Source organism: Oncorhynchus mykiss, chromosome 4, assembly GCF_057628025.1.
Source record: "Oncorhynchus mykiss isolate SJ-2025 chromosome 4, ASM5762802v1, whole genome shotgun sequence".
Lineage (NCBI taxonomy): Eukaryota > Metazoa > Chordata > Actinopteri > Salmoniformes > Salmonidae > Oncorhynchus > Oncorhynchus mykiss.
In genome coordinates, this window is record NC_143025.1 from 47,472,524 (window position 1) to 47,533,471 (window position 60,948).

Here is a 60,948-nt window from a genome sequence, read left to right on the forward strand (position 1 = left end):
AAAGCTGCCGCAGTCATCCCCCTCTTCAAAGGGGGAGACAACCTGGACCCAAACTGTTACAGACCTATATCCATCCTGCCCTGCCTATCTAAGGTCTTCGAAAGCCAAGTCAACAAACAGGTCACTGACCATCTCGAATCCCACCGTACCTTCTCCGCTGTGCAATCTGGTTTCCGAGCCGGTCACGGGTGCACCTCAGCCACGCTCAAGGTACTAAACGATATCATAACCGCCATCGATAAAAGACAGTACTGTGCATCCGTCTTCATCAACCTGGCCAAGGCTTTCGACCCTGTCAATCACCATATTCTTATCGGCAGACTCAGTAGCCTCGGTTTTTCTAATGACTGCCTTGCCTGATTCACCAACTACTTTGCAGACAGAGTTCAGTGTGTCAAATCGGAGGGCATGTTGTCCGGTCCTCTGGCAGTCTCTATGGGGGTGCCACAAGGTTCAATTCTCGGGCCGACTCTTTTCTCTGTATATATCAATGATGTTGCTCTTGCTGCGGGCGATTCCCTGATCCACCTCTACGCAGACGACACCATTCTGTATACTTCTGTCCCTTCCTTGGACACTGTGCTATCTAACCTCCAAACAAGCTTCAATGCCATACAACACTCCTTCTGTGGCCTCCAACTGCTCTTAAACGCTAGTAAAACCAAATGCATGCTTTTCAACCGTTCGCTGCCTGCACCCGCACGCCCGACTAGCATCACCACCCTGGATGGTTCCGACCTAGAATATGTGGCCATCTATAAGTACCTAGGTGTCTGGCTAGACTGTAAACTCTCCTTCCAGACTCATATCAAACATCTCCAATCTAAAATCAAATCTAGAGTCTGCTTTCTATTCCGCAACAAAGCCTCCTTCACTCATGCCGCCAAACTTACCCTAGTAAAACTGACTATCCTACCGATCCTCGACTTTGGCGATGTCATCTAAAAATAGCTTCCAATACTCTACTCAGCAAACTGGATGCAGTTTATCACAGTGCCATCCGTTTTGTTACTAAAGCACCTTATACCACCCACCACTGCGACCTGTATGCTCTAGTCGGCTGGCCCTCACTACATATTCGTTGCCAGAACCATTGGCTCCAGGTCATCTACAAGTCCATGCTAGGTAAAGCTCCGCCTTATCTCAGTTCACTGGTCACGATGGCAACACCCACCCGTAGCACGCGCTCCAGCAGGTGTATCTCACTGATCATCCCTAAAGCCAACACCTCATTTGGCCGCCTTTCGTTCCAGTTCTCTGCTGCCTGTGACTGGAACGAATTGCAAAAATCGCTTAAATTGGAGACTTTTATCTCCCTCACCAACTTCAAACATCTGCTATCTGAGCAGCTAACCGATCGCTGCAGCTGTACATAGTCTATCGGTAAATAGCCCACCCAATTTTACCTACCTCATCCCCATACTGTTTTTATTTATTTACTTTTCTGCTCTTTTGCACACCAGTATCTCTACCTGCAAATGACCATCTGATCATTTATCACTCCAGTGTTAATCTGCAAAATTGTAACTATTCGCCTACCTCCTCCTGCCTTTTGCACACAATGTATATAGACTCTTTTTTTCTACTGTGTTATTGACTTGTTAATTGTTTACTCCATGTGTAACTCTGTGTTGTCTGTTCACACTGCTATGCTTTATCTTGGCCAGGTCGCAGTTGTAAATGAGAACTTGTTCTCAACTAGCCTACCTGGTTAAATAAAGGTGAAATAAAAAAAATAAAAAAATGTGTGACTACTCCACCAGTCCTGTTTATGACATAATTTACAAAAATTATACCTTTGTAAAAAAAATATTGAAAAATATGTTTTCTTAATCAATTAATATATTTGAGTTTAACCACAATATTTGTTGTATTATTTGTTCTGTCTTTTCAGGTCGATTAAACTGAAATTGCAACCAACTTTCTAAGGCTTGTTTAAAAAATAACGATATTTTGGAGATTTTAAAACAACCGAAAGTGAGCAGTTGTAATCTGAATAAAGGGAAAAAATGCCATTCTTGAACATGGGGTGAGACATTCCTACCAATTTACTAGTGAACCATTTCGGATTTAAGTATAACTTTTGTATGACTGGTGCCTTTAGTGAGAGGTCTAATGCTTTAATATTTAATCATTTCTGGCCTCCAAATTCATATTCGTTATATAAATAGGCCCTTTTCATTTTGTCTGGCTTACCATTCCAAATAAAATGTAATATTTTTTGTTCATATAATTTAAAAAGTAGGTCACTAGGTGTAGGCAAAACCATAAGCAAATAGGTAAACTGTGATATAACAAAAAAGTTAATCAGGGTAATTTTTCACAAATAGACAGGTATTTTCCTTTCCATGGTAGCAATATCTTATTTATTTTTGCTAACTTTCTATAAAAATTTACTGGAGTGAGATCATTTATTTATTTCGCAATTTGTATATATCGAGTATGTCCACATCCCCATCAGACCATTTTATTGGTAAACTACACGGTAATGTAAAAGTTTAATTTTTTTGTGATCCAATATTTATCGTAATTTCAAATCAAATTTTGTTTGTCACATACACATGGTTAGCAGATGTTAGTGCGAGTATAGCGAAATGCTTGTGCTTCTAGTTCCGACCATGCAGTAATATCTAACAAGTAATCTAACAATTTCACAACAACTACCTTATACACACAATTGCCAAGGAATGAATAAGAATATGTACATAAAAATATATGGATGAGCGATGGCCGAATGGCATAGGCAAGATGCAGTAGATGGTATAGAGTACAGTATATACATATGAGATTGTGGCGAAATCTGCACGGAGCCTTCACCGTGCACTGCCACTTTAAGAGCGCATGAGCAGTAAGGAAGGAGAAAATAAAGAGAGCTCATTCAGCTCTTTGGGGAGGGGCTCTTTGGTGGCGCGACAGTTTGATTGTATGTGCTGTGCTGCAGAAGTTTTGTTTGTTTTCAGCATGTGTAGTTTATAGAGTGTTTAACTCAATCATCGGTGTAATCGCTCTAGGTCGTGGTTGTTTTCGTTTGGGACCGCGCCCGTTATGGATCGCATGGATTAGTAGCAACATTGTTGCGAAGCTTTAACATACAAACCGTTCAGGCGTGTATTCTTTTTTCTCTCCACTGGCTATCTGGTAAACAGGCTACACTCTAGGCAGTCTCTTCTGCTGATGTGTGTGGGTCTGGTAGTGGCTCTCTCTATTCTACTCTTTTCCTTTCGGCATGGTTAATACCTGCCTGGCGCCCGAACAAAATCTTTCTTACCCCTCTCTAATAAATACCGCTACAAGATGAATATTGTAGTGTATGTAAACATTATATGAAGAGGCATCGTTTAAAGTGGCTAGTGATACATTTATTACATACAATTTTTTATTATTAAAGTGGCTATAGATGAGTCAGTATGTTGGCAGCAGCCACTCAATGTTAGTGATGGCTGTTTAACAGTCTGATGTCCTTGAGATAGAAGCTGTTTTTCAGTCTCTCGGTCCCCGCTTTGATGCACCAGTACTGACCTCGCCTTCTGGATGAAAGCAGGGTGAACAGGCAGTGGCTCGGGTGGTTGTTGTCCATGATGATATTTTTGGCCTTCCTGTGGCATCGGGTGGTGTAGGTGTCCTGGAGGGCAGGTAGATTGCCCCTGGTGATGCGTTGTGCAGACCTCACTACCCTCTGGAGAGCCTTACGGTTGTGGGCGGAGCAGTTGCTGTACCAGGCGGTGATACAGCCCGACAAGATGCTCTCGATTGTGCATCTGTGTGGGTGGACCATTTCAGTTTGTCCGTGATGTGTACGCCGAGGAACTTAACGTTCCACTTTCTCCGTTGATGTGGTGCTTCTCCCTCTGCCGTTTCCTGAAGTTCACGATCATCTCCTTTGTTTTGTTGACATTGAGTGTGAGGGCCCTCACCTCCTCCCTGTAGGCTGTCTCGTCGTTGTTGGTAATCAAGCCTACCACTGTTGTGTCATCTGCAAACTTGATGATTGAGTTGGAGGCGTGCATGGCCACGTAGTCATGGGTGAACAGGGAGTACAGGAGAGGGCTGAGAACACACCCTTGTGGGGCCCCAGTGTTGAGGATCAGTGGGGTGGAGATGTTGTTTCCTGCTCTCATCACCTGGGGGTGGCCCGTCAGGAAGTCCAGGACCCAGTTGCACAGGGCGGGGTCGAGACCCAGGGTCTCAAGCTTAATGACGAGTTTTAAGGGTACTATGGTGTTAAATGCTGAGCTGCAGTCGATGAACAGTATTCTTACATAGGTATTCCTCTTGTCCAGATGGGTTTTTGGGTAGTGTGCAGTGTGATTGCGATTTGCATCGTCTGTGGACCTATTAGGACGGAAAGCAATTTGGAGTGGGTCTAGGGTGTCAGGTAGGGTGGAAGTGATATGGTCCTTGATTAGTCTCTCAAAGCACTTTATGATGACGAAAGTGAGTGATACAGGGGAAGGTCTTAGTCAATTAGCTCAGTTACCTTAGCTTTCTTGGGAACAGGAACAATGGTGGCCCTCTTGAAGCACGTGGGAACAGCAGACTGGGATAAGGAATGATTGAATATGTCCGTAAACACACCAGCCAGCTGGTCTGCGCATGCTCTGAGGACGAGGCTAGGGAAGCCATCTGGGCCGGCAGCCTTGCGAGGGTTAACACGTTTAAATGTTTTACTCATGTTGGCTGCAGTGAAGGAGAGTCCGCAGGTTTTGGTAGCGGGCTGTGTCGGTGGCGCTGTATTGTCCTCAAAGCGAGCAAAGAAGTTATTTAGTTTGTCTGGGAGCAAGACATAGTGGTCCATGACGGGGCTGGTTTTCCTTTTGTAGTCCGTGATTGACCGTAGACCCTGCCACATACCTCTCGTGTCTGTTTTTTCATTTTCAGTTAGGCTGCTCAGTACAACAGTCAATACTGTTGAGTTGACTGGTTTCATTATTGCAATAATTAATCTATACGAAATAAAGATTATTGTTTGAAGAAATGACCAAGTCTCTCTGTACTGAAGTTCCACGACAGCGGCCACTTGAGTATCTGGTCAATATAATGCAGGACTGACAAACTCATTCCACGAAAGGCAGAGTGTTTGCATGTTTCTGTTTTTTCCTTTCAATTAAGACTTAAGAAAACCAGGTAAGGGGAGTTCCTTACTAATTAGTGACCTTAATTAGTCAATCAAGTACAAGGGTGGATTGAAAACCCGCAGACACTCATCCTTCCATGAGATGAGTTTGACACGTGACATAATGGATAATCTGTGGGGCTGCCCATTCCCTCAGACGCCATAATGGGACAGATACAATGATGCGATCTCTATGGGTTAGCCACACAGGTAGCAAGCTAGCTAACGTGGAATTTGACTGGGAAGGAGAAGATGGCTTCTAAGATCATCTCTCCCAGTGCACTGTCCTGTGTGCTGTGCCAAGGATCCTATCATACGGTCACAGTTTCTAAACATACTGTACTTGTCTTTGATACTGTGTGGTGGCCACAGCTTCTGTATCCTATACAGAAAAAAAATATTGGAATACAAATGTTAAAAATGGTTTTAATAATAACAGTGCATTCGGAAAGTATTCAGGCCCCTTGAAATTTTCTACATTGTTACATTCCAGCCTTATTCTAAAATTGTTTTTTTTTAAAAATCCCTCATCAATCTACACATTATACCCCATACTGACAAAGCCAAAACAGGGTTTTAGACATTTTTGCAAATTTATTACAAATAAAAACTGAAATTTACATGATTAAGTATTCAAACCCTTTACTCAGTACTTCGTTGAAGCACCTTTGCCAGCAATTCTAACCTAGAGTCTTCTTGGGTATGACGCTACAAGCTTGACTCAGCTGTATTTGGGGAGTTTCTCCCATTATTCTCTGCAGATCCTCGCAAGCTCTGTCAGGTTGGTTGGGGAGCGTTGCTGCACAGCTATTTTTAGGTCTCTCCAGAGATGTTCGATCGGTTTCAAGTCTGGGCTCTGGCTGGGCCACTCAAGGACATTTCGAGACTTGCCCCGAAGCCACTCCTGCATTGTCTTGGCAGTGTGTTTAGGGTCGTTATCCTGTTGGAAGGTGACCCGTCACCCCAGTCTGAGGTCTTGAGCACTCTGGAGCAGGTTTTCATTAAGGATCTCTCTGTATTTTGCTCCGTTCATCTTTCCCTCGATCCTGACAAGTCTCTCAATAACTACCTCTGAAAAGCATCCCCACAGCATGATGCTGCCACCACAGGGATGGTAACAGGTTTCTTCCAGCCGTGACACTTGGCATTCAGGCCAAAGAGTTCAATCTTGTTTTCAACAGACCAGAGAATATGGTTTATTATGGTCTGAATCCTTTAGGTGCCTTTTGGCAAACTCCAAGTCATGTGCCTTTTACTTAGTGGCTTCCATCTGGCCACTCTACCATAACAACTTGACTGGTGGAGTGCTGCTGAGATGGTTGTTCTTCTGGAAGGTTCTCCCACCTCCCTGACCAAGGCCCTTCTTCCCTGATTGCTCAGTTTGGCCAGCTCTATGAAGAGTCTTGGTGGTTACAAACTTCTTCCATTTAAATATGATGGAGGCCACTGTGTCCTTGGGGACCTTCAATGCTGCAGAAATGTTTTAGTACCCTTCCCAGAGCTGTGCCTCGACACAATCATGTCTCAGCACTCAACAAATTCCTTTGACCTCATGGCTTGGGTTTTGCTCTGACATGCACTGTCAACTGTGGGACCTTTTATAGACAGGTGTGTGCCTTTCCAAATCATGTCCAATTAATTGAATTTACCGGTGATCTCCAAGTTGTAGAAACATCTCAAGGATGATCAATGGAAACAGGAAGCACCTGAGCTTCATTTCGGGTCTCATAGTAAAGTCTATGAATACTTACATTCTGTTTTTAATTTTTAATAAATGTGCATACATTTCTAAGAACTTGTTTTCACTTTGTCATTATGGGGTATTGTGTGAAGATTGATGAAAACATTTTATTTAATACATTTTAGAATAAGGCTGTAATGTAACATTTGGAAAAGGTCAAGGGGTCTGAATACTTTCCAAATACATTGTATGTAAAAATAACAAATCAAATATTGAATATCTTATTGAGCAAGTTAATAATTATGCTGTGCATTATATATTAAACGACCAGGACACATATATATATATATATATATATATACACAGTTGTCCTTCTGAACTGAGCTGTAGGACAGGAATGAAACTGCACAGGGATGTTAACCTGAGGCCATTGGTGATTTTAAAACAGTTATTGAGTTCAATGTCTGTGATGGTAGAAAACTGAGGATGACTCGAGAACATAGTAGCGACACCACAATAATGACCTAAATGACAGGGTTAATAGAAAACACAGAAATATGCAGAATAAAAATATTCCGAAACATGCATCGTGTTTGCAACAAGGCACTTAAAGTAATACTGCAACATTTTTAAAAACACAGCATCGGAATACACTTTTTGGCCTAAATGCAAAGCCTTGTGTTTGGGACAAATCTCACACATCACTGAGTAACTGCCTCATTTTCAAGCGTGGTGGTGGCTGCATCATGGTATGGGTATGCTCTACATAGGCAAATAGTGGGGAGTTTTTTGGGATAAAAAAAAACGGGATGAGGCGAAGCACAGGCAAAATCCTAGAGGAAAACCTGCTTCAGTCTGCTTTACACCAGACTGGGAGAGGAATTCACCTTTCAGCAGGACAATGACCAACAACACAAGGCCAAATCTACACTGGAGTTGTTTACCAAGAAGAGAGTGAATGTTCCAGTTTTGACTTAAATCTCCTTGAAAATGTATGGCAAGACTTATTGCCATACAATATATGGAGAATATTGAAGAATATTGCCATCTTGCCATTCCCCCCAACATCTTAACAGAGCTTGAAGAACTTTGAAAATAATAAATGGGCGAATATTGCACAATCCAGGTGTGGAACGTGCTTCTAAGCTTACCCAAGAAGACTCAGAACTGTAATCGCTGCGAAATCCTATAGGTGCCTTCTACAAAGTACTGACTCAGGGGTGTGAATACTTGTGTAAATGAGATGTGTCTGATATTTTGGGGAGTTTGTATTTAGAGGTCACTTCTTCTAAACCTGAAAAGGGACAACTTCTAAATGTTACGCAGCGAAAACAGACAAATGTATAAAAATCAGACTTAAGTAACCATATTTTGAGCCTATTACAATACAGAAATCACAACGGATTTAAAGAATATTCACTTGCTGAATGTGTGCCAATCTGGGCAATGGAACGGTCTGCGTGGCCATCTCTGTTGTGATGTCACCTACTAGGTTGGGAAGTGACCTCTGCTCAGACTATGAAGGTGAATACCAGTAGAATGTTGTCATCAATATGATTTTCAGATCAAGAAAATGTTTTGTTTTTGCCAGAGCTGCCTCAGCTGATTCCACCGTCTGTCTGTACACTGAAAGTGGCATTTAGTTTGATTTGCAAAGGAAGGTTTTCATTTGTATTTTATTTGATGTTGATGCATTTTGTGCCATTGTAGGTTCTTTAGACCAACAGACATGCACTAACATTGCTTACTTAATCGTTATTTCCTGGAGGAACATTGGTGTGCAAACAAAGGTTACCATAACAATATAAATCTTAACAGAGAAGAGAATACTGAATGTAAAGGTTACAGATTATTAAAGATTGAACATTTGCTTGAACCAGGGGGGAAAAAAAGCAAAAAGCACCATGAGCCTCTTGACTATTTCTTAGAATAAGAAAAACATTTCTGTGCATATTTCACCTATTCATCTTAGTTTTCAGTTAAAGGCCATGCTTTAGATATAGATTATTGTAGAGAAAGAGAAGAATAAAGGCCTATACATACAATATGAACATTACATAGAAGATCCATTTATATATCCCGTTTATACAGTGAATTCAGAAAGTATTTAGACCCCTTCACTTTTTCCACCTTTTGCAACAATACCCCATAATGACAAAGCGAAAAAAAGTTTGACATTTTTGCAAATGTATTTAAAATAAAAAACAAATGCCTTATTTACATAAGTATTCAGACCCTTTGCTATGAGACTTAAAAATTGAGCTCAGGTGCATCCTGTTTCAATTGATCATCTTTGAGATGTTTCTACAACTTTGATTGGAGTCCACCTGTGGTAATTTTTTAATTTTATTTAACTAGGCAAGTCAGTTAAGAACAAATTCTTATTTACAATGACGGCCTACACCGGCCAAGACTCGTCCGGCCAACTCTAGGAAATAAAATGTGGGAAAAGTCAAGGGGTCTGAATACTTTGCGAATGCACTGTATATACATACACAAGTGCTTTGATGCATAAAATAAACAACATTGTACACTGAAATAATAAAACACACATTTTTATATATATAATATGTGGACACCCCTTTTCTACCCCCTTTGCCTTTATCCAGTACAATGTCTGCAACCCAACCATTGGACGCACAGGGGTTCCAACCAAATGCACGTGACAACAAAATCAAATAACTAACAGACAAAACGAGTCAACCATCAAGCGGAAGGAGAGCATAACAGGAAGGTCAGTATAAGAATGGTGCGTGACAACTCACAGTTCAACATAGACGGCGTGTGTATGTGTAACAGTCATCACTGCTCCAACCCATATTTAATACGACGGCAGTATTGAGTGAAAAATAAATCAGAACCCCCCCCTAAACATCTAGTTAAAAAATAAATATAAATATAAATAAATTAAAAACACATGTTGATGCCATGTCTGGTGTCGATATGACAAAAATAATTCAGGGGAATATATTGTCAAGCTGATCTAAACAAAATAATAAATAAAAAATCATTGTGTGGACGGGCCACAAGAACCTGGAATATCTTCCAAATGTGCTGATTAACAACAAAATAACAGATTACTTGATCTGTGTATTCTTGCAGAGCAAGAACAGACATTTTCCCATAGATTTTCCAAAACTTTGATTAAATTCCAGTGTTAATGCCAGCCTAATGAAGTTATGATTTCATTAGAGAACAGCTAATGACATACAAATGCAAGCTCTCGCCAAATTGCATCACTTTAACCATTGGTCAGACAGACTCCATCAACATTGATCTTCCAGATAGGATAGTTGTTGAAGGTCATGTTTTACATGTAATAAATCTGACCAGGACTACCTCCAAAGCAGTCCTTTTCTCCTATTTAGAAAATGTCAAATTGTGAGTGCGAGTCTTGTCTTATTTACACCTTGCATTAATAATGTAACATGGATTGTTTGGATTTTCGTGCCAGGACCAGACAAAGGCACAACAAAGAGGGAGGAAAAAGGTAACAAATAAATGCTGTCATGGAGATGTGAAAGCGCAACAAATTGTGACTACTCTCTGGACTCAACTTCGTTCTTCGGTCAGCTAAAACACAAACTTAAAATAGGGCCTTACTACGGGCCACTCTTATAGCAATCCAACCAGCATTTCATGTACAAGGAGAAAGCATGGTGACAATCCACATAATGCTGCACTTGGTCTCTTTTCATTGATTTCATGTCATCATTGTTGTTGCATATACTGTTAATGTACACTGAAGTTTGGCCATAGGTCTTAGTGTCACATTCGTTTGATCTTGATTAAATGTTCCCACAACACTGTCCCTAGGTCCTGGGATCACCATTAACGGTAACGTGTGTGTGTGTGTGTGTAAGGGGTTATAACATGAGTGTGTCTCAGGGAGGGGGCAGGGATCCAGTCCAGTTCATGGCTGCATCCAAATGGCACCCTATTGACCAGAGTTCTATGGGTCTTTGACCAGTGGTGCACTATTTATAGGGAATAGGGTGTAATTTAGGAAACACCCCATGTGTTTACATTGGGGGTCACACCGGATTCCCGTCACGTCCAACGACATCTCTTCCTCTGACATGCCTCAGGGTCCGAGGAACACCCCTCAGAGTCATCGCTTTCAGAGGACAAGGCCCCAGCCAAGGGGGGCGTAGGGGGCAAGTGAGACCCCAAGCCCCCCCTCCCTGCAGCCCCCAGGAGGCCGTTGTTGAGGCGGAGGACCCAGCCCAGCTTATTGTGCAGCAGGTGGCGCAGGCCAGGGGGCAGCGGCAGTACGCTCAGGGTGTCTGGGCACTCAGGGAGGAGCTTGCGGAGGCGAGCACAGCACAAGTACTGCAGGGAAGTGGGCGTGAAGCAGGAGCGGATCACCTTCATGCTGCTCTTGGCTGCTGTGGAACACGCCATGGGGTAGAAATGCTTGTTCTGTAGCTCCGTAGCCGCCACCCCTGCAGAATATAATATACATTTTATTGTCCAGTTTAGAATGGAAATGTATCCATTTGCTGTCACATTACCCAACGTCACACACAAGCAAAAGGCTAGGCGCAGCACAGGGGTAACTAGCTGGGTACATGCAGAGGGGGAATATGATAAATCCTAGGTAGGTTCCATGTTAATTAGGTCTTGAAGTGATTTATAGGGCCGGTTTTCCCATCCCAGATCAAGCCTAGTCCTGGACTAGAAATCACTGAATGGAGATTTGACATAAAGCATGCATTGTAGCCTAGGACTTAGCTTAATCAGTGTCTGAGAAACTGGCCCCTAATGCCCATCTAGTTACATACTGCCCAACCACCCATCTAACATGCAGTGTTGGGGAAGCTACCCTGAAAATATAGTTTACCAAGTTATCAATTACTTCACACTGGAGGAAGTTAAGCTACCCTTAAAGGAAAACACCCAAAAACGATCTTACCGGCAGTATTTCTGTAACTTGATTATTGCACACAAAACATTTCGGGACTGTATCAACAATGGACTAATCAAACAAATACCAAAATATATATTTTGCGGTGTAATTTTCTTTTAAGAAAAAATATTGTTTACTTAACTAAAGTTAATTTGAAAAAGTAGCTCAAACTACTTTGTGATATATTATTTCTAAATCTGAAATGTCAGACTACAAATTGTAAGAACAGTCAAATGTAAACAGAATGTGTAATTTAGCCTATTAATAACAACAACTGTTTCAAGTGAGAATTAGGCACGTTTGATGCAGTAAAATAAAGGAAATTCTTGCCCCCCTGACCCATATTTTCTTATCTTTTTGCCCCAAAAAGTAGTGTGTAGTTCCAGTAGTTAACTACGACGCTACATGGCAAAAAAGTAATTAACTTCTTGATGACGGGGCAGTATTTTCACGTCCGGATGAAATGCATGCCCAAATTCAACTGCCTGCTACTCAAGATATGCATATTATTGGTAGATTTGGATAGGAAACACTGAAGTTTCTAAAACTGTTTGAATCATGTCTGTGAGTATAACAGAACTTATTTAGCAGGTGAAACCTTAAGGACAAACCATTCAGATTCGTTTTTTTTTTGAGGGTACTCTCTTTTCAATGGGTTTTCATTGGGAATCCAGATTTCTAAAGGGAACTTCTTGCAGTTCCTATCGCTTCCACTGGATGTCAACAGTCTTTAGAAATTGGTTGAGGTTATTCCTTTGTGTAATGAATAAGTACGGCCACTTTGAACGAGGGTCACTTCAAGTGTACTGTTAGATAGAGGTGCGTGACCAGAAAGCTACAGTTTGTTTTCCTCCTGTATTGAACACAGATCATCCCGTCTTCAATTTTATCGATTATTTACGTTAAAAAATACCTAAGTTGTATTACATGTGAAATGTTTTGGCAAAGTTTACAGGTAACTTTTGAGATATTTTGTAGTCAAGTTGCCAGCAGGTTGTTTTTTCTGGATCAAACACGCCAAATAAATGGATATTTTGGATATATATCGATGGAATGAATCTAATAAAATGACCATTTGTGATGTTTATGGGACATATTGGAGTGCCAACAAAAGAATCTCGTCAAAGGTAAGGCATGAATTATATTTTTATTTCTGCGTTTTGTGTCGCGCCTGCAGGATTGAAATATGCTTTCTGTCTTTGCTTACGGAGGTGCTATCCTCAGATAATAGCATTGTTTGCTTTCGCCGAATAGCCTTTTTGAAATCTGACATGTTGGCTGGATTCACAACAAATGTAGCTTTAATTTGCTATCTTGCATGTGTGATTTAACGAAAGTTTGATTTTTATAGGAATTTATTTGAATTTGGCGCTCTGCATTTTCCCTGGCTTCTGGCCAGGTGGGACGCTAGTACACATATCCCAGAGAGGTTAACTACTGAAATTGTTACCAAGATTTGAATTTAGTTCAACTACCACCAAGCTAATGCAAAACGTAGTTAAATTACTATATGTAGATCACTACTCACCCCACCTGGTCCCCTTGACCTGTGACCCCTGTAATTACCTATGCACTTGCGGTTCTTAAAGAAGGTGAGTGTTCCATGCCATGTGTCCAGGTGCACTCCGATGATTGAGCCCTGGCCGAAACGTGAGGAGAAGTTCACCTTGTCTCCTTTATGATGTAACAGACCTAGAATATGACCATATTAGCATTATTATTATAGGGGGGGGGGGGGGGAACAGGCTCACACACACACAATTATTTCATGTTTTAAAACAATTTCTTTATCCAGATGAAGGGTACTGTTAAGGGATTCCCTATGGCTCCTAATTATGCTAATTTATATGTGGGTTACATAGAGAAACAGTCAATTCTCAACCACCTCAATCTATTCTTTTTGCCCAACATTATTTGGAAACGGTACATTGATATCTTTGCTCCATTTGGGAATTTTCCACTCCAGTTAGCTCATCATCAAATGCCAACTAGTGTTGGCACAATGACTTGTAGTCTATGGGAACTGCTGGTGTACCTGTAGACTTCCTGTCAGCATTGGCTAGCGAAACTACCTACCTTCATACTGCATGGTCATGGCTGAACAGCTTTTGTCAAATTGACATCAAGTTATTATTTTTCATTTTAGCTAACCCTAACCCTTTTCATAACCTTAACCCAATTCTCCTAAACTGCTACGAAAAGTCAAATCTGACAAAAGCTGTATTCTTTCTAGTCAAAACCATACTCGACGAGTTAATCGGACACTGGGCAAGTAGATAAAAGGTCTTCATTGACAAAATCCCGAATTATCCCTTCAAACTCTATGGGATTGGGACAGTTGTTTCGTAATATGCATAATGTGACTAGAACAACGTTGTAAACCACAGCATCTTTACAAGGTCCTTTGCTGCTTTTCTGGGATTGATTTGCACTTTTTGAACAAAGTACATTAATCTCTAGGAGACAGAACGCATCTCCTTCCTGAGCGGTATGACGGCTGCGTGGTCCCATGGCATTTATACTTGCGTACTATTGTTTGTATAGATGAACGTGGTACCTTCAGGCGTTTGGAAATTGCTCCCAATGTTGAACCAGACTTGTGGAGGTCTACAATATTTTTTCTGAGGTCTTGGCTGATTACTTTTTATTTGCCCATGATGTCAAGCAAAGAGACAGAGTTTGAAGGTAGGCCTTGAAGTACATCCACAGGTACACCTCCAATTGACGTAAATTAGCTTCTAAAGCCATAACATAATTTTCCAAGCTGTTTAAAGGCAGTCAACTTAGTGTATGTAAACTTCTGACCCACTGGAATTGTGCCGGCTTTTTTTGGTCCTCCAATAATCAGTATCGGCATTGAAAAATCATAAATGGGGGGGGGGGGGGGGGAGACAGAGACAGATACCAAACCATTATCAATTTCTATTGGTCCAATGAAGATGAATGCAGGGGTGTGGATAGGCTCATTTGAACAACCTTATTTTAGGCCTTGATGTTATTATGCAACTTGACTCTACATTGAACATTTCTGAAGGGAAGGTGACGTGGCAAATTAGACAACTGCAGGGCTCTACAGTTCAGAACCATCCTATTTGGACTACGAAGAAAATAGTGTGGAACTTTGGATATGGAACCAGTGTGCTTGACAGGTGTTGCACCATCTTGTACAAAACAATATCCCATTAGCAAAGAAAGCTATGGCCGCTACTAAAATATTGGAGGCTCTTAACATCATCATACAATGTGGCACACCATGTAATCCAGCTACTCTGATGCTTCCTCCATAAACCACACCACTTGAACACGACTTTTGTGAGTTGGTTTTGGATCAACTCTCTGATGGGTTTATTAAGAGTAATCCATTGGAAAACCCTGAGTTTATCTTATACACAGACGGTTCAAGCATTGTGGAGGGGGTGTGAGGAAGGCAGGCTGGGCAGTTACTACTGTTGGGTCCTGAGGATATGAAATATACTTATTCATGTCACTGAGGGAGAGAGGATAATGTATAACATTTACATTATGTCAGAATATGTTATTGTTAGCCATCAGGGATCCTATGGGAGGGATCCACTGGGAGGACACAGTCTGGTACCAGGCACCATGACAGCCGTGAGTTGGAGAGGAGTGAGCACTTGGGGTAGAGGTCAGGTCAGATGAAGTGAGGAAGAACAGATATCACTAAGGTTCTGTCTAGCAACAGAGATGCATTGGCTGTTCAGATGTGTAGGAGGAGACTCAGGAGGAAGGGTTAAATATCAGTGCTTGTGTGAAATGTCATTGTCTAATGCAGCTGTATTGATCCTCTGGGAATAATTCAACTTGGTTAAGCTTTGATAGTGTCCGTTGAGTTTTTTTATCCTGAGAATTAGAACCTAACACTACAATGGACAATGTGATAGTGACAGGCACGTTAGATTTAAGAAAATCAGACGTTCACTTTATGAGTGACACAATGTTTAACTATTGCATACAACTCTCTAATGTAGTAGCGGAAGCAGACAGACAAGTATAAGAGGCGTGGGGAATAAGTCCCGAGGGGGGACATGACGTAGTACCAGGACAGTGGGTGATGGTAAAAAAATATTTAACAGAGACATTAGGGCCAAAATGGGAAGGTCCTTATCACGTTCTGCTCATAACGAGGTCAGCAGTAAAAGTCCATGGAAAATCACGATGGATATTATGTCACTCATTGCAAGGTTGTCCATGTTGATGACAAAGCGGAGCCTGGAGAATAAAGAACTGATTGATTAGCAATCGGGGGCCAATCTCGGGTGAAGAAGCATAGTAAGATGATCAGAACCTGATATGCTTCTATGTTGTACACCGCAGTCATCATATTAGGGATATCTAGGTGAAATGGCCAACATCTTCCTGAAATCGGGACATGCTTACTTAGGGAAATCACTGGTGAAGTGTTCACTAGAGAAGTCCTTATCAACCAGTGGAACGGAAGAAGAATTAGAAAGGAAGATTTCCTCACTACCGGCAGACTTTCAGAACATAATTTCTAATAGTTATCTATGTGGGACTGATACCAGTGTGGAAGAGCGGATCACATTTAAAGGACTTGGTAAATGATTACCTTGCCAATAGGACGATTGAATATTATGGTCTTGTAGACAATTTAATTTTTTGGAGTTTCCTCCTAATACAGGATGTGGTAGGAATCGTAAGGGACATCCATCATTACACCGGTTAATACTTATTTTTTTATAACTTTGTTTGAAATCTATTTCTTATTGTAACAGCAAGTAAAATATGCCCTTTGTGTTATAGAAATGCAAGGTGTTTAATGTGAATGATTTTATGCATACTGCTAATGTGTTTTAAACTGTATGTTTTTCAAAAATTATTTTCTATAAAGACATTAAGTATATTTATTTTTAAAATGGTCTAGGGGGATTGTAAGAATATTTTGAAGATAAATACACAACACAGAGGACGAGAGGTCAAGAGTACTAAAAGTCAATAGAGTACTAAAAGTCAATAGAGTACTAATGGTCAATATGGAATTATCAATAGAAATAGATGGTTTTCAGTTCAACATCTGTTAGGAATGTCAGTCCTGAACTCATAGCTATGTGTGGCACGTTCTCATTGGTCCAACCTGAAATAGGTTACTTGTTATTTGGCCATTGGCCCAGTTTTATTGCAAGGAATTCTAATTGGCCAACAACAGGCTAGGGCTGGGTTATAAAACTACATCCTGTCCCTTTGTTCTGTGGAGAGAATCACTGAGGACAGGGAAGGAACGACCATCTAACATCTACCTCTCAGCATAAAATATATGATTTATCCTCTTTGAATAAACCTATTTTCCTCCCCCTGATTTGCTATAGGGTTTGTGTTATTAAAGAATAACATCAACTGCTAACAGCTCCAAAAGTGAAAACCCTGTACAGCAGAGCAGGCGCCACTACAGGCAGGCTCAATCAAACACTGAAAGTATTTGAAAGAAAACAAATACGATATGAACCCAGGTCTGTTTGTGATAAGGACTATCTGATGGATTATATGGTTTTACCAGTGTAGGAGAGACCCCAGCTGTCGTCATCTTTCCCCAACAGGCTGCAGAAGGTATGTCTGTACTTATCCAGGTTGACGTCACAGGTTCCGATGCCTACCATCTACACAACATCGAAGAGTCTTCATTCAACATGTTCACCTTAACCACATAACATCAAAATAGAACAGTAATCAACATGCTCACCATTATACAACATGCAAAAGGTTCACAAAATAAGCTCTAGGAAAGAGAAACCACTAAACTTCCTAAGGTCTTACAAGACTAAGCACCAACCCCCAGCAGAGGAGGCTGGTAAAAGAGAGAAATCAGAGGACAGGCTCATAGTAATGGCTGGAATTGAATGAATGAATGAATGAAAACTATTCCATTACAATGTGCCCGGCCTCCAATTTAAAGTGACACCTGTCTCCACTGATCCTCATAATGCTGTCTCCTGAGTAATGATGGGCAGAGCCTCACCATATCTGTCCCGTACACTGGTGATGTCATCTTGATCTCCCAGAAGTGCTGTCCATCTGCCAGCTCCTTGGAGCCTCTTATGGCTGCTGTGCCGCAGCTGTACTCCGTGTGGAAGTTGACTTTGCGGTTGTCGCAGGTCATCAACGTGGTCGTGGAGCGGTTACTATCGTCCCACACCCAGTCGAAGTCTGCAATGTCAGGAGGTCAGTGGATCAAATGACAGTTGACTTCCAACATTTCAGACACTTAAGATATTTTAATAAGCAAATAATGGTGAGAGCTTCACTTTTGGGAACTCCCTGATACAGCATGGGCATGAAACATAAGAAAATCCTCAGAAACAGTGTGAAATACCTGAAATACAGTGCCTTGCAAAAGTATTCGGCCCCCTTGAACTTTGCGACCCTTTGCCACATTTCAGGCTTCAAACATAAAGATATAAAACTGTTTTTTTGTGAAGAATCAACAAGTGGGACACAATCATGAAGTGGAACAACATTTATTGGATATTTCAAACTTTTTTAACAAATCAAAAACTGAAAAATTGGGCGTGCAAAATTATTCAGCCCCCTTAAGTTAATACTTTGTAGTGCACTTTTTTGCTGCGATTACAGCTGTAAGTCGCTTGGGGTATGTCTCTATCAGTTTTGCACATCGAGAGACTGACATTTTTTCCCATTCCTCCTTGCAAAACAGCTCGAGCTCAGTGAGGTTAGATGGAGAGCATTTGTGAACAGCAGTTTTCAGTTCTTTCCACAGATTCTCGATTGGATTCAGGTCTGGACTTTGACTTGGCCATTCTAACACCTGGATATGTTTATTTTTGAACCATTCCATTGTAGATTTTGCTTTATGTTTTGGATCATTGTTTTGTTGGAAGACAAATCTCCGTCCCAGTCTCAGGTCTTTTGCAGACTCCATCAGGTTGTTCCAGAATGGTCCTGTATTTGGCTCCATCCATCTTCCCATCAATTTTAACCATCTTCCCTGTCCCTGCTGAAGAAAAGCAGGCCCAAACCATGATGCTGCCACCACCATGTTTGACAGTGGGGATGGTGTGTTCAGCTGTGTTGCTTTTACGCCAAACATAACGTTTTGCATTGTTGCCAAAAAGTTCAATTTTGGCTTCATCTGACCAGAGCACCTTCTTCCACATGTTTGGTGTGTCTCCCAGGTGGCTTGTGGCAAACTTTAAACAACACTTTTTATGGATATCTTTAAGAAATGGCTTTCTTCTTGCCACTCTTCCATAAAGGCCAGATTTGTGCAATATACGACTGATTGTTGTCCTATGGACAGAGTCTCCCACCTCAGCTGTAGATCTCTGCAGTTCATCCAGAGTGATCATGGGCCTCTTGGCTGCATCTCTGATCAGTCTTCTCCTTGTATGAGCTGAAAGTTTAGAGGGACGGCCAGGTCTTGGTAGATTTGCAGTGGTCTGATACTCCTTCCATTTCAATATTATCGCTTGCACAGTGCTCCTTGGGAGGTTTAAAGCTTGGGAAATCTTTTTGTATCCAAATCCGGCTTTAAACTTCTTCACAACAGTGTATCGGACCTGCCTGGTGTGTTCCTTGTTCTTCATGATGCTCTCTACGCTTTTAACGGACCTCTGAGACTATCACAGTGCAGGTGCATTTATACGGAGACTTGATTACACACAGGTGGATTGTATTTATCATCATTAGTCATTTAGGTCAACATTGGATCATTCAGAGATCCTCACTGAACTTCTGGAGAGAGTTTGCTGCACTGAAAGTAAAGGGGCTGAATAATTTTGCACGCCCAATTCTTCAGTTTTTGATTTGTTAAAAAAGTTTGAAATATCCAATAAATGTTGTTCCACTTCACAATTGTGTCCCACTTGTTGTTGATTCTTACACAAAAAATACAGTTTTATATCTTTGTTTGAAGCCTGAAATGTGGCAAAAGGTTGCAAAGTTCAAGGGGGCCGAATACTTTCGCAAGGCACTGTACCTGAAGGGACTACCTGAACTTGACCTATAAAAAGCGCTCACTTTTCCACTTCAAAACGTTTTGCTACGGTGTGCCCTTCTGAACACAACCCTAGTTCCCCACCCTGCCCCTCCAGTCCTCACCCTGGTCTTCCTCTCCACAGTGGCAGTCTTTGATGCGGTGGAAGCCCCGGAGATGTGGGTTGTAGCTGGGCTCGGCCTGGGAGTCGCAGGTGCAGTACGACTCTCCGGTAATGGGCACGGCACTGGGGACCGGTGGCACCACGGGATGGTAGTCTGGCTCAGAGTCTGAGTCACTGTACTGCAGAGGCCACAAACAGTACATAACAGTGCTCAAATATGTCAGCTGTACTTGACTGCGCTTTTCTGGCACAGTCTATATCACAGGTGCCAAACTCATTCCACGGAAGGCCAATTGTCTGCGGATTTTCGCTCCTCCCTTGTACTTGATTGATCAACTTGCCTTAGGTCCCTCATTTGTTAGGAACTCCCCTCACCTGGTTGTCTAGGTCTTAATTGGACACAAACTGAAAGGAAATAACAAAAACCAGAAGACAATCTTCTCTCTATGGAATGAGTTTCACACCCCTGGACTACGTCCGTCACAAACCGACCCTTACCTGTAAGCGTTCATAGCCCCACTCTTCACTTTCTGAGGACAGTACCAGCGCCCGGGAATCAGCATCTCGCCGTAGTCCACTCCACACGTAACGCCATGCCCGGCTGTTCCTGCTCCGCCTTGACATTGCAGCAGGACACCTGGGGGAGGGAGGAGTCAGGAGAGTCAGAGTTGGGTGGACAAAGGTTGCATCCAAAATGGCACCCTATTCAGTGCATTACTTTTGACCAGAGCCCTATGAGCTCCAGAAGTTGACATTTTACAATGTAGACAAAAATGTGATATACAGTGCATTCGGAAAGTATTCAGACCCCTTGACTTTTTCCACATTTGGTTACGTTACAGCCTTATTCTAAAATGTATTAAATAGTTCCCCCCCCCCCCCCCTCAATCTACACACAATGCCCCATGATGACAAAGCAAAAAACGGTCGTTTTTTGCAAAAAAAATTTATAACTGAAATATCACATTTATAAGTATTCAGACCCTTTACTCAGTACTTTGAGAGCCCCGACGATCGATCTGAACATTAACACGCATCACTTGCGGTACGGTTATGGAAGCATAAGGACCTTATATTTCATATCAGTAAGAAATAATAAAAAATTTAAAAAATAATACATTGATACACATACACCTTTATAGGGTTAGTGTCCCCACACCGCCATCTCCATGTTACAGAGTGTGTTTACGGAAGACAGAATGAAGAGCTCCTTTGCTAATTAGCAGGCTCCTAACCTGTGTGTAACGGAAGAAGGCCGCCAGAAATGTGTTGTCACTGAAAAACAATGTTGGCTGCAACTGCGATAAACCTGGTTAAAACAGTGTATACTTTGCATTTGTGAAATTATATTGATGAGATATAGAACCATAATCGCAATTTAGAATTAATTCACGTTTAGATAAGAGTATTTCACTGCCAGAGCCAGTCTACCTCTGAAGATACTGGATCATAAAAGGTCCTTGGACCGCAACGATACGCTCCTTATTAACCTCTAAAGGTCTAAGCCAGGGATCATCAACTAGATTCAGCTGTGGGCTGATTTTTTCTTGAGTGGATTTGTAGACTGCAAAAATTCGCTAGCTAGCTAACCAACAACCGTAACCATGTATTTGAGAGACAACAGGTGCTCATTGTGCAAATGTATCCACGTTTTCAATAAACATTGGAAACAAAATACAGTTAACATGTTGTCAACAATCTAAGCCAACCCTGTCTGTTTTGCCTCTTAGTTATGCACGCGTTGGTTTTGTTGCTAAACCGTTAGGACTCTACAGACTCATGTTTTTGTGAAAAGACTGATTTTCTGGATTTCTCTTGGTCTGACAAACAGTGATGTAGCTCTGCCACATTCCACAGCAGATGCAAAGGCCGACATAGGCGGATCTGGTGGATTGAGCCAATGAAAAAAAAAAAAAAAACGCAAAGACAGATTTATGGGGACATTTTAATTATGTTAAACTGATGCACGGGTGCATCAATCAATTAGGGGGTTAAGAGTACATCTTGGGCTAACTGATGCCTAGCCTTGCTACACCATCAATTATGGATAAATGAAGATCTCCTACTCAGGCCATTTACCATTTAAACAAATTGTTACAGTTCCGGTCTGCTTAAGGGGCACCAATGCAATGGATAGAAGAATGAGACAGATATTTCACCGGATGTATAAATGTGACGCATCCAGTTGGCGTTTCCACACCACCAAATATGGTGATGAGAGGAAGCCCAGTGGCCTGCATGCAGTGTGAGAAGATGGAGAGAGATGGATTTTGGCAGTCATTCTGCTAATTCTCATTGATTAAACATTTGATCTCCAGTTCCATTTCAAAAACGAAAATCTGTAACAAACAGTGGACTGTGTTTTTTAGACTTTACCCTTTGCCAAAGTTTAAAAAATGGGCGAATATAGTTATTGCACACGCACTTCACAGCGTAGACGTTCCCTAACGGAAATATGCAAATAAAATGATAGAACGCACCAATAGGTTCTCACTAGCTTGTGCTTGGTTCTGCCCACTATGATTATTTTGCTCCATTTGGAAAATTAGTGGTCGAAAGGAGTAGACTCTTGCACGACTCCGAAAACACACTGAAACGGATGCGCACAGACACCATCTCATTGTTGCAGTCCTACTAGGAAGAATACATTTAGAGGACATGAGCATGAAGTTGCCCACTTGCCTATAAAAGGCCTATTTTGTTTGAATATAGAAGGCGATGTGTAGTAACAAAAATATTTCAGTGATATTCCTGCTGTGTGCAGCCTTGATGTGTCCCATGATGCAGCGCACTTTGCTGATAAACCTGTTCTTTGCCATGTTATAGCTCTATTCGGTCAGGTATTACCAGAGAGGATGTTTCATCTTCCTTCTCTGCAGCATTGCCATGTTCACGGTTTTCCCGCCATATTTGGCTACTTTATAACCTAAGTTGTGGGTGAAAATGTATTGGCCATGGTCGCAGGTTTCTGGGCAATTTCTAAGTTGCACCGCGGCCACCATTTTGCTTAGAAAAATATACAGTACCATTCAGAAGTTTGGACACACCAACTCATTCAAGGGTTTTTCTTTATTTTCTACATTGTAGATGTAGTGAAGACATCAAAACTATGAAATACCACATATGGAATCATGTAGTAACCAAAAAAAGTGTTAAACCAAATATATTTTATATTCTTCAAAGTAGCCACCCTTTGCCTTGCCCTTTGCTTCTCACACTCTTGGCCTTTTCTCAACCAGCTTCACCTGGAATGCTTTTCCAACAGTCTTGAAGAAATTCCCACATATGCTGAGCACTTGTTGGCTGCTATTCCTTCACTCTGCGGTCCAACTCATCCCAAACCATCTCAATTGGGTTGAGGTCGGGGGATTGTGGAGGCCAGGTCATCTGATGCAGCACTCCATCACTCTCCTTCTTGGTAAAATAGCCCTTACCACAGCCTGGAGGTGTGTTGGGTCATAGTCCTGCTGAAAAACAAATGATAGTCCCACTAAGAGCAAACCAGATGGGATGGCTTATCTCTGCAGGATGCTGTGGTAGCCATTCTGATTAAATGTGCCTTGAATTCTAAATAAATCAGTGTCACCAGCAAAGCACCCCCACCTCATCACACCTCCTCCATGCTTCATGGTGGGAACCACACATGCAGAGATCCTCCATTCACCTACTTTGCATCTCTCAAAGACAAGGCAATTAGAATCTAAAATCTAATTTGAACTCATCAGACCAAAGGACACATTTCCACCGGTCTAACGTCCATTGCTTGGCCCAAGCAAGTCTCTACTTTTTATTGGTGTCCTTTAGTATTGGTTTCTTTGCAGCAACTCAACCACGAAGGCCTGATTCACGCAGTCTCCTCTGAACAGTTGATGTTGAGATGTGTCTATTACTTGAACTCTGAAGCATTTATTTGGGCTGCAATTTCTGAGGATGGTAACTCTAATGAACTTATCCTCTGCAGCAGAGGTAACTCTGGGTCAACCTTTCCTGTGGCGGTCCTCATGAGAGCCAGTTTTATCATAGCGCTTGATGGTTATTGAAATGTTCCAGATTGACTGACCTTCAAGTCTTAAAGTAATGATGGACTGTTGTTCTCTTTGCTTATTTCAGTTGTTCTTGCCATAATATGGACTTGGTCTTTTACCAAATAGGCTTACAGTGGGGCAAAAAAGTATTTAGTCAGCCAATTGTGCAAGTTCTCCCACTTAAAAAGATGAGAGGCCTGTCATTTTCATCATAGGTACACTTCAACTATGACAGACAAAATTAGAAAAAAAATCCAGAAAATCACATTGTAGGATTTTTAATGAATATATTTGCAAATTATGGTGGAAAATAAGTATTTGGTCACCTACAAACAAGCAAGATTTCTGGCTCTCAGACCTCACAGACTTTTTGATATAGGGGGCGCTCTTAATTTTTTGATAAAACAACGTTCCCGTTTTAAACAAGATATTTTGTCACAAAGATGCTCGACTATGCATATAATTGACAGCTTTGGAAAGAAAACACTGACGTTTCCAAATCTGCAAAGATATTGTCTGTGAGTGCCACAGAACTGATGCTACAGGCAAAACCAAGATGAAATTTCAAACAGGAAGTGCCCCCAGATTTTGAAGGCGCTGTGTTTCAATGAGTCCTTATATGGCTGTGTATGGGTCACGAATGAGCTTAGACTTTCTGTCGTTTCCCCATAGTGTCGACAGCATTGTGACGTATTTGTAGGCATATCATTGGAAGATTGACCATTTTACACTACATATACCAGGTGGTCGCTTGGTGTCCTTCGTCGCAATTATTGCGTAATCTCCAGCTGCATGTATTTTTCTGTTTGCTTCCGAGGAGAAACTCAACTGCCACAAATGATTTATCATCGAATAGATATGTGAAAACACCTTGAGGATTGATTCTAAACGTTTGCCATGTTTCTGTCGATATTATGGAGTTAATTTGGAAAAAGGTTTAGCGTTGTAATGACTGAATTTTCGGGTTTTTTTCTTAGCCTAATGTGATGAACAAAACGGAGCTTTTTCTCCTTCACAAATAATCTTTTTGGAAAAAAATAACATTTGCTATCTAACTGAGAGTCTCCTCATTGAAAACATCCGAAGTTCTTCAAAGGTAAATGATTTTATTTGAATGCTTTTCTTGTTTTTGTGAAAATGTTGCCTGCTGAATGCTAGGCTTAATGCTATGCTAACTATCAATACTCTTACACAAATGCTTGTGTAGCTATGGTTGAAAAGCATATTTTGAAAATCTGAGATGACAGTGTTAACAAAAGGCTAAGCTTGTGAGTGAATATTTCTTTCATTTCATTTGCGATTTTCATGAATAGTTAACGTTGCGTTATGGTAATGAGCTTGAGGCTATGATTACGCTCCCGGATACGAGTTTGCGCGACGCAAGAAGTTAAGAGGCTCCTCTGTCCTCCACTCGTTACCTGTATTAATGGCACCTGTTTGAACTTGTTATCAGTATAAAAGACACCTGTCCACAACCTCAAACAGTCACACTCCAAACTCCACTATGGCCAAGACCAAAGAGCTGTCAAAGGACACCAGAAACAAAATTGTAGACCTGCACCAGGCTGGGAAGACAATCTGCAATAGGTAAGCAGCTTGGTTTGAAGAAATCAACTGTGGGAGCAATTATTAGGAAATGGAAGACATACAAGACCACTGATAATCTCTCTCGATCTGGGACTCCACGCAAGATCTCACCCCGTGGGGTCAAAATGATCACAAGAACGGTGAGCAAAAATCCCAGAACCACACGCGGGGACCTAGAGAATGACCTGCAGAGAGCTGGGACCAAAGTAACAAAGCCTACCATCAGTAACACACTACGCCGCCAGGGACTCAAATCCTGCAGTGCCAGACGTGTCCCCCTGCTTAAGCCAGTTCATGTCCAGGCCCGTCTGAAGTTTGCTAGAGAGCATTTGGATGATCCAGAAGAAGATTGGGAGGATGTCATATGGTCAGATGAAACCAAAATATAACTTTTTGGTAAACTCAACTCGTCGTGTTTGAGGGACAAAGAATGCTGAGTTGCATCCAAAGAACACCATACCTACTGTGAAGCATGGGGGTGGAAACATCATGCTTTGGGGCTGTTTTTTTGCAAAGGGACCAGGACGACTGATCCGTGTAAAGGAAACAAAGAATGGGGCCATGTATCGTGAGATTTTGAGTGTAAACCTCCTTCCATCAGCAAGGGCATTGAAGATGAAACGTGGCTGGGTCTTTCAGCATGACAATGATCCTAAACACACCGCCCGGGCAACGATGGAGTGGCTTCGTAAGACGCAATTCAAGGTCCTGGAGTGGACTAGCCAGTCTCCAGATCTCAACCCCATAGAAAATCTTTGGAGGGAGTTGAAAGTACCGTGTTGCCCAGCAACAGCCCCAAAACATCACTGCTCTAGAGGAGATCTGCATGGAGGAATGGGCCAAAATACCAGCAACAGTGTGTGAAAACCTTATGAAGACTTACAGAAAACGTTTGACCTCTGTCATTGCCAACAAAGGGTATATAACAAAGTATTGAGATAAAATAAGTATTTGGTCAATAACAAAAGTTTTCCACCATAATTTGCAAATAAATTCATAAAAAATCCTACAAAGTGATTTTCTGGATGTTTTTTCTCATTTTGTCTGTCATAGTTGAAGTGTACCTATGATGAAAATTACAGGCCTCTCTCATATTTTTAAGTGGGAGAACTTGCACAACTGGTGGCTTACTAAATACTTTTTTGCCCCACTATCTTTTGTATACCACCACTACCTTGTCACAACACAACTGATTGGCTCAAACGCATTAAGAAGGAACGAAATTCCACAAATTAACTTAACAAGGCACACCTGTTAATTGAAATGCATTCCAGGTGACATGAAGCTGGTTGAGATAATGCCAAGAGTGTGCAGGGCTGTCATCAAGGCAAATGGTGGCTACTTTGAAGAATCTCAAATATAAAATATTTTGATTTGTTTAACACTTTTTTGGATACTATATGATTCCATATGTGTTATTTCAAAGTTGATGTCTTCACTGTTATTCTACAATGTAGAAAAGAGTAAAAACAAAGAAAAACCCTGGAATAAGTAGGTGTGTCAACTTTTGACTGGTACTGTATATTTCACTGTGGCCTGTTGCTGAGTGCCAGGCAATGAGGCAGGCTGATGCTGAGTGAGTGATTGGTGGGGAGGGCCGGAGAGGTTTGTGTGTGTGTTTGTTAAGAGAACACTACAGTTATTGGCTAAGTCATGTGAGGGAGAGGACAGAAAGCAGCACACGTGCACGTTGTGACAACTTTTTACCAGTTGAATGTAGGCCATTTAGACTGTCATTAGGGAGACACCTATTTGTAACCCTTTTTCCATAAAACTTTATGCTAGAACTGATGCACATCAAGAAACAATGGAGACAAAGTGTAACTGGTGTAACATACACTTTGTATTTCACAGAAAATCCCTCATTTATTTAAAGGTTATTTTGGGATATATTGTACTACTTTCAAGATAACTATTTTATTTTTGTTATTTTCTAAATTGTGATGTGATGCCATCAACGGGAGCCATGCTTTTACTCCTCAGTTTGCTCAAAGTGTGATGAGGAAAGGTGTGTTTATGTATGTTTATTTGTATTTTGAATGCAAATTTTCACAAATGCACAAAAATCTTAAATAAACATAGTCTTGTTGCACTACTGTCTGTAGGAATATATATTAGCGTGAATGGGGATAATTTTCGAGTGCAACTTTGAAAGGCTAGCCCAGCTAGAAAGGGTCTCTTTCAGGTACAGACAGTGTGAGTTTTCTGATTCTCACGGTATTCTTTACTATCTTTTGTCAGGCAAATATACTTGAGTTATGAGGGTCCAGATGGCAGCATTGTTTGCCTTGGATTTGTAGCCATTCCATGCAGGTATGTTGTTAAAATGTGACATTTTTGTATTTCATGTTTGATGTGCCTAGTTAGCGGTCGTTCATTTTGTTAACTGTCTGGTCATGTCAGGAAGGGTGTTGTTGCCTCATTAGTATGCCTGCAGTATAATAGAACATTCAAATAAATACTTGTTATTAGCAAATTACTAGTATATTGGTGTACAACTTTAATAAAAATTAAATTTGAGTCTTTTGAAAATATGAACATGTACATTTTGTACGATACATTTTTTTGTTGTCAGTTTGCTCAAAGCGTGGTGAGGAGAGGCAAATATACTTGTGTATGAGTTCAGACAGCAGCATTAACATTTGCCCTGCATTTGTATCCATTCCATGCAGTCATTTAAAAAGAGAGACAACCGGGGCCTCCCGGGTGACGCAGCGCTAGCTGTGCCACCAGAGACTCTGGGTTCGAGCCCAGGCTCTGTCGCAGCCTGCCGAGACCGGGAGGACCATGGGGCGATGCACAATTGGCCTAGCATCGTCTTGGTTAAGGAGGGTTTGGCCGGTAGGGATATCCTTGTCTCACCGTGCAATAACGACTCCTGTGGCGGTCCGGGCGCAGTGCACGCTAACCAGGTCGCCAGGTGCACGGTGTTTCCTCTGACACATTGGTGCGGCTGGCTTCTGGGTTGGATGCGCGCTGTGTTAAGAAGCAGTGCGACTTGGTTGAGTTGTGTTTCGGAGGACGCATGGCTTTCGACCTTTGTCTCTCCCGAGCCCGTACAGGAGTTGTAGCGATGAGACAAGATTGTAACTACTAACAATTGGATACCACGAAAATGGTGAGAAAAAGGGGGTAAAAGAGACAACCAGCAGAATTGTGTCCAGAGCTTTCCCTTCCCTTCCACCTAAAACTCCCCAGAACACAACGCAAAAAGGTACCAGTATAGAACCGGTTCCAAAAGCACTTGAAAACGGCTTTGGGCGCACTAGAGTGCATTACATAAATTCGCTCAGAGGTGGTTTAAACTGCAATCTAATGTTGACTGCTTAAAGAAAAAGGTATCAAGCATGCTTTATGCTTTATGTATGCTTGGGTCTCCGGTGCTACCCGAGTGGAAATTTGAAATGGAAGTGGTTCTTCTTATGGAGAAAAGTCCTCAATGTAACTGACAATAGGCTAAATGTGTAGAACTATATATTTGCCTCTGCTGGCCATCAAGTAACCTATTAAATGTATATACCATTTCATACAATAAATATGTTGAAATGACATCACTGGAGTCATTGCAAATCAATGTGTGTCACTTGTGTAGCCTACCTGGACCTGGCAAAGCAATTTAATAAATAGCCTACGACAGTTTGTTGTTGTAGCCTTGTATTATTATGAACGCATTAGATTGACGTAACAGTTGTCAGATTAGTCTACAGGTAAAACATTTTTTAATTTTTTTTTATAAACACTGGCTGTTGTTGACAAGCATATTCAGTTCATATACATATTATTGAAATTATGACCCCATCCTCAGCAGCCTATTCAAGCAGGCTGTTGGGAAACAAGCACCTCTAATTGCGAAATCGCCTCACTCTTCATTAATAAATTAGTCTTCATTTGAACTAAGCAAGCTGCTAAATCGTTCAGTTTATATCTTGCCTACATCTTGTCTAGGATACTGTAGACTATCTGAAATGAGATGTAGGCCTATCAGGGGCTATAGGATACCTGCCTTAAGCTAAGCAAACTACGGCAAAATGTAATTGCATTCATAAACCCAGATTTTAGTCTGTAGCCTATGCCTATTGAAATTACAAGTCAATCTTGCAAATGGGCCATTTATAATGGTTTGTAGTCTTAATATCTGGCACATAATTGTCAGAAAATAGCCTAACAGTTTTGTTTATGTTCATCCAAGTATTTCTTGCTCAGAGATTTACTGTCGGATTTATCTATAGCTATGCACACGCGCAAAGGGGATTTATATACATTTATAAACCTTGTTCGAGCCCTGAATGCTGATTGGCTGAAAACTGTGCTACATCACACCATATACCACGGGTATTACAAAACATTACTTTTTACTGTTCTAATCACAGTGGTAACCAGTTTATATAATAGCAATAATAATAGCAATAATGCAATAATACACCAGTTTGGGGTGTATGGCCAATATACCATGGCTGACAGCTGTATCCAGGCACTCCGCATTGTGTCATGCTTAAGAACAGCCCTTAGCCGTGGTATATTGACCATATACCATACACCTCGGGACGGTTGAGCTAGCGTGAGCTAATGTGATTAGCATGACATTTTAAGTAACAAGAACATTTCCCAGGACATAGACATATCCGATACGGGCAGAAACATTAAATTCTTGTTAATCTAATCTATCCAATTTACAGTAGGTATTACAGTGAACAAATACCATGCTATTGTTTGAGGAGAGTGCACAGTTATGAACTTGAAAATGTATTAATAAAGCAATTAGGCACATTTGGGCAATCTTGATACAACATTTTGAACAGAAATGCAATGGTTATTTGGCAAATACAGAATTGCGCCTAACCTGGAATTATACATTTTGACCTCTCTCTTGCATTTCAAAGATGGGGGGGGGGGGGGGCATGTTTTTTCGCTGTTATATTCTCCCAATGTGTTATATTCCTTTCAAATGGTATCAAGAATATGCATACGCTGTCAAAAAAAAGTGTGTACTAGTTTTTCCGAGCCATCAACTGTCATGCATATATTTTAGCTAGCTACATTTTACTTACCTAGTTGCTGTGCATAAAATAACCATCCATCTGTTTAAATTAAGTGACCAAGCGACGCAAATATGTAGGCTAGGCTACTGACTAGATCATACAATCAATCATCTCGTCTGGTACGTTTTGGGCCTAGCGGGCTCGCGAACAGCCCCAACAGTGCTGCAACACGTTTTCAATTTAACTAACGTCAACGGGCTAGCTGTGCCTACATGGTCAAGGCCTAAACATTTACATCATGGCAAAAATGTAAGAAATAATATGCATTATAACTAGTTACATATCTACAGTTTAACCTTTCTCCGACAACATGTTTTGTTGTTGACGTTAGCTAGCTTGCAAGTACCTAGTTAGTTACAGTTGGCTGGCTAGACAGCGTTAGCGCGATTGCTAATGTACCTGTATTGTAACGTTACCAGCCGTCCGTTTCCTGTCCGACACTTAAAAATAAACCCTTAGTCTTCGTTAAATGCCACAGGACTATATAGGCCAATATCTTTTTGAAACATTTGCAGCGAAGTACTTTCTTTACTAACATGCTACTCGGCCAACTAGCTTAAGTCACTCTCTATGACAGAGTTTCTAAACCGAGGCGCAACATCGCGAGACTTCCGGAAACGCTTGCCAAACAGACCAGGCCGGATTTTAGACTTCAATGTCATACGTCAAAAAGTATTCCTTAGTTTTTACTTTTCTCAAAATCTAAAGGCACAACCTGGATTCTAACAATGTTTTAAGTAGTTCAACACGTTATTATTCCAACATCATGAAAGTGCGAAACTGACACGTGTTCATTTTCGTCACAAATTACTTTATAGTTAATAAGGAGTGCCTTTGATTTGAAGGCTTGCACTTGCGCAGTTTGGCGCGAGACGTCCGTTTACCCGATGCGGTGTTTTAAATGTATTAAATGTTTTAATTAACAACAAATCAATACATAAAGCACATGAGGGAACACAAGCATACATAGATTACAAACAATAGACAATCGAGCTAGGGGGTACAATATCACAGTACAATTACACAAGGACCTTAAGGGACATGCATATACTTACAATTCTAACAGCTTTTTTGTTAGTAGAGCATTTAACCGTCTTAAAATACAGTTCAATTTATTTTTGTAGGGTACGAAATGTGGTTTTCTGTTTGTAAATTTACATTTGTGTATATGAAATTTGGCCCAAAAAATAATGAAATTAATTACATACAAATGTTTCCGCTTATTTCTATTGTATGTAAATAATCCAAACAGTACATCTCTCCACAATAGTGTAAAATCTTCATAAATGTGTTCAATTATAAACCTACTGATGTCTTGTCACAGTTTTCTTACATGCATACAATGCCAAAAAATATGCAAAACTGTTTCTGGGTGGTCATTACAAAAGGAGCAATTTGAGTTGATGTTTCCCTTCAACTTCTTCATATAGTGGTTGGCAGGATAATATTTATGAATAATTTTAAAGGAAACTTCCTTAATTTTGTTAACAAGTAGGTATGTGTGTGGCAACATCCAAACTTTTTTCCAACAGATATTATCAATAAATCCATTCCAACATCCTGCTGAAACAAGGATCGTATCGCTCTGTTGTTGAATGGACCAAATGAGGTGTTTCTACGCATTTCTTTAGTTTGCCAGCGCCGCCTGAAGCGGGATTTCTATCGGAGAAGCAGTTCCTGCCCCCAACTTCAAACAATTTTTTTTTTATAACTAACCCAAGATAGACCAGAGCCTGTCGTTTCCAATGGGAATAAATTAATCCGAGTGGGCAGCAGTGTAGCCTAGTGGTTAGAGCGTTGGACTAGGAACAGAAAGGTTGCAAGATCGAATCCCCAAATTGACAAGGTACAAATCTGTCGTTCTGCCCCTGAACAAAGCGGTTAACCCACTGTTCCTAGGCCCTCGTTGAAAATAAGAATTTGTTATTAACTGACTTGCCTAGTAAAATAAAAGTGAGCAAAGCACCAGCTACGGAAATCCTATTGGCGTGTTCTAGCATTTATTTCCATAAGGGAACGCCCACTGCGCGTGTGCAGTAACTCAATTCGCCAAACACATATCAAAACTTTGGCAAAACACAGTTTTGCTACAGATTTTAGTTTTAGAAACAGAAAACTGTATGGAAATCAAATGTTTCATCAATGACAAAATTTGCAGAATTTTGTCCTCATTATATTTGGTAGTGAGGAAACGCCAACTGGATGCTTCACATTAATACATCGGTGAAATATCTGACTCATTGTTCTGTGTTCATACTGTACTGTCTGACTATCATGACCTACTTTCCGGCAACAGAAAAACAATACTTTGTCAAACCAACTGCTGCCATGTGGGATTTTTCTTCCCTCCAACTAATTGCGAAGTTGCACGTGACGATTGTGAATGCTGTTATTTAGTGCTGCTATATAAATATGAACACGGCTTAACATTCCTACACTACAGCCCATATAGGATCAATTTCATAGACATCACCACTTGCTTGTTGCTGGAACTATTCACATAAGGCTGACGGGAGAATTCAGGTGTGACTGAGCAGGCATCTGTAGTGCTGGCAAAGTGGCAACAGCATCCATATCCAAGTGCTACTTAGTGCCATTGAACCCCCCCAAACAAAAAAAACTGCTCCAGAGATACTGCTACACAATTGACCATGTGCTGCTTCTGGGTTGAGAACTAGAACAGAAGTGAATATACAATTTCAGTGCAAATGGATAAAGAGCAAGCTATTCTAACATTGCTACAGAAAATCATTAAATAATGCAAGAAAATACATGATTTGGAGGTTGAGATTTAATTGGAAATTAGACGTGGCCTGACATTGAGCATCTGCAACCACACGGCTGGGGTTTATTCATTACGTCTTGCAATGGAAACTGTTTACGAACTCAACGGTTTCCGTTTAGTTTTTATTTGGAGTAATGATTACACCCCAGTACTACAGGTCAACGGTGCGAATGAGTGTTGAGAATGATGTATTCGAGTTAAAACACACACGTTCACATGCACCACACACTTTTACATGCCCGCTGCCATAAACAAACACAGTTAACTCCCACATCTGGACAGAGAGTCTCCATAGTAACAACTGGATACATGCATCCAGAGGAACTCCAAGAACTTCAAACAATTACCCACAGTGCAATTCATCTAGCTATACACAGAGCTCTCTCTCTCATTGGGAACGCAATAATGACTTTGTTCCATTTAAACAGTTTTATTAACATTTCAAAATCTTCATAAATAGTGAAAAAAACAAACCAAAAAATAGTCATCCATGTCCTCGTATTAGTTTGGTCCTTTAATGTGAAAATTGTCCCCAGATAAAATAAAAATGATTTGTCCAAACTGAGTTCTTCAGAAAAAAACGAAGGAATAATAATAAAAGCCATTTAGCAGACACACAAATTAAAGGAAATTGGGAGGAAGGAGGTAAACTGACAGGACGAACGCGTCACTACATTTACAAGAGGTTGACTACTGGACTCAAGGACGACTGTACAGGAAGAGGACGCTTTTCGCTTCCCGCCCAATCCCAAAGCAACCCCATGTCGTTTCCCAAATCACACCCTATTCCCTATTGAGTGCACTGCTTTTGACCAGAGCACTATGTAGAGAATATGGTGCCATTTGGGACACAGACCATAACACCTCCCTCGTAGATCTGACAGGCATGAATAAGCAATATAGGTAGGGGGTAGATATGTGGCTTTACTATTACCATATTGCTAACACTTATTCAAACATATTAGATCTACAAAGGACCATCAAGTAGTGCCACTAGGAAAGAAGTGGCTAAAGGGAGTTGATTTGGAACCGGGCGTAAAGGCATGCTCTACAATTTGTTCTTTATTTCTTAGTTGTTTATATATGGAATGGATGACGCAGTGTTGACTCAACGTACACGGATGGATGGACAGAAGGACTGTTCTTTTCTTTCTCTATTTCGTGGAGAGGATGAGAGCCACAATAAGACCGTAGAGCCCTAGGACCTCTGCAAAGATCAGGATGAGGATCATGCCCACGAAGAGCCTGGGCTGCTGAGCTGTGCCTCGAACGCCTGCGTCACCCACAATGCCGATGGCAAAACCAGCCGCCAACCCACTCAGCCCCACGCTCAGCCCAGCACCCAGGTGGAGAAAACTCCTACATGAGAGAGAGGTGAGGGATAGAGCGAGATGAAGAGAGGGTAGAAAGAGAGGAGGGATGGAGATGGGTTGGAGAGAGGGAGAAAGATGTATTTAAAACAATTGCATTCAAAGCATCCCAAAGAGATTGCAGACCATCAGTTTACAGATGTAGTACATCGCTAACACTTCTGAAAAACAATGGTGAAAAATCCACCAATCCTATCAAGTGGAGCCAATACCATATTACTACCAATCAGATCGCTTCAGACATGCAGTGCCTAGCGGTAGACTTGAGAATGGATAACTAGCGTCTGCAATTTCTGAGCTCTTACTTGTAGAGGGTGACTTTCTCTGAAATGTTGTTGGCGATGAGCACCGCCACCACCAGCCCATAGATGGCGATGATACCTGCCATGACCACAGGAATGATGGACTTCATGATGAGCTCCGGCCGCATCACCGACATGGCAGCGATGCCCGTGCCGCTCTTAGCCGTGCCATAGGCCGCCCCCAACGCTGGAGGAGAAGGAGAATTTAGAATTTCAAAAAGACAGAATTCCAAGACCATCCTATTTTGTCAACAGAACACAATTGTTTCAAGTAAAAACACATGAACGAGAGATTAGATTGTTATAGAGCGTGTGGGTATTAAAACCAATGGAGTTTGACAGTAGTGTCTGCGCTTGTTGATCAAAGCCCGTTTTCATCACAGGTAAGCTTCCCTTTCCACACTTTGTAGCTCTAGGAAAAACATCTTAAATCTTTACATCTATGAAGAACACTCAATAGATCAGCAAATGCATTAGCACAATGGTAATGCCCATCACAATGGTTTCAGGAGTTTGTGCAAGGTGGAGAAAGAGGTAGGGGAGTTTGTGTGTTTAATGCGATAGTTTGTGATTTTGGCAACGAAGCCCTTTATCTACTTCCCCAGAGTCAGATGAACTTGTGGATACCATTTGTATGTCTCTGCGTCCAATATGAAGTGGGTTAAAGGTACATTCACGAGCCAATGCTAACTAGTGTTAGTGCAATGACTGGAAGTCTATGGGAACAGTCATTCCAGTCGTTGCACTAATGCTAGTTACCAATTGTGTTAAAGCTAGTTAACAACTCCCTTCCCTTCAAACTGAACGCAGAGACATAAAAAAATGGTATCCACGAGTTCATCTGTCTCTGGGGAAGTAGACAAAGGGCTTCATTGCCAACATCCCGAACTATCCCTTTAACTCTTGAGGCTCACACCTTTCTGTGATTGCAAAGGTTCCCAAATTCATGAGAGCCTTAATTGCCTTTAAAAAAAAAAAATGTCCTCTTCTCCATGTCAACTGTACTGATTGGCAAAGACTTGACAGGTATAAACATGGTGAAAACATTAAGATAGCTTTCCCTTGGTCAGGTCTTTCAGTTAGGAGAGAGGATGCGAGAATAAGGAATAACTATTTTTAAAAAAGAGCCACGGAAAGAAAGACTCCAGGATGTAGCCAGAGAAAGACATGGTGTGTGTCCCAATTTCTCCTTTCTCATGAAGTGTACACTTGTTCATTACTTCCCACAAACCTAAAAAAGCACTGTCTTGATGGTAGCATGGGAAAGACGTATACTGAACAAAAATATAAAACTGCAACAATTTCAAACATTTTACTGAGTTACAGTTCATAGAAGGAAATCAGTCGATTGAAATAAATGCATTAGGTCCTAATTTATGAATTTCACATGACTGGGCAGGGGAGCCTCGGAGGGCATAGGCCCACCCACTGGAGAGCCAGGCCCAGCCTGTCAGAATGAGTTTTTCCCCACAAAAAGTTATTTACTACAGACATAAATACTCCTCAGTGGCCTCCCGAGTGGAGCAGCGGTCTAAGGCACTGCATCGCAGTGCTTTAGGCGTCACTACAGACCCGTGTTCGTTCCCAGGCCGTGTCACAACCAGGAGTCCCATATTGAGGGGCATAAATGGCCCAGCATTGTCCAGGTTAGGGAGGGTTTTAACGGGGGGGGCTTTATTTCACTCCTTGTGGCGGGCCAGGCGCATGCAGGCTTACTTCGGTCATCAGTCGAACAGTGTTTCCTCCGACATATTGGTGCGGCTGGCTTCCGGGTTAAGCTGGCGGGTGTGTTAAGGAATGCGGTTTGGCGGGGTCATTTTTCGGAGGACGTCACCCACAATGCCAAAAAATTGGGGAGAAAAGGGGGGTAAAAAAATGTATTCTTATGGTAGAGAAATTAACATGATATTATCTGGCCACTGCCCTGTTGGACACTCCTGCAGTCAGCTCCCTCAAAACCTAAGACATCTGTGGTTGTGTTGTGTGACAAAAGTGAACATTTTAGAGTGGCCTCTCACTAACCTTTATTTAACTAGGAAAGTCAGTTAAGAACACATTCTTATTTTCAATGACGGTCTAGGAACGGTGGGTTAACTGCCTCGTTCAGGGGCAGAAAGACAGATTTTCACCTTGTCAGCTCGGGGGACCCAATCTTGCAACATTACAGTTAACTAGTCCAACGCAATAACGACCTGCCTCTCTCTCGTTGCACTCCACAAGGAGACTGACTGCCTGTTACGCGAATGCAGTACGCCAAGGTAAGTTTAATGCTAGCTAGCAACTTATCTTATAAAAAACAATCAATCATAATCACTAGTTAACTACACATGGTTGATGATATTACTAGATATTATCTAGCATGTCCTGCGTTGCATATAATCTGACTGAGCATACAAGTATCTAAGTATCTGACTGAGCGGTGGTAGGCAGAAGCAGGCGCGTAAACATTAATTCAAACAGCACTTTCGTGTGTTTTGCCAGCAGCTCTTCGTTGTGCGTCAATCATTGCGCTGTTTATGACTTCAAGCCTATCAACTCCCGAGATGGGGCAGGTGTAACCGAAGTGAAATGGCTAGCTAGTTAGCGCGCGCTAATAGCGTTTCAATAGCTGTCCCAGGCCTGTCCTAGGGATGGGAGTAGGGAGAGTAACTAAAACTAGCCTGGGAGGGAGGTTGTGGGGAGAATTGAGGAGGACAGTGGCTGGCGAAGCTCCACACATTCAACATATGGCTGATGATGTGAATGATACATGGTGTAGACTGCATCATGGTGCACTACCCTCAACAGTGTTTTTCTAGACCCTTGGGTAGTGGTCATAGCTGTGTCGAGCTGGGCTGTGATGGGCCAGGTCTGGTAGAGCTTTGCTGAGGCTGGCCTGGTCTGGTAGTATGGGAGGGAGGTTGTAGGGGGAATTGAAGAGGGTAGTGTGTAGGGCAGTGTGGCCGGCGACGCTCCAAACTCTGCATGGGGCCTCTCTGACTGCATACGGCTTGGGCATAGCTCAGTGTATCTGCATGCAGTTCTTGGGAAAGAAGTGGTGTGGGGGGCAGTGTTGCTGGCTGTTCGCCAGTCTGTGGGGCGCCACCGAATGCTGGTCTAAAGGTGTGCCTGATTTGTCTCAGGGAGTTTGTGGCTGTTATGTTGCTCCTGTGAGGTGGACTGACCACCTAGAGCAACATCCTTTAATGTCCTAAAATTATGAAAGGAAACCCAGTGGCGGGCAGATGGAGAAGATGGATGTTGGACGACATCCTGCTAATTTGATCATTGATGAAACATTTAATCTCAATACAGTTCTCTGTTCTTCAAACTATAATGTTATGAACAGTGGACTTAAGTTTTGTAGAGGTTTACCCTTAGCCAGTTTTCAAAAATTGTGTTGTTTTGGAGTGCACAGGTGAATTGAGTTGTTTCACATCTTCACTTCAGAGTATGGATTCTCTAACAGAAATATGTAAATACATGCTAGAACGTGCCAATAGAATCTCCCTAGCTTGTGCTTGGCTCTGCCCACCTCCTTGCTTGTTCTCCCCACTGATGAATTTTCTCCCATTGGAAACGACAGGATGTGGTCTTATCTTGGGTTAGTTATAAAAAAGAATTTGCTCATGAAGGCTCTGAGGCTAAGCTATCCACATTCAGCTGTTTTCGAAACCGCTTGCGGATTCTCAGAGAAAGTCATCTTTATCTTCACCGTGCGCACACAGTTCAGGCGAGGTATGCGTGGGTGGAAAGTCCCTGGCTGTCTAAGCTTGAGTCATATGACTGCGGGTGAATGACTGGTTCTGGAGAGTGGAGTCAAAGCCAGTATGAATAGTGCTTTCAAGACAACTGGGAACTCAGAAAAGAACAAGGTAAAATCATGACGTCGGGAAAGTCGGACCTCTAGAAAGATGAGTTTCCGACTTGGAATTCCGAGTTGGATGACTGTTCCAAAACGCTTGGAAGTCGGAGATTCAGAGTTCCCAGTTGTTTTGAATGTGACAAAAGGGCAAAGTTATACACCATCTCTGGTGTAGTCATAGAGGCCATTTTTCAGTTAATGCTACAATATTTAAATCGCTGACCTTGGCAAATAAAGCATTGCAGTTTACATTTACATTATCCAGATCGACTTACACTAGTGAGTAGATACATTTTCATACTTTTTCGTAATGGCCACCCGTGGGAAGCGAACCCAAAACCCTGGCATTGCAAGCGCCATGCTCTACCAACGGAGGAAATGAATGACACATATGATCAAATGAAGAGGGGACTCGAATGAATTTAGCACCATCTAGGCTATTGATTGAATATGGCTAGTCAGGTGCTGCATTAGAAGATGGCTTGTCAGTCACTCAGTCTTACTGTGTCAATACCATTGAAACTATTTATACATTTGAATATTTGTAGCTACTTTTTAAGTAAATACCACAGTCAACTTATGCAAAACGTTGAGAGATGAAGAACATTGCGTTCTTCATTTCATCCATCACATAATTTTTCATTATGAAGCTTACCGGCAGTCACGTGGTGGTTGTTTACAAGCACACAACGACGAGAGACCGGAGCCTTGTGAGTCACTCACTGTTGTGCAGCACGCAGCAGATGATCGAGTTACAGTATGGAATTCACAACTAAATGTTTGCCAGCTAGATATCTTATATCAAGTTAACTGTCTAAAATGTGCTAAATGCTCTGCAGTTGTGCATTTGGTTTGCACATTTAGTAGCTAGTTAGCTATCTAGCTAAATGGTTAGCTTATTCCAAAACATAACAGCAGAGAATCCCCTCCTGGATCAAGAGCCTTGGGTATCTGATAGTATTTCTGATTGACTTAATGCACCACCACTAATGAGCTGTGGAGCTTCTCAAAGTAATGTTTTCTTCACCTCAAACAAAGTATGTTTTAACATCCATTGAGAATAACAATAGGTTCAATGGATTTTAAAAATCTTTCCAGCTCTCTTCCTTTTGATAACCCCTCGGTGTAATAGGGAAACAATGAACATTGTCTAAAATCATGTGTAAGGCAATATCCACAATGCAACTCGTTCAGCATATGTCGGGAGACACAGTTTGTGTTACAATTGTTTGCCTATCCTGAAATAACTTAAGCCGATTTCCATTAACATGGTCTAAAATCAATTGTTAGGCAACACCCACAATTCCACTAGTTTAGTATTTGAAGAGACACACTGAGTTGCAAATAAACATTCTTAAAACATTTTCCATGAACGTGGTCTAAAATCATGTTTTAGTCAATATCAACCATGCAACTAGTGCTGCATGCAACGGGAGACAGTCTGTGTGTTACCTGAAATAACTTAAGTTAATTTCCATGAACATGGTTTGAAATAATGCGTTAGGCAATATCCACCATGAAACTAGTTCAGCACATGACGGTAGATACAGTTTGTGTGTTACAATTGGTCAAGCAAGACTCCAATACCGTCATTAAGTTTGCAGGTGACACAACAGTGGTAAGCCTGATCACTGACAAAAAGAGACAGCCTATAGGGAGGAGGTCAGAGACCTGGCCGTGTGGTGCCAGGACAACAACCTCTCCCTCAACGTAATCAAGAGATGATTGTGGACTACAGGAAAAGAAGGACCGAGCACGCCCCCATTCTCATCGACGGGGCTGTACTGGAGCAGGTTGAGAGCTTTATGTTCCATGGTGTCCACATCATCAACAAACTAACATGGTCCAAGCACACCAACACAGTCGTGAAGAGGGCACGGAAAAACCTATTCCCCCTCAGGAGACTGAAAAGATTTGGCATGGGTCCTCAGGTCCTCAAAAGGTTCTACAGCTGCACCATCGAGAGCATTCTGATTGGTTGCATCACTGCCTGGTATGGCAACTGCTCGGCCTCCAACCGCAAGGCACTTCAAACTGTAGTATATCACTGGGGCCAAGCTTACTGCCATCCAGGACCTCTATACCAGGCGGTGTTAGAGGAAGCCCCAAAAAATTGCCAAGGACTCCAGCCACCATAGTCATAGAAGCGGTACTAGAGCACCAATTCTTGGTCAAAAAGTCATAGTAGCTTCTACCCCCAAGTCAAAAGACTCTTGAACAGTTAATCAAATGGCTACCCGGACTATTTGCATTGTTCCAAACCTACCCCCGAGTTTCACGCTGCTGCTAATCTGTTTATTATCCATGCATAGTCACCTTACCTCTACCTACATGTTTATATTACCTCAATAAACCGGTGCCCCTGCACATTGACTCTGTACCAGAACCCCCTTTATATAGCCTCACTACTGTTATTTTATTGTTGCTCGCTACAATTATTTGTTTTACCCCCCCTTTTCTTAAAACTACATTGTTGGGGAGAAATGCGCCAGAGAAATGGCATTCTGTCGGGACACTGACTATTTCCCCTCCCATTCGGTCAAAGTTCACAGCAAATGCTCCATTCCACTTTCTACTGAATGAGGACATCTAGTGGAAGGCGTAGGAAGTGCTACCAGATCCATATCTTGTTGGGAAAGGAGGGGGCGATGACGTCAAAGTTGCCCCACATTCAGAATTTCATTTGTTTGGAAGATTGCCTGCCCTATGAGTTCTGTTATACCCACAGACATAATTCAAACAGTTTTAGAAACTTCAGAGTGTTTACTATCCAATAGTAATAATAATAATAATAATAATAATAATATGCATATATTAGCAATCCAGGACAGAGTAGGATGCAGTTCACTATGGGCACGCAATTCATCCAAAGTGAAAATACCAAAGTGAAAATCCAAAGTGCCCCCTATCCTCAACAAGTTAAGGGCTTGTAAGCATTTCACTGTAATGTCTACTACACCTGTTGTATTCAGGAAATTTGATTTGACCTTATTTGTGAAAATCTTCTAAATGTTTTGGTGCAATTCAGAAGGCTGATTGAGGACCTTATTACTGATCAATGTGTTTTTTTTATGACCATGTCCTTTCTGCTTGCATTTTGTATTTACATCGATGTAAGTTATGCAATTCTGGGCTCATCTGTAAAATAAAGGTTAACTAAAATACATACAAATAACCATATTTGGTGGTGAGTGGAAATGCAACCGGATGCTTGATGTATGGTGAAACATCTGGCTCAATGTTCTGTGGTTGAGCAGCCCAGGTGAGCAAGCTGATTAGCAGATAGGCATCTTGTTGCTAGTCGACACGATTACCAACCATCGTTATTTAAAGTATCGAATTGGATGTCTCCGGTTAACACAGAAATACCTACATCAAACTGTATCAATAGAAATTGGCCAGCTTATTACGTCAATGGCAACGTCATCTGTTACGATGGAAATCTCCATTCCGAATACCTACCCCCTCACATGACAGGAATGATAGCCAGTTATCTAACAAGCAACCGCATCCTCTTGGCTTTTTTGACTTGCCCGCTCCATATTCAACACAACATTCCTTAGTAGTAGACATTTCGGCCGAGTGTAATACGACCCACACACCCCTTATGATTGAACGAGGCATGAGACATATGACTGAACGAGGGTGTTGTGATAGTTAACGTTACCGCTGAAGACCATAGCCGCAGAGGCTCCCATCACTGCGAAGAAAGGGGAGTATTCGGGACTTTCTGACGACATTCTTACGCGTTACAAGGAAAAGCGCACAAACGTCCTTTTTTTAAAACGTCAACGTTTCTGTCGATTCTCAACACTTGCAATTGCAAGGCCCTTTCGTGCAGCACAGGGACGACACCCGACAAAGCCACCTCTTCACAGGAACACTGGTGTAGCGGTAGAAAATGGCGAAACGGGAAATGTCACATGATCAGTCCACTGGCCATGTCCCATTATGTCGATGTAGGGGTGTCCAAAATATCCTGCGTGTCATGTCCATTTCGTTCGCGTGAGAATACAAATCATATAATTTGTTGCCAAGAAAGGTATAACTCGTTTGTATATAATTTAATCAAATAAATTAGATGATATCCATAATTTTGTAGTCATAATGGTATGGTCCGCTGAAGGCTGTCTATGGTCTATTCATGCTTGCCTGGTTGTGGGAGGGGATGTGCCGCAACCATAGGTTACTGTGGAACGCCGTTTGGGTCTTTGCGTGTCAAAAAAAGACATGAAAGTGATGCAGAAGGTTACAATTGGTGGAATTATTCCATGTTTAGTCTAGATAATGTTAAACAAGGTTGGAATGTTAAGCAATTAAATGTGTTACCAGACAGAACACAACTGTGAAGAGTTTACACAAATATTAGTGCTGTAACTCTTATCGCGGGACTGTGACTGTGAAATCACCTCCCCAGTCAGCCTATTGTGTGTATTGATATTCATATTGCACTGTACAGCTTTACCTAAGAATTGGGGATCAATGAAATGGGGTATCTGTCTACTCAATACCCAATCTATTTTTTCCCAACGTCCTCCTCAGAGTTATCAGACTCCAAAAACATCCACGCTATATTGTTTTTCCTCAAGAATGGTGTTCAATACACATGGGTTGACAATAAATGTGTCTCAATTCACAGTTGTTTCAGAGTCCTGCAATAAGAGCTATGACGCTATTGGTTCTCTGGGTGTTACTGAGTAGACTGATACCCTATGTCATTGATCCACAATCCATAGGTAAGGCTGTACAGTGAAATAAGTATGCCCCCAATGCAATTCTAAAGGCTAATACATCTAGTGTGATTTCAACAGCTTTTTGTCAAATGAACAAATTATTGTCTTTTGTTGATTTTATATGACAACATTTCAACCTCGTTTAGCATGATCCATGTCATCAACTAAAATAACGCTAATTTATAAAGCAGTTCTTATTTGATTAATGGTGGTCGGACCCCTTTATGTGAAGCTAGAAACAATAGTGGACTTTGCGGTTAGCCTTCAAAATAAAAGTATGTCATCATCTTAAATAAGCATGCCCCATTCAAGAAATGTAGAACCAGGAACAGATATAGCCCTTGGTTCTCTCCAGACCTGACTGCCCTTAACCAACACAAAAACATCCTATGGCATTCTGCATTGGTATCAAACAGCCCCCTTGATATGCAACTTTTCAGGGAAGCTAGAAACCAATATACACAGGCAGTTAGAAAAGCCAAGGCTAGCTTTTTCAAGCAGAAATGTGCTTCCTGCAACACAAACTCCAAAAAGTTCTGGGACACTAAAGTCCATGGAGAATAAGAACACCTCCTCCCAGCTGCCCACTGCACTGAGGATAGGAAACACCGTCACCACTGATAAATCCACTATCACTGAAGGTGTGGTGTCATATGCTATGTCATATGATGTGATTAGCTGATATGTTAAATACCTATTCAGGTGTTGTAAGATCTGGTATGAGTCTGTAATGTAGTTGGGTAGGAACTCGATCTTAAGCTCGTTTGTAAAGCAAGGTGTGATGCAAGGTGATTTGTAGAACAGTCAGTCTGGACTTGCCGTTTATGTCGGCTGCAATAGAGTCAATAGTCATAATACCCATACAACCTAGCAATCAAACAGGGAAATGGTTCCAATCATTTTTCCCAAAGTTTTTTTTAGAAACACTTAAAATAAGGGATGTGTTTCGTGTAGGCACGTGACGTTTTGAAAGCAGTGTAAATATCTTGGACAAGGTGATTGTAACCATTTCCCTGTTTGACTGCTAGGTTTTATGGGTATTATGACACCTACCCTGTTGGGCTCTATGTCTGTCAAAATTAATAATGGATTTCCCCCTACTGTTCATCTATGAGATTACATCAGTGCTCAAACCTGTGCTGCAATGTTGCATGCACACACATTTTTCACTTTCACTTACTTAGCTAGCAAATGAAGCTAGCTAGATAGTTCAGCCTACTCAAACACCCAGTTCAAACAGAGACGGATGCTATGTTACCTAGCTGGCTATGGCTATCCAACACTAGAACTCTTCCAAGTCAAGGTAAGCTTTTGGTATTATAAATGTATTACCACCGTGGTCGGCCCGTGTAAATTCTAAACTGCTTGCTAACTGTACACTGTACTGCACGATTGTAGTGGGTCTACTAATGCGTTAGTTCTAGTAGCTATGTTGTTGACTTGACATTAGCTAATATGGTGACAACGATGTAGGCTGTGTGTAGCAGTTATGATATGAAGGTTTGGCTTGAAAATGTTTTTTTCAGTGTTGTGCACTGAAGCACACAGGCAAAGGGAAAAGTTGAGAGGAGAAAAGCGTGTAGATGCGAGAAGGAATTATATGATCTGGCTGCTATGAAAGTGAACTGTGTTTGCATATGACCAGGGATGTATTCATTCCGCCGATTCTGTTTGAAAATTGTTTCTTAAACGGAACGGAACATCCCTGAATTTGTCCAATAGAAGCTCTCGTTTGCAACTGTGGGACTAACGATTACACCCTAAATCAGCAAGATGCAGGGAATGTTGTGGAAGGCGGTATTGATTTCTCAAATGTCTCTCGACCCACGTTGTAAACTTTAATTCATAGGCTAGGTTGTAGCAACCTCATGATGGGTATAGGGACAATTTGAGTATCATGTCGTAAGTAGCCTAAACCTATCCGTGTTATATTGACCTGGGTGAATAGAATATGTGACAGATATCCAATAAACTGTAATAGAAAAAAAGTTATGCTCATAAAAATTCTAATAATCGTCCTCCCTCTTAAACGACACAGACCGCCACTGTCTTTAGTGATCACCCTGATGTTCCCGTTGCTCTTTGATTTCCTGGTCAAAAATGTTCCGTTTGGGCACACGTTTCCCAGCACACAAAGCTTCCATCATGACATTGGGGGGCAAGTAGTCACACATGTTTACGTCTATGATCCCTCCAACAAAACTCTGCTTGGTGTCAAACTCCTTCAGAAGTCTGGGTCCCAGGATGACTGTACCAACAGCTTGTGCTTTGTTCCGGTTTTATATACCTTCCTAATGCTACTCTTCCCGTCTACGTACAGTGGGGCAAAAAAGTATTTAGTCAGCCATCAATTGTGCATGTTCTCCCACTTAAAAAGATGAGAGAGGCCTGTAATTTTCATCATAGGTACACTTCAACAATGACAGACAAAATGAGGTTACCAGAAAATCAATCCAGAAAATCACATGGTAGGATTTTTTATGAATTTATTAGCAAATTATGGTGGAAAATAAGTATTTGGTCAATAACAAAAGTTTATCTCAATACTTTGTTATATACCCTTTGTTGGCAATGACAGAGGTCAAACGTTTTCTGTAAGTCTTCATAAGGTTTTCACACACTGTTGCTGGTATTTTGGCCCATTCCTCCATGCAGATCTCCTCTAGAGCAGTGATGTTTTGGGGCTGTTGCTGGGCAACATGGACTTTCAACTCCCTCCAAAGATTTTCTATGGGGTTGAGATCTGGAGACTGGTTAGGCCACTCCAGGACTTGAAATGCTTCTTACAAAGCCACTCCTTCATTGCCCGGGCGGTGTGTTTGGGATCATTGTCATGCTGAAAGACCCAGCCACGTTTCATCTTTAAAATGCACTTGCTGATTGAAAGAGGTTTTCACTCAAAATCTCACGATACATGGCCCCATTCATTCTTTCCTTTACACGGATCAGTCGTCATGGTCCCTTTGCAGAAAAACAGCCCCAAAGCATGATGTTTCTACCCCTATGCTTCACAGTAGGTATGGTGTTCTTTGGATGCAACTCAGCATTCTTTGCCCTCCAAACACGACGAGTTGAGTTTTTACCAAAAAGTTATATTTTGGTTTCATCTGACCATATGACATTCTCCCAATCTTCTTCTGGATCATCCAAATGCTCTCTAGCAAACTTCAGACGGGCCTGGACATGTACTGGCTTAAGCAGGGGGACACGTCTGGCACTGCAGGATTTGAGTCCCTGGCGGCGTAGTGTGTTACTGATGGTAGGCTTTGTTACTTTGGTCCCAGCTCTCTGCAGGTCATTCACTAGGTCCCCCCGTGTGGTTCTGGGATTTTTGCTCACCGTTCTTGTGATCATTTTGACCCCACGGGGTGAGATCATGCGTGGAGCCCCAGATCGAGGGAGATTATGAGTGGTCTTGTATGTCTTCCATTTCCTAATAATTGCTTCCACAGTTGATTTCTTCAAACTAAGCTGCTTACCTATTGCAGATTCAGTCTTCCCAGCCTGGTGCAGGTCTACAATTTTGTTTCTGGTGTCCTTTGACAGCTCTTTGGTCTTGGCATAGTGGAGTTTGGAGTGTGACTGTTTGAGGTTGTGGACAGGTCTCTTTTATACTGATAACAAGTTCAAACAGGTGCCATTAATACAGGTAACGAGTGGAGGACAGTGGAGCCTCAAAGAAGAAGTTACAGGTCTGTGAGAGCCAGAAATCTTGCTTGTTTGTAGGTGACCAAATACTTATTTTCCACCAACATTTGCAAATAAATTCATTAAAAATCCTACAATGTGATTTTCTGGAATTTTTTTTCTCATTTTGTCTGTCATAGTTTAAGTGTACCTATGTTGAAAATTACAGGCCTCTCTCATCTTTGTAAGTGGGAGAACTTGCACAATTGGTGGCTGACTGAATACTTTTTTGCCCCACTGTAGAACATGACCATGCCTGACATAGACTCCCGGGTGAGACACAGGTGGGTCTGGAATGTGCTGAGCTCAGGCAGGTGGAGAAGACCCCGTCCCCACTCATACACAGGCCTTAGGTGCCTTCAGCCTTTCTCCACACGTTGAGCTTGTCGTAGTACTATGTGCGGTATGCGAACAGGATGATCTCACGGCTGCCTGTTGCCAGCTCAGTGGCCAGCCGCATGCACAGGGTGAAGGCTTCCATGAAAAGATCCTTCCGAGGGATAAATGTTTATGGGTGAAGTGAAAGTAGGGAGGGGAGAGCGGGGTAAGTTGAGACCTTTTTTACATTAAGGATCACTCCATCAAGGGAAATGTATTATTATTTCTAACAGATATCTACATACATTATATTTTAGGGTGCTGTGTATCCATGGAAATAATCAGAATTCATTCAAGTTGTGTCAAGCGGTCTCTTGGCACAACATTCCGTGGGTATGGGGTAAGTTGAGCTGCGGGATAAGTTAAGGTTGTTAAACAGAAAAATCTTGACTGTTAAGCAGAAAGTGCTTTGTGCTTACGTTGCCCCTCGTGGATAGTACTGAAGGCATCTGGAAAAACGATGAATACTGAAATCTATCTATTGTGATCTCCCTGCAACTACGGGGGATACAAGGTGCAACAAGTGAGAGAATAGTACTGAAGCTCAAAAGAAAGTCTGTCTGATATGTGATGGATTTGGTCATTTTATTTGCCACAATACTGATCACAATAAACAGTGTAGTAGTCTTTTCAATATTTTATTGAGCAAAAGTTGTGTGAATTAAGGAAATAGACGCCTGGCTCAAATAGAAGCCAGCCTCTAATAAGCGCCGGTTGTGTACAGTGACTGAAGCAATTAAAGGCCAAGGCTATTCATTTAAGTTTTACGGTACTAGCTAAACAAGGTAGCCTTGAAATGAGGCTATAGTTGTCAAGATAATTTGTATCCCCCCCTTATGGAGTGGCAGCACATATGCGGATTTCCATGTTTTTGGAATACTTCCTGATAACAATGTTAAATGACAAATGTGGGCTACTGAGCCAGCAATACGGGGTGCTGCACACTTAATCAGATCAGGCTCCAAATGATCAGCCCCTGTGGATTTTTGTCTGATGTTAACAAAGCATCCAGGACTTCTTTATCAGTAAATTCCCGAAAAGAAAACACCTGACCAGCATTTTCAGTATCATTCAATAGATTTTCACCATCTACATCCAAACTACTTTTTTTCAAGAGCTGGCTTTGAAATACATTAATGATATCAATTTAGTCAGTAATAGGGACAGAATCTAAATTAATTTATTGGGCTAGATAAGAGGAGACACAACCCTTCAGTGATGAGGAGACACAACCCTTTAGTGACCGTAGAATTTATTTTAAAAATGTAGTTCCCCATGATAGGACAATAAATAAACTCGATGTATAATTTACTTTAAAACGCTGTTCCACCATGATAGGGCAATAAATAAATAAATAAGTTGTATAATTCATTATAAAATGTATATCCCTCATCTGTACAACATTGAAAGCTCTCTCACAACCCCTGCTCACAGACATGCATTGGTTCTGGGATTTGCAACCATTTCCTTTCTCACTCAACGCCACACTTTCCCAAACACCAAAAAACCCACACCACACCATCCATCTCAATACATCCACACATACTGTGCCTTCTGTTTACTGTGTTTTTATCTCCACCCAGTTGAATTAGTGCTTTTGTGTTCCCATTAGTTATATTTGAAGATAGATAGAAAAGCTACAGTTGAAGTCAGAAGTTTACATAGACTTAGGTTGGAGTCACAAATGTCTTGTTAACAAACTGTAGTTTTGGCAAGTCGGTTAGGACATCTACTTTGTGCATGACACAAGTCATTTTTCCAACAATTGTTAACAGACAGATTATTTCACTTATAATTTACTGTATCACATGTCATGACGTTGGCCTGGGGGTAGGTTTATGACAGTCATAAATACCTCTTCCCCCGTTTTTCCTCTCTCTACCCTACTGATGTTACATTTGCAAACACCTTGGTTAACATAGAGATTCTGGGAACATCAGAAGGTGGGGGGAAACTATATCCTGGTAATCCGACCAATTGAACATATGCGGTGGTACTTAATGAATATGATGTCAGTTCAGTTGTCATCTGAGACACTCTCATCAATGATAAGATGACATAAACTCTACAGTGGAAAGTCTACACATCAGAGTTATTGGATTCACATGGAATTGTTGTTCAATTTAAATGTTTGAATATTAAATTATTTGTGATGGGATGAAATGTGATTTTAGCTTCTAAAATGTGAGATTTGGGTTTTCATAAGGTTAGGGCCCTGCTCAATCAGTGGCCCACCCCTGTGAAGGGACATGGGCTATAAAACTTTTCAAACACGCCCTCCTCTCCCTTCCTATATAAAGCCTTGAAGACAATATAACCTCCTGTTCCGAGGATGTAAGGACGACGGTCCGATGTCAGAATGGTTCAGATAATAACTACAGAACGAAGCCAACATCAGCGTGAGCTTTGGTTGCGAATGGTATGAACTTTGAACTTTTATTCACTACAGAAGTGATACCTCCTAGCTGTTGAGTTAGCAACAGCAGCTGCAAACGCAGGTTAGGAAGGAACAGACAGAGTATCACGTCTACCACACAATGACGTTACTACAATGTATACAATTTACCAGCAGAGACATTCGTCAAAGGACAAAGGACTCGGTTGGGCAACACGGCCTTCCATCTACCACCAACCTACCGAAGCGCAGCTCAGAGTTAATATTTATTGCATTTTCCTTAGAATGCATAAGATAATGTATTTACGATAGCACAGTATTTACAATGTCCCTCAGTCTTCCCGCTCTTTCACTCAAACCCAGCCCCTTTTCTTTTGTGTAACAAGCTGTCATATTTGTTCCGCCCACTAGGGACATTTTCCTTTATGACGTAATTTGTAATCAAGTTATGATTAATTATGTGCATGTGTAATTATGTGTGATAGTTAGGTATTTAGTAAATAAATAATTCAACCCAATATTGTATTGCTTATTCAACTTGTTAGCCAGGGTTCGTGAAGATAACCAAGAATTTACAACTTCCAGATGAGACTGAATTAATGTGACGATTAATATTGACTGCTATTGATGTAAAATATTACTAGGTCTTTAAGAGTTTATTCGGAAGATAACAGCTCTATAAATATTATTTTGTGGAGCCCCTACTCTCTAGTTAATTACATTTACATGATTAGCTCAATCAGGTAATATTAATTACGGAGAAATGATTTTATAGAATAGCATGTCATATCACTTAATCCGGCATAGCCAAAGACACGACACACAATTCCAGTGGGTCAGAAGTTTACATACACTAAGTTGACTGTGCATTCCAGAAAATGATGTCATGGCTTTAGAAGCTTCTGATTGGCTAAATTACATCATTTGAGTCAATTGGAGGTGTACCAGTGGATGTATTTCAAGGCCTACCTTCAAACTCAGTGCCTCTTTGTTTGACATCATGGCAAAATCAAAAGAAATCAGCCAAGACCTCAGATAGAAAATTGTAGACCTCCACAAGTCTGGTTCATCCTTGGGAGCAATTTCCAAACGCCTGAAGGTACCACGTTCATCTGTACAAACAATAGTACGCAAGTATAAACACCATGGAACCACCCAGCCGTCATACCGCTCAGGAAGGAGACGCGTTCTGTCTCCTAGAGATGAACGTACTTTGGTGCGAAAAGACAGACTGGCAGAGACAGAGAGTCTCAGGTAAGTTTGAGTCTTGTTGTGGCAGAATCAGAATTCTTTAGGTAACATTGATAAATAAGATGTTTTATCAATTTTCATAAGTATGCTTATGTGGGAAGGTTATTTGGGCCCCAGAAGAGGGGAGAGGTCAGGCTTGTCTTCTTATGGGAATGTGTCTGTAACTATTACATGTCCCCTCTGAGGTTGCCCTTATCTTGATTTAGTATATGGCCTAGGAGGCTCACTGTCTTTTCTGATCTTGTCCAGGAGGGGGTGTATTTGAGATGGGAGTATCTCGAATTGACAATTGATATTTGCCATTGGATGAGGTAATGTTTTGGTCCTAAGTGGTACCAAGAACGAGATAAGAACTTCGTTTAGGAGACCAAACTGAACGATAATATATATATAGCTAATGCCGTCTGGCTATGGGATACTCCTCTCTCAAGTAAAGTCTTCCTTTGTAAATGTTCCTAAGATCTGTTATTTGTCATGTGAGTTGAGAGGGGTGTGTCTTGGCTATAAATTATACTAAGAATTGTTTTGTAAGCACTCTCAGAGAATTCATTTAAAGACCCAATTGATCTGAGAGTCACAGGGCTATGGTGAAGCTCATATAATTAAAGATGGACTTTATGATAACTCTGACTTGTGTGTGGTTTGCTCTCTCATGATTTGGTAATACAGGAAATTTCCACGACATTCTTTGTTATCAACATTAGGAAAGGTTCTCTCTTTTTTAGACTTGTAAAATAGGGAAAATGCCATGGATACCCCAACTCTCAACTTAAACTGGTGACTGAACTAAGATTTGTTTAAGGCAATGGTATTGCTGTTGTGATTGTGTAGTTTTGGGTACCAGTATTTAGGAGTATTTCAAACACCTTATTTCTTTTCTAGGAGACAGACTGTGTGTCAGTGAGGGTGGTGAAAGGGAAAGAGCCAGGGAGAGAGACTTCAGAGGACAGTGTCACAGCCACGGCAGGACCATGTGTCAACCTTGTTGCCAGCAGCACCAGTATAGGGGAAAGTGTCACAGCATTGTCCAGTTACCTCAGTGATGGCATAAAACCATATCAGCCACTCCCACAATTTATAGAACCGCAAATTCTTGCCAACAGAGTGTTGACGTTTCAAGAGAGATGGTTTCGCGATTTCCCCTGGCTACCTTATAATCCATCAATAAAAGGAGTGTTGTGTTTTCACTGTAGTCAAGGGTATTCAAGCCAGCCATCTTTTGGCCAAAGAGCGGATGCTGCCTTCATTAGTGCAGGATTTAGGAACTGGAGAAAAGCCATCGCAAAATTCACAGCTCATCAAAACTGCCAAACCCACCGCCACTTTGTAACTGTAACAGCACACCAGCTAAATCTAAGTGCCCAGTTATCCAGCGTGTGGGGTAAACAGCAGAAATTACGAAGCTACCTTGCACTGTATGAGAATGCAACAACATTGATTGACTTCATTGAACCCATTGAGACACACTCATGACGATGAGCGCTACCTTGCGCTCTCTGAATACGTTTAATTCAACCGCTGAATACGGGACAAGATTTTCTCGGGTTTAGGGTTTTCAATACATTTATCTTGTACCTTTTAATTCAAATTTGTCCACAGACTCAATAGAATACATAGAGAGAACAGGTTCAGAATATATCTGGTTCAATGAAAGAATGCCATCTATACTGAACAAAAATACAAACACAACATGTCAAGTGTTGGTCACATGTTTCATGAGTTGAAATAAAAGATCCCAGAAATGTTCCATGAGCAGAAAAAGCTTATTTCTCTAAAATGCTGTGCTCAAATTTGTTTACGTCACTGTTGGGAGCAATTCTCCTTTGCCAAGAGAATCCAACCCCCTGACAGGTGTGGAATATCAAGAAGCTGATTAAACAGCATGATAATTACACTGGTGCACCTTGTGCTGGGGACAATAAAAGGCTACTCTAAAATGTGCAGTTCTGTCACACAACAAAATGCCACAGATGTCTCAAGTTTTGAGGAAGCATGCAATTGACATGCTGACTGCAGGAAAGTTCACCAGAGCTGTTGCCAGATAATTTAATGTTAATTTAATGTGAAATCCATAGATTAGGGTCTAATGAATTTATTAAAATGTAGTAATTTCCTTATATGAACTGTAACAGTAAAATCCTAGAAATTGTTGCATGTTGCATTTATATTTTTTTCAGTATATTTATCTTATTCTTTGTTTCAGCACCAACTGATAGATTTAAAAGTACTCCAATTTTGTTGATTATTTAGGCACATATTTGGGTTAGGAAAGTATGTATGAATCATTAAAAAAAATAGGTTTGGTTTTTGCTGTATTCATCCTGAAAGTTTTCAATTTCAAGTTCAATCCATGAAATTGTAAAATATAACTGAGAAAAGTCCAGGCATAGGCTATAATTAAAACATTCTAAAGCGTACACATCAACTCGGCAGATTCAGCCCTTGTGAGAGCAAAATTACAAGATTGTTATAATACTGATATTGCATCAAATGGTTGTTTTATGGAATAGAATAGGGTTCTTAGAACGCGGTCTAAGAAACTGCATCTCAGTCCCTTGGTTTGAATCCATGCTAAATCACATCCTGCCTTGATTGGGAGTCCCTTGGGGCGGCACACAATTGGCCCAGCGTCGTCCGGGTTTGGCCGGGGTAGGTCGTCAGTGTAAATAAGAATTTGTTCAGAACTGACTTGCCTAGTTAAATAAGGGTTCAATTTTTTTTTAAGTTACAAAAATTAAGACACTCATCTGTGCGTGGTCTTCTGAATTGGGCCTCTGGGGCTTAATAATGCTGACAGTGGATTTACGATGCCGTTGGTGATAAAACCTAAAGAAACCATTCCATAGCATGAGCTAGTGTTTGTGTATTGGGAAATACCTGGGTTGAGAGGTTTGGATAATTACAGATACTGTCTGCTGTGAATTATTCATTTATTTTATATGAATCCTAACCTTGTGGCCCATTCCACACATCTGTTGTTTGCATTATAGACTAAGGGGTGTATTTTTGCTAAAGAAGATCTTTGTATCCTTTGTGTCGGGGCTCTCAACGAATCATCTAAAGGGTGGTTCGTCGACCAGCCATCGTTATTGCAGAGCACTCAAATCGTGCACTTGTGTGTGTGTGGTGTGACATGCTTTCCTTATTAATAAGTGGGGCGGCAGGGTAGGTAGCCTATCGGCAGGGTGGGTAGCCTATCGGCAGGGTGGGTAGCCTATCGGCAGGGTGGGTAGCCTATCGGCAGGGTGGGTAGCCTATCGGCAGGGTGGGTAGCCTATCGGCAGGGTAGCCTTGTGGTTAGAGCGTTGGACTAGTAACTGGAAGGTTGCAAGTTCAAACCCCTGAGCTGACAAGTTCTGTCGTTCTTCCCCTGAACAGGCAGTTAACCTACTGTTAGCCTATTGAAAATAAGAATTTGTTCTTAACTGACTTGCCTAGTTAAATAAAGGTAAAATATCAGATACCTCCTTATTGTCATTGATTGCATGGGTTGTAAGCACAGGTAGACTTTTTAGAGGGGGAGCGGGCTGGGGACAGGCTTTGAGAGGAGTGGTCAGGGCATGACTTGGATATAAAGAGTAACCGTACCTATTTCAGTCCACTTCAAGTCTGCTATTTCTGTTCAGTGCCGAATTTGAATACCACAGCCCCTAGAATCAAATCAAGTAGCTGGCCAGTGCATACAAGATTTGGTTATTGGTTCAGAAATATAGCCTGAGACTTCAATGCAATGTAGGGCGTGACCTGTATGGGGGCAGGTAGCCTAGTGGTTATTAGGGTTGGACCAGTAACCCAAAGGTTGCTGGTTCGAATCCCTGAGGCAACTAGGTCAAAAATCTGTCTGTGGCCTAGAGCCGGCCAAATGAATAACATTTAGAAATGCACCAATTCCAAGGTTTTTCAGCTGTGGAACAGTTTTCTGCATGTATTGAGGTCCAAAGAAAATACAGCCCCACAAAGATGGAATCAGCATTCAAATCCTATAATTTGAAAAATGTACTTTGATTAAACTAAAGAGGCTAGACAGGATCTTGGAAACTACATTGCTATTTTTTTATTTTTTAGACCTTATGTTTTGGATTTGATGTGTCAATGTATACATGTATACATGCATAATATCTGCAGTCCTCTCAGATTCCCAGGGGAGAAAGTCACAGAATCCCGACCATTCTAACCTGGTATATTTAAGCAGTGAGTTACTGTGGTATTATACTGAGCAAAAGTATAAACGCAACATTAATCAATTTCAAAGATTTTGCTGAGTTACAGTTCATATAAGGAAATCATTCAATTGAAATGAACTAATTAGGCCCTAATCTATGGATTTCACATGTCTGGGCAGGGGCACAGCCATGGGTGGGCCTGGAAGGGCATACGCCCACCCACTTGGGAGCTAGGCCCACCCACTTGGGAGCTAGGCCCACCCAATGGGGAGCCAAGCCTAGAAAATCAGAATGAGCTTTATTACAGACATTAATACTCCTCCTGGATTTTTTTGTGCCCAACAATTGGGAGAAAAACGTTTTTTGTGAGTATGGAACATTTCTCTGATCTTTTATTTCAGCTCATGAAACATGGGACCAATATTTTACATGTTGCGTTTATATTTCTGTTCAGTGTGGTATTTTGTGGAAGTATGTTGTAACTAAAGTACTTCTTATCCAATCAGGATAATCGATTCCACCCCTAAAAGCAATGGTCATTTGGTGAAGCCTGCTATTTAACATTTAAAAAATGATTGAATATGGCCATGGTCAAAGTATTCAGACCTGTTGACTTTACCACATTTTGTTACATGACAGCCTTATTCTAAAATGTATTACATAATTTTATTTCCTCAATCTACACATAATGTGTACACCCATAATGACAAAGCGAAAACAGGTTTAGAACATTGACTAATTTATCAAAAAATAAAACACATACCTTATTTGTATCCAGACCCTTTGCTATGAGACTCGAAATTGAGCTCAGGTGCTTCCTGTCCAAATCTGTGAAATTGCTTTATCTGACATATTGCATGAGGCAACCATATACAATTTCTGCATCAGATCTTAGAGTGATGGACTGTGCAATCCCCGTGGCCTCCGCAACGAATCAGACAAGTGTCCTGTGCACCATGAAAAAAAACAAAAAAACATTGCGACTGCTCGATGAAAGAAATCTCGGTCGACCAACAGCCTATCGACCAAACAATCGACTAGTTGACTAAATGGGGTCTGCCCTAATCAATACACCAGTCACTACAAAGATAAGAAGGATGCCTTTAACTTAGCTGTCAGAAAGGAAAGAAACTGCTCAGGGATTTCACCATGAGGCCAATGGCGACTTTAAAACAGTTAAGAGTTTAATGGCTGTGATAGGACAAAGCTGAGGGTGGATCGACAATATTGTAGTTAATTTACTCCACAATACCTAATCGACAGAGTGAAATTGAGGAAGACTGTACAGAATAAAAATATTTCAAAACGAACATCCTGTTTGCAACAAGGCACTTAAGTAATACTGCAAAAAATTTGGAAAAGCAATTAGCATTTTGTCCTGAGTACCTGCCACTCTCCATATTTTCAAGCATAGTGCTGGCTGCATCATGGGTTATGGGTATGCTTGTAATCGTTAAGAACTGGGGAGTTTTTCAGTATAAAATATTTATGGAATGGGGCTAAGCACACTAGATGAAAACCTGGTTCAGTCTGCTTTCCACCAGACACCGGAAGATTGATTCACCTTTCATCAGGAAAATAACCTAAAACACAAGGCCAAATCTACACTGGAGTTGTTTACCAAGAAGACAGTGAATGTTCATGAGTGGCCGAGCTACAGTTTTGACTTAAATCTGCTTGAAAATCTATGTCAAGACCTGAAAATGGTTGTCTAGCAATGATCAACAACCAATTTGACAGAGCTTGACGAATGTTGAAAAGAATAATGGGCAAATGTTGCACAATTCTGTGAGGTCTACACCTGTTGTATTCGGCGCATGTGACAAATAAAATTTGATTTGAATTCAGGTGTGGAAAGACTCAGCTGAAATCACTGCCAAGTGATCCTAACATGTATTGACTCAGGGAGTTGAATACTTTTTTTAATGAAGATATATTAGCGTTTTATTTTCCATGTTTTTTTTTATTACAGATTTTTGAATTGTTTTTCTTATTTGAAAGAGTATTTTCTGTTGATCATTGGGGGGGAAAAAGAAGACAATTAAATCCATTTTAATCCCACTTTGTAACAACAAAATGTAGAAAAAGTCAAAGGGTGTGAATACTTTCTGAAGGTTCTATTTAATTCCATGTGTGGGCCTACCTCTCGTCCAGCTCTTGCAGCCAGCTCTTGACGGTGTGTGCATTGGTCTCCCTTGTCAGCCTCTGTAGCGGGAAGAAAGTCTGCTGAAACATCCTCAGCAGGTACTCCTAAAGTCCAGCGGCACACAGTTCTTGGACACCAGCTCGTTGATGCATGTCATGGCCAGCACATGTTCCGCCTGATTTACAGCCCACATTCTCACCACTTTATCCTGAGGTGGGAGAGGGAGGGGGGGGGGTGGCAGCCGTAACACTGTGCTTATCCCAAATCGTCTCCAGGATACCTGCAGGGTAGAAATGTAGAGAAGTGGTATTATGGATGTGTGCATATCACACCACTAGAACCCACAGAACAGAGAGAGCGATGGGAGGGAGAGAAAGAGGGGGGTTGGTAAAGATCACAGGTGGTTGGTGGCAACCTAATTGGGGAAAACGGGCTCATGGTAATGACTGGAGCAGAATGTTATCAAATGTATTTTATTTCACCTTTATTTAACCAGGTAGGCAAGTTGAGAACAAGTTCTCATTTACAATTGCGACCTGGCCAAGATAAAGCAAAGCAGTTCGACACATACAACAACACAGAGTTACACATGGAGTAAAACAAACATACAGTCTATAATACAATAAAAAAATAAGTCTATATACAATGTGAGCAAGTGAGGTGAGATAAGGGAGGTAAAGGCGAAAAAAGGCCATGGTGGTGAAGTAAATACAATATAGCAAGTAAAACACTGGAATGATTGATTTGCAGTGGAATAATGTGCAAGGTAGAGATATAAATAATGGGGTGCAAAGGACCAAAATAAATAAATACAGTAGGGAAAGAGGTAGTTGTTTGGGCTAAATTATAGATGGGCTATGTACAGGTGCAGTAATCTGTGAGCTGCTCTGACAGCTGGTGCTTAAAGCTAGTGAGGGAGATGTGTTTCCAGTTTCAGAGATTTTTGGAGTTCGTTCCTGTCATTGGCAGCAGAGAACTGGAAGGAGAGGCGGCCAAAGAAAGAATTGGTTTTGGGGGTGACCAGAGAGATATACCTGCTGGAGAGCGTGCTACAGGTGGGTGATGCTATGGTGACCAGCGAGCTGAGATAAAGGGGGTCTTGTAGATGACCTGGAGCCAGTGTGTTTGGGGACGAGTATGAAGCCAGCCAACAAGAGCGTACAGGTATATGGGGCTTTGGTGACAAAACGGATGGCACTGTGATAGACTGCATCGGATTTATTGAGTAGGTATTGGAGGCTATTTTGTAAATGACATCGCCGAAGTTGAGGATTGGTAGGATGGTCAGTTTTACAAGGGTATGTTTGGCAGCATGAGTGAATGATGCTTTTTTGCGAAATAGGAAGCCAATTCTAGATTTAACTTTGGATTGGAGATGTTTGATGTGAGTCTGTAAGGAGAGTTTACAGTCTAACCAGGCGTAAATACATTATTTAAAAGGTAAAAATTTTGAAAATAGTAAAAATTAAAATAAAGAAAAACTCTGGAATGAGTCCAAACTTTTGAATGGTACTGTATACAGTTGAAGTCGGAAGCTTACATACACCTCAGCCAAATACATTTAAACTCACCACTTTATTTTAAGAAATAGATATGTCAGAATAATAGTAAAGAGAGTGATTTATTTCAGCTTTTATTTCTTTCATTACATTCCCAGTAGGTCAGAAGTTTACATACACTCAATTAGTATTTGGTAGCAATTGCCTTTAAATTGTTAAACTTCCACAATTTCCCACAATAAGTTGGGTGAATTTTGACCCATTCCCCCTGACAGAGCTGGTGTAATTGAGTCAGGTTTGTAGGCCTCCATGCTCGCACACACTTTTTCAGTTCTGCCCACACATCTTCTATGGGATTGAGGTCAGGGCTTTGTGATGGTCACTCCAATACATTGACTTTGTTGTACTTAATCAATTTTGCCACACCTTTGGAAGTATGCTTGGGGTCATTGTCCATTTGGAAGACACATTTGCAACCAAGCTTTAACTTCCTGACTGATGTCTTGAGATGTTGCTTCAAAATATCCAGATAATTTTCATACCTCATGATGCCATCTATTATGTGAAGTGCACCAGTCCCTCCTGCAGCAAAGCAACCCCACAACATGATACTGCCTCCCCGTGCTTCACGGTTGGGATGGTGTTCTTCGGCTTGCAAACCTCCCCCTTTTCCCTCCAAACATAACGATGGTCATTACGGCCAAACAGTTCTATTTTTGTTTCATCAGACCACAGGACATTTTTCCAAAAAGTACGATCGTTGTCCCCATGTGCAGTTGCAAACCGTAGTCTGGCTTTTTTATGGAGGTTTTGGAGCAGTGGCTTCTTCCTTGCCCCGCAAACTTCCAGGTTATATCGATATAGGACTCGTTTTACTGTGGATATAGATACTTTTGTACCGGTTTCCTCCAGCATCTTCACAAGGTCGTTTGCTGTTGTTCTGGGATTGATTTTCACTTTTACGTTCATCTCTAGGAGACAGAATGCGTCTTCTTCCTGAGCGGTATGACGGCTGCGTGGTCCCATGGTGTTTATACTTGCATACTATTGTTTGTACAGATGAACGTGGTACCTTCAGGCATTTGGAAATTGCTCCCAAAGATGAACCAGGCTTGTGGAGGTCTACAATTTATTTTCTGGGGTCTTGGCTGATTTCCTTTGATTTTGCCATGATGTTAAGCAAAGAGGCACTGAGTTTGAAGGTAGGCCTTGAAATACATCCACAGGTACACCTCCAATTGACTAGAATGATGGCAATTAGCCTATCAGAAGCTTCTAAAGCCATGGCATAATTTTCTGGAATTTTCCAAGCTGTTTAAAGGCACAGTCAGTCAACTTAGTGTATGTAAACTTCTGACCCACTGGAATTGTGATTAATTGAAACATCTGTAAACAATTATTGGAAAAATTACTTGTCATGCACAAAGTAGATGTCATAACCAACTTGCCAAAACTATAGTTTGTTAACAAGAAACATGTGGAGTGCTTGAAAAATAAGTTTTAATGACTCCAACCTAAGTGTATGTAAATGTCCGACTTCAACTGTATCTAAAATGTAAGTAGAAAGTAGAAAGACATTTGAAAAAAGAGTAGCAAGGCTATATACCTGTTAGTCAGGCTTACTGAGGTAGTATGTACATTGCCTTGCGAAAGTATTCGGCCCCCTTGAACTTTGCGACCTTTTGCCACATTTCAGGCTTCAAACATAAAGATATAAAACTGTATTTTTTTGTGAAGAATCAACAACAAGTGGGACACAATCATGAAGTGGAACGACATTTATTGGATATTTCAAACTTTTTTAACAAATCAAAAACTGAAAAATTGGGCGTGTAAAATTATTCAGCCCCTTTACTTTCAGTGCAGCAAACTCTCTCCAGAAGTTCAGTGAGGATCTCTGAATGATCCAATGTTGACCTAAATGACTAATGATGATAAATACAATCCACCT

General features: G+C 41.3%; 2 protein-coding genes and 1 pseudogene across 6 annotated transcripts; all 3 read right to left on the reverse strand.

Annotated features, from left to right (window-relative positions):
- Nucleotides 1-8,451: 8,451 nt before the first annotated feature.
- On the reverse strand, nt 8,452-31,218 carry LOC110521925 (SPRY domain-containing SOCS box protein 3). Of its 4 annotated transcripts, none has more exons than XM_036968815.2 (7): nt 30,454-31,218; nt 20,292-20,430; nt 19,795-19,972; nt 17,696-17,883; nt 17,234-17,336; nt 13,270-13,395; nt 8,452-11,239 (listed from the first exon to the last, which is right to left on the reverse strand). In XM_036968815.2, exons 1-7 carry the CDS (start codon nt 30,477-30,479, stop codon nt 10,845-10,847), a joined length of 1,155 nt encoding a protein of 384 aa, XP_036824710.2. In that variant the 5' UTR covers nt 30,480-31,218; the 3' UTR covers nt 8,452-10,844. The 4 variants fall into 4 exon arrangements, with proteins under 4 accessions (XP_036824710.2, XP_036824711.2, XP_090088342.1 ...); XM_036968816.2 differs by having other exon boundaries at nt 30,844-31,074; XM_090232216.1 differs by lacking the exon at nt 13,270-13,395 and having other exon boundaries at nt 30,844-31,063.
- Nucleotides 31,219-33,220: 2,002 nt separating this feature from the next.
- Nucleotides 33,221-42,908, reverse strand: LOC110521926 (V-type proton ATPase 16 kDa proteolipid subunit c). Of its 2 annotated transcripts, none has more exons than XM_021599898.3 (3): nt 42,413-42,908; nt 34,905-35,088; nt 33,221-34,588 (listed from the first exon to the last, which is right to left on the reverse strand). In XM_021599898.3, exons 1-3 carry the CDS (start codon nt 42,483-42,485, stop codon nt 34,384-34,386), a joined length of 462 nt encoding a protein of 153 aa, XP_021455573.1. In that variant the 5' UTR covers nt 42,486-42,908; the 3' UTR covers nt 33,221-34,383. The 2 variants fall into 2 exon arrangements, with proteins under 2 accessions (XP_021455573.1, XP_090088343.1); XM_090232217.1 differs by having other exon boundaries at nt 42,208-42,903.
- A 2,621-nt stretch (nt 42,909-45,529) lies between these two features.
- Nucleotides 45,530-57,587, reverse strand: LOC110521018 (C-reactive protein-like; annotated as a pseudogene).
- Nucleotides 57,588-60,948: the final 3,361 nt, after the last annotated feature.

What these genes read in the sequence shown, in the direction of transcription:
- LOC110521925 (XM_036968815.2), bottom strand. Translation starts at nt 30,479, where the DNA reads ATGGTTATTTTATGCACAGCAACTAG. An exon ending in GGGGCTATGAACGCTTACAG is followed by an intron (nt 19,973 to 20,291) that starts GTAAGGGTCGGT and finishes TGGCCTCTGCAG; the next exon opens with TACAGTGACTCAGACTCTGA. An exon ending in CTGTGGAGAGGAAGACCAGG is followed by an intron (nt 17,884 to 19,794) that starts GTGAGGACTGGA and finishes CTGACATTGCAG; the next exon opens with ACTTCGACTGGGTGTGGGAC.
- LOC110521926 (XM_021599898.3), bottom strand. Translation starts at nt 42,485, where the DNA reads ATGTCGTCAGAAAGTCCCGAATACTCCCCTTTCTTCGCAGTGATGGGA. An exon ending in TGCGGCTATGGTCTTCAGCG is followed by an intron (nt 35,089 to 42,412) that starts GTAACGTTAACT and finishes CTTCTCCTCCAG; the next exon opens with CGTTGGGGGCGGCCTATGGC. An exon ending in GAGAAAGTCACCCTCTACAA is followed by an intron (nt 34,589 to 34,904) that starts GTAAGAGCTCAG and finishes TCTCTCATGTAG; the next exon opens with GAGTTTTCTCCACCTGGGTG.